Source organism: Nicotiana tabacum, chromosome 4, assembly GCF_000715075.1.
Source record: "Nicotiana tabacum cultivar K326 chromosome 4, ASM71507v2, whole genome shotgun sequence".
In the NCBI taxonomy this organism is placed as follows: Eukaryota; Viridiplantae; Streptophyta; class Magnoliopsida; order Solanales; family Solanaceae; genus Nicotiana; species Nicotiana tabacum.
Genome location: NC_134083.1, coordinates 37900345 through 37972433, shown reverse-complemented (window position 1 = coordinate 37972433; position 72089 = coordinate 37900345). Strand labels below are relative to the sequence as shown.

The 72089-nt window shown below is 37.5% G+C and overlaps 3 protein-coding genes across 18 annotated transcripts in view; all 3 read left to right on the top strand.

Annotated features, from left to right (window-relative positions):
- Nucleotides 1–5541, top strand: part of LOC107811528 (uncharacterized) — an 11286-nt gene extending 5745 nt beyond the window's left edge. For 2 of the 6 annotated variants that reach the window (XM_075251701.1, XM_075251702.1), the window contains 4 exons: nt 1815–2042; nt 2264–2348; nt 3870–3948; nt 4046–5541. In XM_075251701.1, the coding sequence (XP_075107802.1) occupies nt 1815–2042; nt 2264–2348; nt 3870–3948; nt 4046–4115 (462 nt within the window). In that variant the 3' untranslated portion in view covers nt 4116–5541. Of the gene's footprint in view, nt 469–1814; nt 2043–2263; nt 2349–3869; nt 3949–4045 lie in introns of all 6 variants that reach the window. The other 4 variants (XM_075251703.1, XM_075251700.1, XM_075251705.1 and 1 more) reach the window with 4 other exon arrangements.
- Nucleotides 5542–5849: 308 nt separating this feature from the next.
- LOC142161723 (uncharacterized) lies at nt 5850–21272 on the top strand. Of its 11 annotated transcripts, XM_075251710.1 has the most exons (9): nt 5850–6608; nt 7399–7479; nt 10231–10311; nt 10680–10764; nt 13877–13957; nt 18565–18792; nt 19014–19098; nt 20615–20693; nt 20791–21272. In XM_075251710.1, exons 5-9 carry the CDS (start codon nt 13955–13957, stop codon nt 20858–20860), a joined length of 465 nt encoding a protein of 154 aa, XP_075107811.1. In that variant the 5' UTR covers nt 5850–6608; nt 7399–7479; nt 10231–10311; nt 10680–10764; nt 13877–13954; the 3' UTR covers nt 20861–21272. The 11 variants fall into 11 exon arrangements, with proteins under 11 accessions (XP_075107811.1, XP_075107813.1, XP_075107810.1 ...); XM_075251712.1 differs by lacking the exon at nt 13877–13957; XM_075251709.1 differs by lacking the exons at nt 18565–18792; nt 19014–19098; nt 20615–20693; nt 20791–21272 and adding exons at nt 12286–12364; nt 12462–13144 and having other exon boundaries at nt 5860–6443; nt 10231–10458.
- A 38383-nt stretch (nt 21273–59655) lies between these two features.
- LOC107790543 (uncharacterized) lies at nt 59656–64272 on the top strand. The gene is made up of 2 exons (XM_016612478.2): nt 59656–62951; nt 63613–64272. The coding sequence occupies exons 1-2, from the start codon at nt 60125–60127 to the stop codon at nt 64116–64118; spliced, it is 3333 nt and encodes a 1110-aa protein (XP_016467964.1). The 5' UTR covers nt 59656–60124; the 3' UTR covers nt 64119–64272.
- The last annotated feature ends 7817 nt before the right edge of the window (nt 64273–72089 follow it).

Here is a 72089-nt window from a genome sequence, read left to right as displayed (position 1 = left end):
TCAATTTTGTTCATTCTCAAAATCATGTTCATCATTCCTAGATGTAGATCGTTTTCTTTTTCTGATGCTGTTTAACTCAAATAGTTGAATCAAACCCCTTTTTTCATTTCCTAGATCCACATATATCTTTGGAATTTTACATTCGTGGCCCAAATCAAGGACCACCCTCTCCAGTTTGCTTTGTCTCATTGTAGTGCCACAGTTCATAGGAGGCTATCTCTAGCTTTAACATGCATAAATACAACAAGTACAACGCCTCAGTCCCAACCAAGTGGAGATCGGGTTTATGAATCCTCACTAACCACGTCACACCATTTAAACTCATTCATGCCAATATTATGCAAAATACAGATCTTTAGCATGCTTAAATGGTAGACAAAATTCTCATGATCTTGGGATGCTACTCTCATGATCTAACACTTTGGTACTATGGCTTCCCATGCTTTCATTCTCAGGGGAAGTTTTAAGGTGCCAAATTATTTCTCAAGTTTCTGTCAACTCTCTCTTCTCTGTTAATTTGTTGCTTTGTTGATTGCCTTACATTTTACACCATATCGGTTAGGACGCCTGCCCCACTCAAGAAAATTTGATCAAATGATCTGATCAATTAGAATATGATTTGAAGTATAGGCTTATGGTACTGGTGCTCATAAGCCTTTGCTTCTTATGTTACACTTTAATCTCTTTATCAGTTTCCAGGTTGAAAAGCTACCCAACCAGCTCTTTTATATGTGTTTGTATTTACAGACATTCCAGATGCGCGAGTTTAGCATGGGTTGTTTGTGGCAGAGTTGTGAAGAGTGTGAAGGAGGAAAAGCGACAAGACCCTTTTCGTTTAAAGCGAGAAGCGAAGCGCTCTCTTTAAGTGAAGCGGAATTTAAAAAAATATATTAAAATAAATATTGCATAGTATACGAAGAAGGGCAGTATAACTGAAACGAAAAAAATGACAGCATTTCAATCTTTTTATCACTGAAACAGTGCAAGAAAATGAAGAAGAAAAAGAGGAGAAGAATGAGAAAGAAGAACTGAAGGGGAAAAAAAAGTGTAGAAAACTTGAACCCTAGGTCGCCTCGATGGTGTTTTAAAAAAAGACAGCTTTTTTAATTAAATATGTTGGCAGCCCAGTTATAAAGAGAAGCGCTCGCTTCTTACGCTTCGCATCGCTTCATCGCTTCTCGCTTTTTCAGGGGAAGCGAGCACTTTTGTAAATCTGCTACGCTTCAGCTAACAGAAGCGCCAGATACCTCGCCTCGCTTCGCTTCTCGCTTTAAGCGAGGAAGCGCTCACTTTTTACAACCCTGGTTCCATGGCTGATAATTATTTAGAGAAAAACTTCAATAACTGTTTGCACATTATACTCATGGTTTCTGTTTGTTTGCTTTCCAGATTGTTCTTTTTGCACTATCCAGGGAAGATGCATGTTTTTGTAGAGTATTCTTTTACAAGCAAAACTTGATAGGCATAATATACAGTTATTTTGTATACAATGACATCAAAAGTTTATTGCAAATAAGATCTTTGTGAGCCATAAATCGATGACCGTTTATGGAATTGGCCTGCAATGAGTCTGCTATAGTTTGTTACCAATCCGACATAATGATTACGCTAGAAATTCCCTATTTTAAGAATCAATGGCAAGTGCAAGTTAAATTTTGTAAAGGAAGTGTTACTGTAGTTTTCATCTAATCTGCACATGTTTAAACATGTTCCTTTCACAGTGCCCAATGTTTGACTTTATTTTTAAAACATCTACTGATTTATTATTTGTGGTAGACGACTAGCAATTTATTCTTAGTATCCTTGTATGGCAGGAAAATTTTGATCATCGATTTCAACGAACTGATCAGTGGATGCCTGTTTATTCCTGGTTAGAGTCTCTAGACACGGATGAGGTGATTAAATCAAAGGAAATTATAGACTGGCTTACTGCAAATCCTGATGTGAGAGAACAATTAAATTCAAGGCATTCACGTTACCATTTGATGCATTACATTAAAAAATGCCACATGAAAATTCTAAAGAGGAAGGAGAAGAAGAAGGTATAATCTCTAGTTTGTTGGAAGTTGAGTATGCCTTATTGCACTAGCGTCGAGTTTCCAGTATCTCAATTTCCTTATCCATTGATCATAAGAGGAATTCAGTAATACCTTAGGTCCGATTATTTCGTCATGCTTTTGTCCGTGAATTGTCAATTTTACTCTCTAAACATCAATCTATATTCAGGATTAAACCTGTTATTCAGAATTTGTTTTATTGACAGGGACCAGAATTCACCAACAACATGTCTTTGTCAGAAGCTCAGGAAAGTGAAAAAGTGAAGAAATTTGCTCCTCCACAAATTGCAGGTGAATTCGATTGCCACATAGGGTGTAATATATAACAAGAGTAAGCACGGCCTAAGTTGTCAGGATAATTAATCAGTAGTGGACCTTTTTCCTACAATGAATATTTCTGTGCAAGGGAAAAAAGGTCCTTTGAATCTAATTCTGTGGTTTCCGTCCGATCCCTGCAGACTAAAATGTCCCAAATTCATGAATCAGGACTGAGGAGTTCGTAATATATCTTAGCCAGAGCTATAGCGGTATTCCTATGGAATAGGCAAATCCTACCTGATACATGAACCCAACAATAATATTAGTACTTCAACAGCAGCGTAGCCAAAATAATGAATGTATGCCTGATTACCTTTGCCACTAGCTTGTACTTCCCCACGGTAGCGTGTACTCCACACATCCATCTGCCTGCAGGACATTTCTTTTATCACTCTCCATGTTGACTTGTAGTTTCAGTTTCCTACTTAATGATTTTTGCAATATTGAACGTCTCCACTGCATCCTGTTGTCGGCTGGAAGATGTAGAAATCGATTATTTGCTTTAGGTCAGGGTTTGATCTAGTCATGGAAGGTATGAATGTTCTTTCTAGAGTGTGTATAATAAAAGCTCTAGGTATTAAGGTAAGGTGTTGACAATGAGGTACTTGGGAGTGTGGGGCTATGTTGCTTGGATCCTCCAAAAAGAGATGTCGCACCTGTGTCGGATCCTCCAAAACATGGGTGCCACAGCATTTTTGAAGCGCTTGGAAGTGGGGCTGTTGGCGGTTTGGCATTGGGAATGAGAACTGTTAATTAGTTTCAGGTCTTCCGAAGAGTTCTTTCTCATCTCTAGTTAAAGGAAACGCATGGTGGAAATGGTAAGTCATGGGGTGGTATGGCTTGGTTAGTTGATAGTTGGATCGTTGGCAGTTGCTGGCCATCAATATTGTTCTGGAGAATGGTTTAAGTTGGATATTGCTTGTGATGCAAGGCTGCAGTTAATTCTTGAGGCTCAATTACTTTTTGCTAAATTATTTTTTAATTTTTATTTGGGTAAATGTAGATTCAAATTGCATTTGGAGTTACAACACTGCTTTGACCTTGTCCATTGGTACTGCTGTTTTGACATAAGAGAGATGGTTGTCAGGATTTTCTAGGAGGGATGGTGATAGCATTTGATGATGGCACACTTTTTCAGTAAAAAAAGAAGAAGAAGAGCTGCTCAGACATGGAAACTGACTTAACTGTGGAATGACCTATGCCATTAAGATAGGGTTCAGCAGGAATGGGGTGTTTCATTGAGTATGGATGGGAGATTAGATAAGCTTTGAAGTAGATGCATCTCACATCATAGAATGAATGAAAAATTTGTCCATTCTGTTGTCCACTTTTTGGACAGGTCTACCTAATTATGCATGAATTTACTTCTTGTCTTTCTTCTGTTGAATATTTTAGTTACTCAGTAAGGTTTCTTCTTTGAAAACGCCCGAGCCCTTTTCGTCTTCGTCTTCGCCAATTCTTTTGCTGATGGGGTTTTTTGGTCCAACTTTGTAGACAACAATTTGAGCACCCTGCCAAAGGACAGTGATCTTTACAAAGCAAAGCAAACAGAAGCTCGGCAAAAATATGAGATGTAAGCCAATTGTGCTATCGGAATTTGTTTCCGTCATTGTTCAAAGATACGTGTTTCTTATGATGCAATTTTCCCTCTCATCTTTATGGGTTTTCAGTCTAGTAGAATTGGAGAAACAGCTTCTGATGCACTTGCCAAAGCCTGAAAACATAGGCTGCTTGAGATAAAGCAAATGACTGCATGGCCAACATGCGGAGTAGCATGGATTTCAAGTTGTTATCTGACCTTGCTGCCATGAAAGAATCAAACCATGGTCTCTATCCTTTAGGATTCTTTTCAATGTACACCTATCTCAAAAGATGGTGAGTAGTAGCGACACCGGACTGCTTTTCACATTGTCTGTGTTGATTGGGGAACTTGGAAAGTCTTGCACGTATTTATAGAGGCAATTTTGGATTTCAATTGTAAAGGATAACAGGAATCAATTTGTTTTTGGGCAACACGTAATTTCTTTAATACAACAAACTAGTCTTATGCGTGTATTCAAGGTTCTCTGTTTCTGATCAGTTTTAAGAAGCAGGTCGAGCTAGAGTACAGCTACTTCAAGGATTTCACATTGGACTGGTTCAGCGACATGATAGCTTGAAACGTTGTTCCTAAATGCTACTTCAGTAAGCATGTATGCCGACTTCAGATAAACAACGGGGACAGAGAGGCAGAAGTAGACAACGTTGTTTTGTACATTCACTAAAAACGACTTGTAAAACTGTTTAGTCAACAAGCACGCCAAACTTCGATTGTGGTATGGGACTAGAAGGCAGATATAGATAGCTTGATGTGGTAAACTTAAAAAATAAGTAGATCCCAGACTTCTCCTTTCTTTCAAGTGACAAAATTTTGTTATGAAATATATAAGATTTCAGAGAATGGTGGGGAAGTTTTTACAATTTAAATTAGTAGGGGAGCATTATAACAAATGAAAAGCAGGCAATGCAATTCCACCACAAAATAACGAAACTGGTCATGTTTGAAGGTAGGTCTAAAATAACAATAATATATTCAGTGTGAGTCAATTGATACTTTATATTTATCAAAAGTGAACAATTTCGATCACCGTCAAATAATTAACAAATCTGGTTGTCAAAATTAATGGGAACTGTAAAAATAAAAAGATTTAACGGTAATTTTTGATATATTTATGATTATGGTGTAATTTCTAGTATTATTTTTGGTCCAGTTCTAGTGTTTGGTGCAATTTTGGCTTACAGATCCTAAGACTTGATGACACTTTCATAATATTTCTAATTAAATTTTTTTCTTCATAATTTTTTGTTAATTATAACCGTTAAATTTTGATAAATATTTGACAAAAAATGAAAATATTTATTTTTGACATACTTAAATAGGTCAAAATTACTCAAAAATATATTTAAGGGACTATTTTAAACTTACACGAACATAATGGACCAATTTTGTCATTTTTCTTAACCTCTTCACAAAGTACACACAATTATATAAGAAGAGAAATATCTGCTTCGTCTACCCGACAATCCTCTCGTTTTTCTTTTGAAGTTTGCTGAGGAATTTGACAGCTGACCATCCTAATACGCCGAAGGAGACTAGCGACTTCTCCCATTGATTTGGGGCTCAATGGTATTCTTCTAATGTGAAATAAATATTTGATCTTGGTGCTCTACGTTTTTTTTTTGAAAAAAGAATTACAGATGGTGTTTAACTCCTTATTCCTTTGTTGGTTGTACTTGGATTTCGGGGCGGGTACCAGTAATTCCTCTTTCTTTTAATCTTATAGTAGCTAATTTAGCTAAGAACTGAAATAATACAATGGTGGTGTTGCTTGCCCTCTTACTCAGGCTCGAATATATATATATATATATATATATATATATTTGTTAGGTATTTTTAGTCTCGAATATTTGAATCTTCTTTACTTGTTTTGATACCTTTTTCTAGAAAAAAAGATGACACCTGGCGCTCTTTCAAGATATCAGAATGCGTTTCGGTAACGTACGTGTTTGTAGCTGGATTATATCAGGTCTTCTGCATCTAAATGCGACAGCTCTCTGTACACCTCAAGTCATTTTGCCGTATGCTGAATGAAAAGTTAAAGAAACAACATGCGAAGAGAGAATTAGAATTGTTATCTGACCTTGCTGCAATGAAAGAATCAAACCATGGTCTCTATCCTTCAGGATTCTTTTCAATGTACACCTATCTCAAAAGAACCGGACTTCTTTTCACATTGTCTGTGTTTATTGGGGAACTTGGAAAGTCTTGCACCAATAAGTAGTACTAGTATTTATAGAGGCAATTTTGGGTTTCTATTGTAAAGGAAAGGATAACAAGAATCAATTTTTTTTCCGGCAACACGTAATTTCTTTAATACAACAAACTAGTCTTACGTGTATTCAAAGTTCTCTGTTTCTGATCAGTTTTAAGAAGCAGGTTCGAGCTAGAGTACAGCTACTTCAAGGATTTCACATGGGACTGGTTCAGCGACATGATAGCTTGAAACGTTGTTCCTAAATGCCACTTCAGTAAGCATGCCGACTTTACATAAACAACGGGGACAAAGAGGCAGAAGTAGACAACGATGTTCTGTACATTCGCTAAAAACGACTTGTAAAACTGTTTAGTCAACAAGCACGCCAAAGTTCGACTGTGGTATGGGACTAGAAGGCAGATATAGATAGCTTGATGTGGTAAACTTAAAAAATAAGTAGATCCCAAACTTCTCCTTTCTTTTAAGTGACAAAATTTTGTGATGAAATATATAAGATTTCAGAGAATGGTGGGGAAGATTTTACAATTTAAATTAGGTAGGGGAGCATTATAACAAATAAAAAGCAGGCAAAGCAATTCCCAATAACAAAACTGGTCATATTTGAAGGTAGGTCTAAAACAGTACCGTTTATATATATACTAGCGCAACACTAACAATAATATATTCAATGTGATCCCAACAAATGAGATCTGGGGAAGCCAATTGGTACTTTATATTTATCAAAAGTGAGCAATTTCGATCACCTTCAAATAATTAACAAATCTAGTTGTCAAAATTAATGGGAACTGTAAAAATAAAAAGATTTAACCGGTAATTTTTGATTTATTTTTGATTATGGTGTAATTTCTAGTATTATTTTTGGTCCATTTGGTGCAATTTTGGCTTACATATCCTAAGACTTGATGACTCTTTCATAATATTTCTAATTAAAAAAATTTCTTCATAATTTTTTGTTAAATATAACCGTTAAAGTTTGATAAATATTTGACAAAAAATGAAAATATTCATTTTTGACATACTTAAATAGGTCAAAATTACTCAAAAATATATTTAAGGGACTATTTTAAACTTACACGAACATAATGGACCAATTTTGTCATTTTTCTTAACCTCTTCACAAAGTACACACAATTATATAAGAACAGAAATAAAGTGCTCCAGAATCTCTGCTTCGTCTACCTGACAGTTCTCTCGTTTTTCTTTTGAAGTTTGCTGAGGAATTTGACAGCTGACCATCCTAATACGCCGAAGGAGACTAGCGACTTCTCCCATTGATTTGGGGCTCAATGGTATTTTTCTTATGTGAAATAAATATTTGATCTTGGTGCTCTACGTTTTTTCTTTTGAAAAAAGAATTACAGATGGTGTTTAATTCCTTATTCTTTTGTTGGTTGTACTTGGATTTCGGGGCGGGTAGCAGTAATTCCTATTTTTTAAAATATTATAGTAGCTAATTTAGCTAAGGACTGAAATAATACAATGGGTGTGTTGCTTGCCCTCTTACTGAGCCTCGAAATATATTTTTGATAGGTATTTTTAGTCTCGAATATTGGAATCTTCTTTACTTGTTTTGATACCTTTTGCTAAGAAAAAAGATGACACCTTTAGTTAAAATCACCTGTATATTTGTGAAAAGAGTTAGGTTTTTTGCGTTATTTTTTTTTAAATTTCCCCTTCGACCTTATTGTAACTACGATTGTTGCAATGACCGGTCTGTCATCTAATTATGTTGTAAACGCCAGGAAAAAGTCTTTTTCTTCTGCACCATTATGTATATAAACAAAGGAGTTGTGAATTTTCCTCTAGAAATCTCGACTAATCACACTTTGGATATTCTCTTTCTCAAAAGACAAAGTGGACGCTCGCCCATTTAACTTACCTCAATTTGGTCTTCTCTTTACTTGACTAGCCTTACAAATCCCTCTTCAGCTATTGTTTGTAAGAAATTCAATGCTATTTAGTGATGTAAATCAAATGGCTTTCATGCACCTTTATCCTTGTTGAGGAATTCTAAACTTTGAATCTCACTTCAACCTTTGTAGTATCTATGCTAACTGGATAAAATTTGGTCCAAGATTTTAGTCTTTTCTTTATAACCGGGGTGTCTGGGCCAGAGGTTTTTGTCCTTGTTCCTCTAAAAGTAAATATTGCTCTGACCTTTTCGTGGTACCAAGAAAAGGAAGAAAGAAGTCAACTCCTGTTTATTTTTATATCTGCTTTCGCGTATCAATTTTGTTCATTCTCAAAATCATGTTCATCATTCCTAGATGTAGATCGTTTTCTTTTTCTGATGCTGTTTAACTCAAATAGTTGAATCAAACCCCTTTTTTCATTTCCTAGATCCACATATATCTTTGGAATTTTACATTCGTGGCCCAAATCAAGGACCACCCTCTCCAGTTTGCTTTGTCTCATTGTAGTGCCACAGTTCATAGGAGGCTATCTCTAGCTTTAACATGCATAAATACAACAAGTACAACGCCTCAGTCCCAACCAAGTGGAGATCGGGTTTATGAATCCTCACTAACCACGTCACACCATTTAAACTCATTCATGCCAATATTATGCAAAATACAGATCTTTAGCATGCTTAAATGGTAGACAAAATTCTCATGATCTTGGGATGCTACTCTCATGATCTAACACTTTGGTACTATGGCTTCCCATGCTTTCATTCTCAGGGGAAGTTTTAAGGTGCCAAATTATTTCTCAAGTTTCTGTCAACTCTCTCTTCTCTGTTAATTTGTTGCTTTGTTGATTGCCTTACATTTTACACCATATCGGTTAGGACGCCTGCCCCACTCAAGAAAATTTGATCAAATGATCTGATCAATTAGAATATGATTTGAAGTATAGGCTTATGGTACTGGTGCTCATAAGCCTTTGCTTCTTATGTTACACTTTAATCTCTTTATCAGTTTCCAGGTTGAAAAGCTACCCAACCAGCTCTTTTATATGTGTTTGTATTTACAGACATTCCAGATGCGCGAGTTTAGCATGGGTTGTTTGTGGCAGAGTTGTGAAGAGTGTGAAGGAGGAAAAGCGACAAGACCCTTTTCGTTTAAAGCGAGAAGCGAAGCGCTCTCTTTAAGTGAAGCGGAATTTAAAAAAATATATTAAAATAAATATTGCATAGTATACGAAGAAGGGCAGTATAACTGAAACGAAAAAAATGACAGCATTTCAATCTTTTTATCACTGAAACAGTGCAAGAAAATGAAGAAGAAAAAGAGGAGAAGAATGAGAAAGAAGAACTGAAGGGGAAAAAAAAGTGTAGAAAACTTGAACCCTAGGTCGCCTCGATGGTGTTTTAAAAAAAGACAGCTTTTTTAATTAAATATGTTGGCAGCCCAGTTATAAAGAGAAGCGCTCGCTTCTTACGCTTCGCATCGCTTCATCGCTTCTCGCTTTTTCAGGGGAAGCGAGCACTTTTGTAAATCTGCTACGCTTCAGCTAACAGAAGCGCCAGATACCTCGCCTCGCTTCGCTTCTCGCTTTAAGCGAGGAAGCGCTCACTTTTTACAACCCTGGTTCCATGGCTGATAATTATTTAGAGAAAAACTTCAATAACTGTTTGCACATTATACTCATGGTTTCTGTTTGTTTGCTTTCCAGATTGTTCTTTTTGCACTATCCAGGGAAGATGCATGTTTTTGTAGAGTATTCTTTTACAAGCAAAACTTGATAGGCATAATATACAGTTATTTTGTATACAATGACATCAAAAGTTTATTGCAAATAAGATCTTTGTGAGCCATAAATCGATGACCGTTTATGGAATTGGCCTGCAATGAGTCTGCTATAGTTTGTTACCAATCCGACATAATGATTACGCTAGAAATTCCCTATTTTAAGAATCAATGGCAAGTGCAAGTTAAATTTTGTAAAGGAAGTGTTACTGTAGTTTTCATCTAATCTGCACATGTTTAAACATGTTCCTTTCACAGTGCCCAATGTTTGACTTTATTTTTAAAACATCTACTGATTTATTATTTGTGGTAGACGACTAGCAATTTATTCTTAGTATCCTTGTATGGCAGGAAAATTTTGATCATCGATTTCAACGAACTGATCAGTGGATGCCTGTTTATTCCTGGTTAGAGTCTCTAGACACGGATGAGGTGATTAAATCAAAGGAAATTATAGACTGGCTTACTGCAAATCCTGATGTGAGAGAACAATTAAATTCAAGGCATTCACGTTACCATTTGATGCGTTACATTAAAAAATGCCACATGAAAATTCTAAAGAGGAAGGAGAAGAAGAAGGTATAATCTCTAGTTTGTTGGAAGTTGAGTATGCCTTATTGCACTAGCGTCGAGTTTCCAGTATCTCAATTTCCTTATCCATTGATCATAAGAGGAATTCAGTAATACCTTAGGTCCGATTATTTCGTCATGCTTTTGTCCGTGAATTGTCAATTTTACTCTCTAAACATCAATCTATATTCAGGATTAAACCTGTTATTCAGAATTTGTTTTATTGACAGGGACCAGAATTCACCAACAACATGTCTTTGTCAGAAGCTCAGGAAAGTGAAAAAGTGAAGAAATTTGCTCCTCCACAAATTGCAGGTGAATTCGATTGCCACATAGGGTGTAATATATAACAAGAGTAAGCACGGCCTAAGTTGTCAGGATAATTAATCAGTAGTGGACCTTTTTCCTACAATGAATATTTCTGTGCAAGGGAAAAAAGGTCCTTTGAATCTAATTCTGTGGTTTCCGTCCGATCCCTGCAGACTAAAATGTCCCAAATTCATGAATCAGGACTGAGGAGTTCGTAATATATCTTAGCCAGAGCTATAGCGGTATTCCTATGGAATAGGCAAATCCTACCTGATACATGAACCCAACAATAATATTAGTACTTCAACAGCAGCGTAGCCAAAATAATGAATGTATGCCTGATTACCTTTGCCACTAGCTTGTACTTCCCCACGGTAGCGTGTACTCCACACATCCATCTGCCTGCAGGACATTTCTTTTATCACTCTCCATGTTGACTTGTAGTTTCAGTTTCCTACTTAATGATTTTTGCAATATTGAACGTCTCCACTGCATCCTGTTGTCGGCTGGAAGATGTAGAAATCGATTATTTGCTTTAGGTCAGGGTTTGATCTAGTCATGGAAGGTATGAATGTTCTTTCTAGAGTGTGTATAATAAAAGCTCTAGGTATTAAGGTAAGGTGTTGACAATGAGGTACTTGGGAGTGTGGGGCTATGTTGCTTGGATCCTCCAAAAAGAGATGTCGCACCTGTGTCGGATCCTCCAAAACATGGGTGCCACAGCATTTTTGAAGCGCTTGGAAGTGGGGCTGTTGGCGGTTTGGCATTGGGAATGAGAACTGTTAATTAGTTTCAGGTCTTCCGAAGAGTTCTTTCTCATCTCTAGTTAAAGGAAACGCATGGTGGAAATGGTAAGTCATGGGGTGGTATGGCTTGGTTAGTTGATAGTTGGATCGTTGGCAGTTGCTGGCCATCAATATTGTTCTGGAGAATGGTTTAAGTTGGATATTGCTTGTGATGCAAGGCTGCAGTTAATTCTTGAGGCTCAATTACTTTTTGCTAAATTATTTTTTAATTTTTATTTGGGTAAATGTAGATTCAAATTGCATTTGGAGTTACAACACTGCTTTGACCTTGTCCATTGGTACTGCTGTTTTGACATAAGAGAGATGGTTGTCAGGATTTTCTAGGAGGGATGGTGATAGCATTTGATGATGGCACACTTTTTCAGTAAAAAAAGAAGAAGAAGAGCTGCTCAGACATGGAAACTGACTTAACTGTGGAATGACCTATGCCATTAAGATAGGGTTCAGCAGGAATGGGGTGTTTCATTGAGTATGGATGGGAGATTAGATAAGCTTTGAAGTAGATGCATCTCACATCATAGAATGAATGAAAAATTTGTCCATTCTGTTGTCCACTTTTTGGACAGGTCTACCTAATTATGCATGAATTTACTTCTTGTCTTTCTTCTGTTGAATATTTTAGTTACTCAGTAAGGTTTCTTCTTTGAAAACGCCCGAGCCCTTTTCGTCTTCGTCTTCGCCAATTCTTTTGCTGATGGGGTTTTTTGGTCCAACTTTGTAGACAACAATTTGAGCACCCTGCCAAAGGACAGTGATCTTTACAAAGCAAAGCAAACAGAAGCTCGGCAAAAATATGAGATGTAAGCCAATTGTGCTATCGGAATTTGTTTCCGTCATTGTTCAAAGATACGTGTTTCTTATGATGCAATTTTCCCTCTCATCTTTATGGGTTTTCAGTCTAGTAGAATTGGAGAAACAGCTTCTGATGCACTTGCCAAAGCCTGAAAACATAGGCTGCTTGAGATAAAGCAAATGACTGCATGGCCAACATGCGGAGTAGCATGGATTTCAAGTTGTTATCTGACCTTGCTGCCATGAAAGAATCAAACCATGGTCTCTATCCTTTAGGATTCTTTTCAATGTACACCTATCTCAAAAGATGGTGAGTAGTAGCGACACCGGACTGCTTTTCACATTGTCTGTGTTGATTGGGGAACTTGGAAAGTCTTGCACGTATTTATAGAGGCAATTTTGGATTTCAATTGTAAAGGATAACAGGAATCAATTTGTTTTTGGGCAACACGTAATTTCTTTAATACAACAAACTAGTCTTATGCGTGTATTCAAGGTTCTCTGTTTCTGATCAGTTTTAAGAAGCAGGTCGAGCTAGAGTACAGCTACTTCAAGGATTTCACATTGGACTGGTTCAGCGACATGATAGCTTGAAACGTTGTTCCTAAATGCTACTTCAGTAAGCATGTATGCCGACTTCAGATAAACAACGGGGACAGAGAGGCAGAAGTAGACAACGTTGTTTTGTACATTCACTAAAAACGACTTGTAAAACTGTTTAGTCAACAAGCACGCCAAACTTCGATTGTGGTATGGGACTAGAAGGCAGATATAGATAGCTTGATGTGGTAAACTTAAAAAATAAGTAGATCCCAGACTTCTCCTTTCTTTCAAGTGACAAAATTTTGTTATGAAATATATAAGATTTCAGAGAATGGTGGGGAAGTTTTTACAATTTAAATTAGTAGGGGAGCATTATAACAAATGAAAAGCAGGCAATGCAATTCCACCACAAAATAACGAAACTGGTCATGTTTGAAGGTAGGTCTAAAATAACAATAATATATTCAGTGTGAGTCAATTGATACTTTATATTTATCAAAAGTGAACAATTTCGATCACCGTCAAATAATTAACAAATCTGGTTGTCAAAATTAATGGGAACTGTAAAAATAAAAAGATTTAACGGTAATTTTTGATATATTTATGATTATGGTGTAATTTCTAGTATTATTTTTGGTCCAGTTCTAGTGTTTGGTGCAATTTTGGCTTACAGATCCTAAGACTTGATGACACTTTCATAATATTTCTAATTAAATTTTTTTCTTCATAATTTTTTGTTAATTATAACCGTTAAATTTTGATAAATATTTGACAAAAAATGAAAATATTTATTTTTGACATACTTAAATAGGTCAAAATTACTCAAAAATATATTTAAGGGACTATTTTAAACTTACACGAACATAATGGACCAATTTTGTCATTTTTCTTAACCTCTTCACAAAGTACACACAATTATATAAGAAGAGAAATATCTGCTTCGTCTACCCGACAATCCTCTCGTTTTTCTTTTGAAGTTTGCTGAGGAATTTGACAGCTGACCATCCTAATACGCCGAAGGAGACTAGCGACTTCTCCCATTGATTTGGGGCTCAATGGTATTCTTCTAATGTGAAATAAATATTTGATCTTGGTGCTCTACGTTTTTTTTTTGAAAAAAGAATTACAGATGGTGTTTAACTCCTTATTCCTTTGTTGGTTGTACTTGGATTTCGGGGCGGGTACCAGTAATTCCTCTTTCTTTTAATCTTATAGTAGCTAATTTAGCTAAGAACTGAAATAATACAATGGTGGTGTTGCTTGCCCTCTTACTCAGGCTCGAATATATATATATATATATATATATTTGTTAGGTATTTTTAGTCTCGAATATTTGAATCTTCTTTACTTGTTTTGATACCTTTTTCTAGAAAAAAAGATGACACCTGGCGCTCTTTCAAGATATCAGAATGCGTTTCGGTAACGTACGTGTTTGTAGCTGGATTATATCAGGTCTTCTGCATCTAAATGCGACAGCTCTCTGTACACCTCAAGTCATTTTGCCGTATGCTGAATGAAAAGTTAAAGAAACAACATGCGAAGAGAGAATTAGAATTGTTATCTGACCTTGCTGCAATGAAAGAATCAAACCATGGTCTCTATCCTTCAGGATTCTTTTCAATGTACACCTATCTCAAAAGAACCGGACTTCTTTTCACATTGTCTGTGTTTATTGGGGAACTTGGAAAGTCTTGCACCAATAAGTAGTACTAGTATTTATAGAGGCAATTTTGGGTTTCTATTGTAAAGGAAAGGATAACAAGAATCAATTTTTTTTCCGGCAACACGTAATTTCTTTAATACAACAAACTAGTCTTACGTGTATTCAAAGTTCTCTGTTTCTGATCAGTTTTAAGAAGCAGGTTCGAGCTAGAGTACAGCTACTTCAAGGATTTCACATGGGACTGGTTCAGCGACATGATAGCTTGAAACGTTGTTCCTAAATGCCACTTCAGTAAGCATGCCGACTTTACATAAACAACGGGGACAAAGAGGCAGAAGTAGACAACGATGTTCTGTACATTCGCTAAAAACGACTTGTAAAACTGTTTAGTCAACAAGCACGCCAAAGTTCGACTGTGGTATGGGACTAGAAGGCAGATATAGATAGCTTGATGTGGTAAACTTAAAAAATAAGTAGATCCCAAACTTCTCCTTTCTTTTAAGTGACAAAATTTTGTGATGAAATATATAAGATTTCAGAGAATGGTGGGGAAGATTTTACAATTTAAATTAGGTAGGGGAGCATTATAACAAATAAAAAGCAGGCAAAGCAATTCCCAATAACAAAACTGGTCATATTTGAAGGTAGGTCTAAAACAGTACCGTTTATATGCTAAGAAAAAAGATGACACCTTTAGTTAAAATCACCTGTACATTTGTGAAAAGAGTTAGGTTTTTTGCATTTTTAATTTTTTTCCCCCCTTCGACCTTATTCTAACTCCGATTGTTGCAATGACCGGCCTGTCATCTAATTATGTTGTAAACGCCAGGAAAGAGTCTTTTCCTTCTGCACCATTATGTATATAAACAAAGGAGTTGTGAATTTTCCTCTAGAAATCCCGACTAATCACACTTTGGATATTCTCTTTCTCAAAAGACAAAGTGGACGCTCGCCCAGTTAAGAAATTCAATGCTATTTAATGATGTAAATCAAATGGCTTTCATGCACCTTTATCCTTGTTGAGGAATTCTAAACTTTGAATCTCACTTCAACCTTTGTAGTATCTATGCTAACTGGATAAAATTTAGTCCAAGATTTTAGTCTTTTCTTTATAACCGGGGTGTCTGGGCCAGAGGTTTTTGTCCTTGTTCCTCTAAAAGTAAATATTGCTCTGATCTTTTCGTGGTACCAAGAAAAGGAAGAAAGAAGTCAACTCCTGTTTATTTTTATATCTGCTTTCGCGTATCAATTTTGTTCATTCTCAAAATCATGTTCATCATTCCTAGATGTAGATCGTTTTCTTTTTCTGATGCTGTTTAACTCAAATAGTTGAATCAAACCCGGTTTTTCGTTTCCTAGATCCACATATATCTTTGGAATTTTACATTCATGGCCCAAATCAAGGACCACCCTCTCCAGTTTGCTTTGTCTCATTGTAGTGCCACAGTTCATAGGAGGCTATCTCTAGCTTTAGCATGCATAAATACAACAAGAACAATGCCTCAGTCCAAACCAAGTGGAGATCGGGTTTATGAATCCTCACTAACCACGTCACACCATTTAAACTCATTCATGCCAATATTATGCAAAATACAGATCTTTTGCATGCTTAAATGGAAGACAAAATTCTCATGCTACTCTCATGATCTAACACTTTGGTACTGTGAGAAGGCACGGGAGAAAATATGTTATTGATATTGGATGAACAATACAATACAAGAGGTCCTTATTTATAGCTATACTATACAAGGACATACTACTCCTCTACCAATGTGGGACAATACTACACTATATACATGTTGTAAACTAACACTCCCCCTCAAGCCGATGCATACAAATCATATGTACCGAGCTTGTTACATATATAACCAATACGAGGACCAGTGAGAGACTTGGTGAAAATATCTGCAAGTTGATCATTCGACCTCACAAACTTTGTAGCAATCTCTCCTGAAAGTATCTTTTCTCTGACGAAGTGACAATCAATCTCAATGTGTTTAGTTCTCTCATGGAACACCGGATTTGATGCAATATGAAGGGCAGCTTGATTATCACACACAAGTTCCATCCGACTGATTTCACCAAATTTCAACTCCTTGAGCAATTGTTTAGTCCAGACTAGCTCACATGTTGCCATAGCCATTGCTCGATATTCTGCTTCTGCACTAGACCGAGCAACTACATTCTGTTTCTTGCTCTTCCAGGACACCAAATTTCCTCATACTAAAACACAATATCCAGACGTAGAATGTATATCAGAAGGTGATCCTGCCCAATCAACATCTGAGTATCCAATGATCTGCTCATGACCTCGATCCTCAAAGAGTAACCCTTTGCCTGGAGCCGATTTTATATATCGAATAATGCGGACAACTGCATCCCAATGACTATCACAGGGAGAATTCATAAACTGACTTACAACACTCACAGGAGGCTATCTCTAGCTTTAGCATGCATAAATACAACAAGAACAACGCCTCAGTCCAAACCAAGTGGAGATCGGGTTTATGAATCCTCACTAACCACGTCACACCATTTAAACTCATTCATGCCAATATTATGCAAAATACAGATCTTTTGCATGCTTAAATGGAAGACAAAATTCTCATGCTACTCTCATGATCTAACACTTTGGTACTATGGCTTCCCATGCTTTCATTCTCAGGGGAAGTTTTAAGGTGCCAAATTATTTCTCAAGTTTCTGTCAACTCTCTCTTCTCTGTTAATTTGTTGCTTTGTTGATTGCCTTACATTTTACACCATATCGGTTAGGACGCCTGCCCCACTCAAGAAAATTTGATCAAATGATCTGATCAATTAGAATATGATTTGAAGTATAGGCTTATGGTACTGGTGCTCATAAGCCTTTACTTCTTATGTTACACTTTAATCTCTTTATCAGTTTCCAGGTTGAAAAGCTACCCAACCAGCTCTTTTATATGTGTTTGTATTTACAGACATTCCAGATGCGCGAGTTTAGCATGGGTTGTTTGTGGCAGTGTTGTGAAGAGCGTGAAGGAGGAAAAGCGACAAGACCCTTTTCGTTTAAAGCGAGAAGCGCTTTAAGTAAAGCGGAATTTTAAAAAATATATTAAAATAAATACTGCATAGTATACGAAGAAGGGCAGTATAACTGAAACGAAAAAATGGCAGCATTTCAATCTTTTTTATCACTGAAACAGTGCAAGAAAATGAAGAAGAAAAAGAGGAGAAGAATGAGAAAGAAGAACTGAAGGGAAAAAAAAAGTGTAGAAAACTTGAACCCTAGGTCGCCTCGATGGTGTTTTAAAAAAAGACAGCTTTTTTAATTAAATATGTTGGCAGCCCAGTTATAAAGAGAAGCGCTCGCTTCTTACGCTTCGCATTGCTTCTCGCTTTTTCAGGGGAAGCGAGCGCTTTTGTAAATATGCTACGCTTCAGCTAACAGAAGCGTCAGATACCTCGCTTCGCTTCTCGCTTTAAGCGAGGAAGCGCTCACTTTTTACAACCCTGGTTCCATGGCTGATAATTATTTAGAGAAAAACTTCAATAACTGTTTGCACATTATACTCATGGTTTCTGTTTGTTTGCTTTCCAGATTGTTCTTTTTGCACTATCCAGGGAAGATGCATGTTTTTGTAGAGTATTCTTTTACAAGCAAAACTTGATAGGCATAATATACAGTTATTTTGTATACAATGACATCAAAAGTTTATTGCAAATAAGATCTTTGTGAGCCATAAATCGATGACCGTTTATGGAATTGGCCTGCAATGAGTCTGCTATAGTTTGTTACCAATCCGACATAATGATTACGCTAGAAATTCCCTATTTTAAGAATCAATGGCAAGTGCAAGTTAAATTTTGTAAAGGAAGTGTTACTGTAGTTTTCATCTAATCTGCACATGTTTAAACATGTTCCTTTCACAGTGCCCAATGTTTGACTTTATTTTTAAAACATCTACTGATTTATTATTTGTGGTAGACGACTAGCAATTTATTCTTAGTATCCTTGTATGGCAGGAAAATTTTGATCATCGATTTCAACGAACTGATCAGTGGATGCCTGTTTATTCCTGGTTAGAGTCTCTAGACACGGATGAGGTGATTAAATCAAAGGAAATTATAGACTGGCTTACTGCAAATCCTGATGTGAGAGAACAATTAAATTCAAGGCATTCACGTTACCATTTGATGCATTACATTAAAAAATGCCACATGAAAATTCTAAAGAGGAAGGAGAAGAAGAAGGTATAATCTCTGGTTTGTTGGAAGTTGAGTATGCCTTATTGCACTAGTGTCGAGTTTCCAGTATCTCAATTTTCTTATCCATTGATCATAAGAGGAATTCAGTAATACCTTAGGTCCGATTATTTCGTCATGCTTTTGTCCGTGAATTGTCAATTTTACTCTCTAAACATCAATCTATATTCAGGATTAAACCTGTTATTCAGAATTTGTTTTATTGACAGGGACCAGAATTCACCAACAACATGTCTTTGTCAGAAGCTCAGGAAAGTGAAAAAGTGAAGAAATTTGCTCCTCAACAAATTGCAGGTGAATTCGATTGCTACATAGGGTGTAATATATAACAAGAGTAAGCACGGCCTAAGTTGTCAGGATAATTAATCAGTAGTGGACCTTTTTCCTACAATGAATATTTCTGTGCAAGGGAAAAAAGGTCCTTTGAATCTAATTCTGTGGTTTCCGTCCGATCCCTGCAGACTAAAATGTCCCAAATTCATGAATCAGGACTGAGGAGTTCGTAATATATCTTAGCCAGAGCTATAGCGGTATTCCTATGGAATAGGCAAATCCTACCTGATACATGAACCCAACAATAATATTCGTACTTCAACAGCAGTGTAGCCAAAATAATGAATCTATGCCTGATTACCTTTGCCACTAGCTTGTACTTCCCCACGGTAGCATCCATCTGCCTGCAGGACCTTTCTTTTATCACTCTCCATGTTGACTTGTAGTTTCAGTTTCCTACTTAATGATTTTTGCAATATTGAACGTCTCCACTGCATCCTGTTGTCGGCTGGAAGATGTAGAAATCGATTATTTGCTTTAGGTCAGGGTTTGATCTAGTCATGGAAGGTATGAATGTTCTTTCTAGAGTGTGTATAATAAAAGCTCTAGGTATTAAGGTAAGGTGTTGACAATGAGGTACTTGGGAGTGTGGGGCTATGTTGCTTGGATCCTCCAAAAAGAGATGTCGCACCTGTGTCGGATCCTCCAAAACATGGGTGCCACAGCATTTTTGAAGCGCTTGGAAGTGGGGCTGTTGGCGGTTTGGCATTGGGAATGAGAACTGTTAATTAGTTTCAGGTCTTCCGAAGAGTTCTTTCTCATCTCTAGTTAAAGGAAACGCATGGTGGAAATGGTAAGTCATGGGGTGGTATGGCTTGGTTAGTTGATAGTTGGATCGTTGGCAGTTGCTGGCCATCAATATTGTTCTGGATACCTGGAGAATGGTTTAAGTTGGATATTGCTTGTGATGCAAGGCTGCAGTTAATTCTTGAGGCTCAATTACTTTTTGCTAAATTATTTTTTAATTTTTATTTGGGTAAATGTAGATTCAAATTGCATTTGGAGTTACAACACTGCTTTGACCTTGTCCATTGGTACTGCTGTTTTGACATAAGAGAGATGGTTGTCAGGATTTTCTAGGAGGGATGGTGATAGCATTTGATGATGGCACACTTTTTCAGTAAAAAAAGAAGAAGAAGAGCTGCTCAGACATGGAAACTGACTTAACTGTGGAATGACCTATGCCATTAAGATAGGGTTCAGCAGGAATGGGGTGTTTCATTGAGTATGGATGGGAGATTAGATAAGCTTTGAAGTAGATGCATCTCACATCATAGAATGAATGAAAAATTTGTCCATTCTGTTGTCCACTTTTTGGACAGGTCTACCTAATTATGCATGAATTTACTTCTTGTCTTTCTTCTGTTGAATATTTTAGTTACTCAGTAAGGTTTCTTCTTTGAAAACGCCCGAGCCCTTTTCGTCTTCGTCTTCGCCAATTCTTTTGCTGATGGGGTTTTTTGGTCCAACTTTGTAGACAACAATTTGAGCACCCTGCCAAAGGACAGTGATCTTTACAAAGCAAAGCAAACAGAAGCTCGGCAAAAATATGAGATGTAAGCCAATTGTGCTATCGGAATTTGTTTCCGTCATTGTTCAAAGATACGTGTTTCTTATGATGCAATTTTCCCTCTCATCTTTATGGGTTTTCAGTCTAGTAGAATTGGAGAAACAGCTTCTGATGCACTTGCCAAAGCCTGAAAACATAGGCTGCTTGAGATAAAGCAAATGACTGCATGGCCAACATGCGGAGTAGCATGTATTTCAAGTTGTTTTACACATTGAGTTTGTGAAATGACCAAGCGCGATCCAATTCGGTATGACCAAGTAACGACTATAATTGCTTTGATAGGAGATGCAGCTTAGTTTGCAAATCCAGTTTTGCTGATCCTAAAGCTTGTTTCATCACTTCTGCAAATCCCCATGTTGGCATATAGAAAGTAGTATTAGAAACTAAATCCTTTGTAATTGGCTTTTGCTCCTTGTCCCACACTTTCCCTCTCACTCTCGATGTCCTTACCCTTTTTGTGAAATATCCTTGATTCTATGGTAATGTAAGAAATATGCAATCTGAAGTTGGCAATTAGTTCATCTGCCAATTATCATTTGTATAAAATAAGTATTGCTTGTTTTTATTTAGAGCCGTTAATATGGGCTTGGCCCATTGGGTCGGTTCAATCCAACCCGTGATTTAATAGGGTTGGATTAAGATTTTTGGAGCTCATTTAAAAATTAGGCCTTAAGCCCGTCCAAGTAAGCTAGTGGCCCATGAGGCTTGACCGAGGTTGGCCCACCTCGTCCCGTGGGCTAATAAACATTTTTAATTAAGAACATAGGCAACTAAAAATAACAAGAAGAGTAGTCAAATCTCAAACTAGTAATATTTTTATGTGAATTTAAATATTTTATGTTCTTAAAATTTTAGTTATTTCTTAATGTTTAACTAATTAATATTGCATATAATTATAAATATCGATAAAAATGAAGATGTTAAGACATCTTTATCTTACAAAAGGATTCAAATGTGCTTGACGATGATGATTTGTCGGTGTTGGATATGTTATGAGCACTTTGAAAATATTTTTGAGTAGTTTGTTTTGAATATTGACTTTTAATGAATGAAATATTGTCCTCATTTTTTGAGTTTTATAGTAATCTATTAGAACAATGTTAAACGCTATTAAGTTTTGTACTCCATACTAATATATATACTAGTCTCTCTTCACGTGCGTTGTCCGTGTACTCCATATTATCATTTACGAAATATATATTTCAAAATTAGTTAGTACACATATTTCAAAATTAATTGATTTAATTATAAATTACAAACCAAAAGCTAGCATTTTCGCATAATCTTGAAACCTTTTATAAATAAAATAAAATGGCCTCTAATCAACTCTATTTATGTTCTTTTAGTCATCACACTAATTTAAACTTTGGTGTATCTCCCTTTTGATATTTATGCATCAAAAGAATCATTCTCTAATCAACTTCATCTTCTCTACCTCCTTTAATCATAATACATACGTCTTGGCATAATTATTTTCTCAAAGGCTGATTACTCTTTTTTGGAGTACTCAACTCACACTTTTAAATGTCAACTAGTATTAGTACTCGCGCGATGCGCGGACACAAATATCAAATTATGATTTGGGTTATTTGGATTATATGCAATCTACATTAGATACCGATTAAGAAGTAGGACATGAAACTGTTTCTCATATCTCGTAGTGTATAACATATTTCTTTTTTATATTTGTAACATCCTTGATCTTAGTGCTTGCATTTATTTTATTGAATAGTCTAAAATATTGAATACATAAGTTTTTTTAATTAGCAAATTTTAAATCTATTGTATTTTCTTATAATTAGTTTATATCACGTGCAATTAAAATTTCTTTCTCTTTTAGTTTCACGATAAAAGTTTAACTTTTATTTTCGTTACTAAATTATCTACATGAGACATTTATTTTGTATTCTTAATATTTAATTTATTATTATTATTATTATTATTATTATTATTATTATTATTATTATTATTATTATTATTATTATTATTATTATTATTATTATTATTATTATTATTATTATTATTATTATTATTATTATTATTATTATTATTATTATTATTATTATTATTATTATTATTGAGCGTTTTTACCATAATTTTAATCTAATCTCAAGTTCAAATCATCTTTCCCTTCTATTTCTAATTTTAAATATTTTTAAAATTTTAATTATTGTTATTGCATTACCTAATATATAGTATTTCATGTTTTCATGTGGACAATTTTTTTTTAAATTTTTATTTTCTATTATAAAATATTTTATTTTATTAATTTATAGATAGTTAAATTAAAAAATAATAATCAATAACTAATTATTAACTAAATAACTAATTATTAATTACTTATGCCATGTGGCTTTTTCTAGACAGTCACTTAGCTTAAGAAAAAAGATTTTTCCTCTCTTTTTAATAATATATAGATATAGATATAGATGCGAAAGAAAAACAAGGGAATGATAGTTAAAGTTCCTACTAAACTTAAGTAAGTACGCCTACAATGTTTTGCCTTTGCAAGGAGTTTTTTTCGCTCTTGAACTTTTTTGCTTTGGTCAAATCATATATCACATATAATTTTGAGCAGATGATATTAATAAAACTTCCACTCATATTGCATATGCCTGGATATTGTTAACCTCTCCATGAATAAAAATAGATATAACTTTGAATTAGCAGGGTTTATATACATAATTTTTTATATTTAAAATAAAATTTACATACTTAAAACTACATAAAAATATATTATAACTCTAATACTTGAAATTTTTTGAAAAATAATTGGTGTCAAAGAAAATAATTATTTGACTCACTAAAAAGGTAAAATAGAACTTCATCACCACAATTTGTTCGCTATAAATAGATTGGACTCAAATTTTAAGAATTAAAGAAAAGGCATATAAATTAAACTACGAACAAAATATGAAAGTGATTCTTTTAATAATAATAGCTAAATAGCAAGAATTTAAAACACAAATAATTTGTTAATATAGGAACAAGGGTCTATTTTCTTGAGATCGAAAAAAAAAGAAATTGATTAGTTGAGCATATCAGCATCATGCTACGGATTATATGATATTATTAGAAGCTGGTTCTATGCAAAGAGTAAATTCTATAATAAAAATTTTGTTAGAAAAGTCAATCTTGAGTAAATTGATGGTTTGAAAAATAGAGAAGAAAGAACATCGTCATGACATAATTTAAGCAGTAGAAACAACACCGTTCGAAGTCATTTTCCAAGTCCAAAACATAGAAAATTTTCTGGGCATCCTCTCTTCTCCCCTCAATTTCTCTATTTGAGCATTCCACACGGCATATAAATAACATTACGTTGTGGTATATTTAATTGGTCTCCCGAAACATTATCACATGAACGCTTTCTAATTTTATCCGTAAATGGGTAATAGTTTGGATAATCTGTCACTCAAATAATATCAGAGTCTAGAAATCTCGTTTTCAAATTTCTAAAATTCTTCAAGGTAACATTTTAGTTTTGAAGCACCACAAAGGTATGCTAACTAATGCAAACGTTCAGATATTGCATCTACCTAAAGAGATAAGAATAATAGTGGAGTATATATAAGAAAAATAATTAGTTGATAGATCTGTAGTAACATGTTGGCTTTAACTTTTCTAAAGAGTTGCGACTATTATGAAAGGGTAATTTAGGTTTTTTAGGCTTTAATTTTTTCTATTCAATTAAATAGTATATTTAATAAAAATAAGGTGGGTATTTTGGTAATTTAATTTTTGACTTTAGGACTTATCACTTTTAATATAGTATATATATATATATATATGTATATGGTGGGCCGGCCCGTGAGGACCTGTAGCCCACATAGGATTGGGTTGGCCATTTTAAGGCCCATTTAAACAGTGGGCCAGCCCGGCTCATCAAATACCAAAGCCCACATATTGACAACTCTATTTTTAATGCCTCACAATAGTGGAATGAAAGGCCTCCATCATTTGCTTGTTTATTGTTCCTTGTCGGGTGGCTTGGCCTAAAATAGTATATGGTACAAGTTTATAAATGAAGGCTGTCAAAAATCTCGTGACTGCTCAGGGTCATATATGCACTTTATAATCTTACTTAGGTTATTTTGGGCTTTTGAACAATAACCTTTCTTTGATTGACCTATAAGTAGTATATGGTTCATCATAAAGTACTTTATTCAGATTTACTGCACAAGTTTTTACGTTTAAAACTAAATGATTCAATTAGCAAAGAGCATATAGAACCCTTTTACCCAGTTTAATGCAACTCAGTGACTGATCAATGTAGCAAATGAGGTGGATTCATTTAAACTTTATGATAAATTAAGTCATTGATGCTTCCATCAGGGTAGACTGTCTACGTTACCATCTCTTGGGGTGCGGTTCTTTCCCTGACTATGCGTGACCGCGGGATACTTTGTGCATCGAGCTGCGCTTTGCACTATCTTTGGTTCCATAGTCCTAGATCATAAGTCTTCCTCAGGTAACATGCTTCATAGCAATCACTTGCATTTAAAAAATAATTTTCAGAATTTTTTATTGCACAATTTCTGATACTATTGTGCTACCAATTGGTTCCAAATTTAATTCATATTTATCGCCACCTAATCCAATAAACGGAAATTTGTATGGCAATTTGTTGAGCATCCCGAATATCCCCTTTTTTTGTTTTTCTTTAATGAAGGAGATCATTGTGGTTTTATGAGGAGAGTAGTGAACGTGGGGAAGTGAAAGTGCGATAGTAAAAAAGAAAGAAATTTAAACTTGAAAAAAAAAGACGATTTTGTAAAGCGACAAATTGTTGCTTAATAAATTCAATTATTGCGTCTTTAGAGCCGAAAGTGAAAAAGTTAATGAGAGCATTTACCTTGGAAGAAGAACATTCCAAGAAGCTAATTAAAAGAGAAAGTATTACTGAAATTATTTGTTTGCAAATGCAAGAAGAAGCAAAGTACACATCAGAGTTGGGGGGAAAGCACACTAAAGACCTAAAAGAAGTTACATAAACCAACAAGAAAAAGATATGTTTTCCTTTTCCCTTTTTTTTGTTTTCTTCCTTTTCCGTTTCCTGTTTTCTAATAAAAGCTAATGGGGTCTTAATTAAAACTGAAATAAATCACATTATCTTATCAAGCTCTCATTTATACTTCTTACACACCGTCCAGTTGTAAGAATAAGCCATGCAGTAGGCCTAATATGGGGCCATTTTTTGAAGGAAAAAAAATAGTCCCGTGCTCAAAGTGTTTCCCGCTAACGTAGGATTCGGTGAACGGCCATAATCCAAAAAGTGTTATGTATGCAGTCTACTCTGATATATCAATGACTAATTTTACGGTTCGAACCCGTGACTTATTGGTCAAGTCAATTTAAGAAAAAGAAAAGTATATAAAACTTGGACAATTTCAGTGGTTAGAAAACTTTTTTATTGGGATTTGTTTTGTAATCCCATATAATCAAGAACATGCACAATCTTTCCCCCACCACATACACACAAAAGACAGGTTAGGTTAAAAGAAGTTAGTGAACAATCCCCTATTTCCTCCCTAAATCCCAACAAAATGAAGAATTAAATAATTTCTAATTAAAAAGTAGCACTTGAATTGTACCTTACTTTGCTTCACTGTCTTGACTTGATCCTCCAATTATTCTTAAAAAGAAGTTTAGTTTATTTGTTTCTGCTGATCTTTCTTCTGCAAAGCAATTATATACGTAGAGCTTTGTCTGAGTAATTTAATTAGTTAAAGGATAGAAAGGGAGTCAATTTTCATGAAGAAACTATCTTTAACTTAAATTTTATATTACTTGCGCCAATTAGCAGCTAAATATTGTTATTAATCTATAGTACTCATAAATTTCAACAAAACTCCGCGAGTTGTTAAAGGTATTAGAAGGAATGAATGGGCTCTCCACTAAATAATTGAATGTTGCACTGAAATCTTTAAACGATTCTAATCAAACAAAGAACAAAAGAAGACGTTCCTCACCAATATCTCTACTTTGATAGTCAAATAACAACACTATATCCGTGAAATATTACAAATGGGATATGGGAAGGTAATGTATACGCATACTTTATCCTTGCTTTGTGAAGGTAGATGTATTATTTTCGATAAATCCACAACTCAAGGAAAGTATAATCCCAGCTAGGAGTGCACATAGACCGGGTTGATTCGGTTTTATCGAAACTGAACCAAACCAACTATATCGGTTTGGATTAGTTCGGTATTGACGAATTTTTCGGGTTTTTTTGTTACTTAAATATTATTTCAATCTTACTTTATTAAATTTTTGATAAGTAAATATATGTTTAGTAAAAATTTAAAAAATTGACAAACATATTATCTATTAAATATTCTTATGGGAGAATTTACTTAGTAACACATGATAGTTATTTTTTTAATCGTATAACAATAATTTTCGTTGATGTACACTTTCAAGGTTAACCAAATTTAGTAATTAAATATAAAAATTAATATGATAACTAAATAATAATAATCACTCAAAAAAATATAAGAATTTAATAGATCTTGACATATAATATGGAAGAACAAAGAGATTGACGCATTTCAATAACACTTGATAAGAAAGTGATCATATAACCCATTATTTAAGGTTAATAAATATGGAACACTTCATATTTTATTAAATATTATATCACGTAAGAGAATCCCAAATATTTCTAGATATTTTTAAAAGAAAATTCTATATAAAAACTTTATATTTATGTCGGTTTGGTTCGGATTTTTTTACTCAATACCAAACCAAATCAAATCAAACCTAGTCGGATTTTTTAATTAGTTTAATTTTTTGGTTTGGTGTATTTTTCTGATTTGGTTTGTACACCCCTAATCCCAACAGTCATGAAAAAAAAAATAGTAACAATAGCAAGAAAAATAAGATAACGAAGCAAAAAAAAAATAACAGGTAGTAATAGAAAAATAAGAATTAAAAGATACATGACTAATATTGATATTACCGATATGGAGAAGAGAAACTCGCGACTACCCACTAATCTACTACCCTAATCCTCGACCTCCATATCCTACTTTGATAGTCAAATCTCTCAAAAAAATAATTTTAAAAGATCGTGTTGATCAAAGTACATCCCAACAATTCCAATCAAACCAAACGATAAAGGATTCTAGCTACACTACTGTATCGTTTGATGAATACAATATTTGGATAGATTATATCATTTGTCGTTGTTTCATGATATCATACACCAGCAAAATGAAGAATAAATTTACAATATTATAAAAAAAATTATAATACAGGGTAAATTTATTATATAAAAAGGTAGGGTAAATAATAAAATAAAATTATTTAATAATAGTGAAGGGTGAGATAGAGAAAAAGACAAGATAACGGCGCAACCACACCAAATCAGTCGTTACATAAAATGGCACATTTCGTCGTTACGTAACGACGGATTTACCGACACGATACAATAAAATTTAAGCAACAATCAAAATAAACATAGTATTTAAATGAACAATACGATACAATACAATATGTAACAATACGATACAATACGACCCTCCAAACAAGCCGTAAAACAACAACAAAAAAAGTGCTTTCTCTCGAGCAACGCCTATATATTGGAACATTTTAAATTGAAATCACCCAACATGAATGGAAAATGATGTCATTGCTTCTATTTATTTTGTTAAAACAAGTTATAGATGTTCTTTCCGTAATCACTTTTTTGACTGATAATATGTGTTACGGAGAAGAGAAATACAGTTGGGTGAGGAATCCACAAGAATGGATTTGCTTGACCAACGCATTCAATAATCCAACTGAATTAATATTAATCAAACTTAATAAAGTTAGGAAACGATATGAAAAAGAAATGGCACTAGCTTGGTCTAAACTTAAATTTTACTTAATGGTCTGTTCAACCAAATTGTAAATCTTATTACAAAAACTAGTTGAATGATTCTAGGTTTTACATATTTGTCGAGAAAAAAGAAAATGAAAATAAAAGAAAACCCTGCATTGATTTCAAATACTTTATGCACAATTGGCAGACGCGAGATTTTGAATAAGGATACTATGCTTTTTGACACACATTTACACGCACGCACACACATAGAGTAAGTAGAAATCTAAAACTAAAATAATTTTCACCGAAAATTGAAATCATTGAAGTGTTGTTTAGATATCTCATCGGAACTAAAAACTATAGGAATACTAATTAAAAAAAGAAGATAAATATTCTAATGGAATTTAAAAATACACTTGTTTTACCCTAAAAATTGAGTAACAATTAAACTTGAAATGTGATTTTAAAGATACGCGATTTTGCTCAATACTGGTTGATTAACTTAGAGATAAATGATGCGAATTGACAAGAATGTAAAACAAACCAATGCTTGGATAGTGCCCCCAAACTGATGAACTCTCGAGAATAATGAAGTAAGAACAATTTAAAGAACGGTAAGTTGATGAACTGAAGCAAGAGATATTATATTGCCTTGATATTCGTGAGTGTAAGATGCTTACAAATGATGGGGACTCCTTTTATATACTAGAGGATTCCTAATTATGGTACAATTCTAATTACAGAAATAAATCTCATGATTGGTACCAATAATCGCTCTTGATTTGATATGTTCCGGGATTTTCGCTGTGATCTTCGACCGGTTACGAATATCTCGCCATTATGTTATTATGCTTCCCTCGAAGTCGGTCATACTTGGTCTCGATTGTTACTGGCCTCGGTCTCAATGCACACTTCTATCTCTAGGTTCGATATCTCATCTTCGAGCTCGGGTTTGATTTATTACGAGGCTACCCCCAATGCAACTCCCTTGTCTCGATCAAATAGCAAAATCGGGTAGTCTCCTCGTTTCTTGGAGTGTAACGAGGAGAAACGAACCGAGCCTTCGATTTAGTACCTCGACCAATTATGACGTCACACTCGTGACATAAGCGACGGAGGCGACCGAAGCGCCGCGTCTACACAGTTCTCAAGAACATTAATTAGTGCTAGTTGACGGTCGGCCACCAGTGTTTTCAAATCGTCATAGCAGATATTATAAATAGACAATTTTCATAACTTTCACAAACTTTACTTTCAAAAATTTCCCCTAATCTTCAAAAACTCTTTTACTCCCTTCAAGCTTATCAATTCTGTCGGTTCTTCAAACCCCATTTGCCAATCTTTTTTTAAAACAATAAGTTTCGTCTTCTTCCTTCCTTTTCCTCAATAACAATGGCGAAAACATTAAAAGTCATTCCTCAGAAGGAAAAAGCTTCCTCATCGGGGCCGACCGATGATAAAACGCCGATGGAGCCACGCATCGAAGAGTGCATTTTCGGGTCATGCGACCTCACTTCCGATTTTAGAGTTGAAAAACCCTCTTCGGTTCCTAGCCGATGTGAGCCCATGTCAAGATATATATGCTCGATAACTGAAGGCGATCTCGAACAGGTGAAAAATGATTGCTACTGGGAAAACAAAGAGGTGGTGGTTCCTATCCCCTATGAGGATATCACCACTAATGTGATAGGATTTTTAAGTGTTTACACTTACCCTTTCATGATGGGTCCCGTCGATCCCGTTATAATCAACTTCTGCCGCCAATACCACATAACCCTAGGCCAAATCTACCCCTCTTTTTGGCGCATCGTTATTTTGCTCCAATTCTTCGTGAGCAAGGTCGAAGGGATGCCTTTCACCCTTAATAATCTCATTAGACTATACAGTCCATGGCTCTATCGAAGAAGATTAGTAAGACTTCAGCGCCGAGCCACAAAGGTGCTGTTCTCAAGCATAGACGAAGACAAAGATCGAGGATGGATAGGCCGGTTTGTCCGAGTCCGGACTTCTGACATAATCCCGGCTGAGAAGATGCCATTCCCCGAGGAATGGAACATGAAGCGTAAATACAATCCTACCAACAACTTCTGTTGATTGTTTTGCTTCCTTTATCTTTTCTCATCTACATCCTCCCTTATGGTGCAGTAGTCTCTTGGGTGCCCGGTGCAATCCCAAACCTTGCAGTATGGGTTCGGGAATTGGCCTCGACTTCCTCATACGCTGAGCGCTCGTGGCGCAATTTGGCCGAGGGCCGATGGGAGGCCAAAAATCACGGTAAGCTTTTATGTCTGTGTTGGATGCCTTCATGTGAAATGCTTCGTTTTCACTTGATTTTCTCCCATATAGGTCTTGGAGACAAAGCCGTTATAAGGCCACCTTTATCTGGGGAAGGGGAGGTCCTGAAACCGGCTGAGGATAAGAAGAGGAGAAGGGCCTCGCCTTATGATATTCCAAAGCCTAAGAAGAGCAAGGCTTGTAAGTCGAAGAATGACTCCGCAACCCATAAACTACGAGATGAAGAAGAGGAGGGAGAATATGCTGGCAGTGTGCTGGTGGCTCGAAAGAGGGGAAGCGTCGAAGCATCGAAACCAGCTGAGTCAGTGATGGTAGAGAAGGTATCGAAAGATGGTCCGAGAAAAGTCCCCGAGTCATCGGGGGTTGATGACGTCTCCCGTCATGACGAATAATCAGCGGGCATTCCTGAAGGGTCCGGTTCTGAGGCCTTTCGAAAAGGAGAGAGTGCCCCAAGTGACTTGCTTGAGGCAATCAATATTGATGATTCGTCGCCCGACCCACATTTTCTGAAGGGTATTTTCGGGAGGCTTAGTCTATTGAGACCCCGAATGTGGGAATGGCCCACGAAGGGGATGGCATATTCCGTGGTTTCTGCACGGGGGTCGATGACATTTCCGACCTGGATGCAACCATCATTTTTGATGAGGCTCAGTGACTCATGAGCAAGGTAAATTTTAACCCCCGTTATTAGGTTTGCATTTGCTTTTATTTCCTTTTGTCTTATTTCCTTCGTTCTACATAGGCTGTGACGCTCCACCGAGAAGCGTTTTCCAAATCCCGAGCTGAGCAGAACCGGTGTGAGGCTGATCTCAAAAGGCTTACGGAGGAGAGAGACGCCCTCAAACTCCTCTATGTGCAAAAAGAAGAGGAGATCAGGGACCTCTGAGCCGAATTGGCAAGAGCTCATAAGAGCAGACCGATCTCATCGAGCAGGTAACGTAAATTTTTAGGGATCTTGACATATTAATTTGATATTGGCGATTAACACTTAGATCCTGCAGGTTCAGCAGAAGGCCGAAAAGATTGAGCAGCTTCACGATGAGGCTAAGGTGAAAGAGACAGAGAATTTGGGGTGGAAGCAGATCATGGACCGCCTTGCCTCGGAAAAAGATACGGCTCGAGCCCAACTGTCTTCGGTTGAGCGTCAATTCCGAAGCGTGAAGGAGGAGAGCTTGGCCCGAGCCAAGAAAATTGAAAAACTTGAGGCTCAATTTGTCGTTGAGCTTCCAAAGGCCACATCCGAGGCGGAGGCGGTCGTGGTCGTCTACCGAGCCGATGCTGAAGCCGCTAATGCTAGAGAAAAGGAAATTTCTGATGCTTCTCAGGTTCAATTATCCTGCGTTGCTGAGTATGCTAAGCGCCAGTTTCGGAGAGAGACTCTCTAAGAGATTCATGCTCATGGATTTGACCTCACGCCCGATGTCGAGAATACGAAAGTACCGGAGGACGAAGCCAAAGCTTTACTCTCTGATGATGATGACTCCGGGAGCGCGAGTGGATCCGAGAGTGGAGGAGATGAAGATGAAGCTCCCGAGGAGGATTAGGCACATAGAATTTCTTTTTCCTTTTTGTTTTTGGATTTTTGTGTAAGACCATGAGTGGTCCTTGTAAATACTTTTGCATATATGAAATATCCTTTTTCTTTCCGATTTGTCTTTGATTTATGTTTCGTAAAAACTTTGTTTTGCTTTCGCCTCATGATAATTCTGATATACTTTAAGTCTTGTGAGAAATTTGACTCACTTCGTTGTCTTGTGAAATTTTTGTTGAAATCGGACTGCTATAGTCTCTATAATCGAGTGAGCACTTGCTCGAACTCGGAATAAAAAAACCATTATGTTTTTTGGTTAAGCGAGGGCGAGTCCTCGAGCTCAACAATGTAATGGAGCTTAGCTCTTGAATCGAGCCGATATGGCCTCGAAAGAGTGGCTTTTTCCTCTTTTTTGGCTTACAGAATTTTAATAAAAATTTGTTATGCCTTAGCAAAAGATAGATTTGTACCCATCAGTGTTATCGAAAAATTTGTTATGATTTAGCATAAATTTGTTCAATTTGGTACCTCTTAAGGTTTTCGAGGGTTGATGTTATCGAAACCCTATGTAAATTTGCCGATGGTAGCCCTTTTTAACTGGTTTTATGAGAATGTTTGAAGGCCTGTTTGATTATGAAATTCGGACGTCTTCGAACCGTGTTAGTTTGTCCGTAGCCTTTAACTCGATATTTGCCCATTGGGCTTGTTTCTCGATTATACTTCAAGCTTGTTCGAAGTATCAGTCCCCGGGTGGGATGGCCGTGGACTATAAAATCGAGGTTCGCCCTTTTAAGGTCTTTAAGATTTCGAAGTTAATTTTTGGACGGCAGTCCCCGACTACGAGGTTAATTGCTCGAGCTTTGGTTGCGATTGGCTTTTGAGCCGATTTTCATAATATATCGTAAGTACGAAATTATAAAGTAGAAATCTTACTAAGGCATGGAACATCTAGTGAGGAAAAAGTACTTCTTTCAATAGATCATTCATACGTACATGTTTTACCATTAGGGATCGGGCAATCTATGTGGGTACGGTTCGTTTGACCGTTTGGCCTTTTACAGAATTTTTCCACCAAGACCGTGCTGACACGAATCGTCTTCCTTGAAGACATAACATCCGAGGGTGATGCCCCCCAGTTTTCGAGGTTGATTGTAAAGAAGCCTCAGATACTGTTGAATTGTCCCCAGGTAGCACATATAATTGTTACCTCATTAAAAATCTAGCCGAAAAAATCCATTTGGGACAAAAATCGATCTAAGGAAAAAAGAGTGCAACGCGTGCTTTAAAACCTGAGATCTCGATGTCTTTGACCGAACACCTGCAATAAGTTAGTATTGAATATAAACGAAAAAGGGAGAGAGTCATACCTTAACAATAATATCGTTTGAGAAGTGAGATGTTCCAATTATTTGGCAGTTGTTCGCCGTTCATCGTGCCAAGCTTATAAGGTCCCTTTCCGATGATATCGAGGACCTGATATGGTCCTTCCCAATTTGGGCCGAGTTTCCCCTCGTTTGGATCTCGAGTGTTGAGGGTGACTTTTCTCAGAACTAATTCCCCTATTTTGAAGTGTCGAAGATTGGCTCTTCGATTATAGTATCTTTCGATTCGCTTTTTTTGGGCGGCCATTCGAATGAGGGTGGCTTCTCATTTTTCGTCTAGCAATCCGAGGTTTATGTTCATAGCCTCGTGATTTGATGCTTGGTTCCCCGACTTCAACCAGTATCAGAGCTTTGGCGCCATATACTAAGGAGAACGGTGTTGCCCCCGTACTAGATTTTGTCGTTGTCCGATATGCCCATAGGACTTCAGACAGAATTTCTCTCTGTTTCCCCTTAGCGTCATTCAACCTTTTCTTTTGGCTTTGAATGATGGTCTTGTTCGTCGACTCGGCCTGTCCGTTCCCACTAGGATGATATGACGTCGATAATATCCTTTTTATTTTATGATCTTCGAGGAACTTTGTTTTTTTTGCTGCCGATAAATTATTTTCCATTATCGCATACTATCTCGGCGGGTATCCCGAATCTGCATATGATGTGATCCCAAATGAAGTCTATATTTTCTTTCTCTCTGACTTTATCGAAAGCCTGTGCTTCAACACATTTAGAGAAATAGTCAGTCATAAATAAAATGAACTTAGCTTTACTTGGGGCTGATGGCAGAGAGCCAACGATATCCATTCCCTATTTCATGAACGGCCATGGGGACAAGACTAAATGAAGCTGCTCCCCGGGACGATGAATCATCAGTGCATGTCTTTGGCATTTGTCACATTTTTTAACGAACTTCTTAGTATCTTTTTCCATACTGTCCCAATAATACCCTGCTCTGATGACTTTGTGAACCCGTGATTCGACGCCGGAATGGTTCCCGCAAGTGCCCTCGTGAATTTCTTGCAGGACGTAATCGGTTTCTCCCGGACCCAAGCATTTTGCCAACGGCCCATAGAACATTCTTCTGTACAATGTTCCACCTTCGGCTAATGTGAATCGTGCAACTTTCGTTCGTAGAGTTCTCACTCCTTAGGGTCCGACGGAAGTTTCCCATTTTTTAGGTAATCGATAAATTTGTTCCTCCAATCCCAAGTTAGGCTCGTGGAGTTTATTTCGGCGTGGCCTTCTTCGACTACCGACTTCGAAAGCCGTACGATAGTCCCCGAGCTAATTTCATCATCTTCGACTGACGACCCCAAATTTGCAAGGGCATCGGCCTCAGCATTCTACTCTCGAGGTACATGGTGTAGGGTCCATCCTTTGAACCGGTGTAAGGTTACCTGTAATTTATCTAAGTACCTTTCCATTCGATCTTCTCGAACTTTGAAGGTTCTGTTAACCTGGTTAACCACGAGTTGGGAATCACACTTGGCCTCGATGACATTCGCTCCCAAACCTTTAGCTAGCTCGAGACCTGCAATAATGACCTTATACTCGGCCTCATTGTTAGTCAACTTAGGGGTTTTGCTAGATTATCTAATCGTATTGCCTGTGGGTGGATTCAAAATGATGCCTAACCCGGACCCCTTCACATTCGAAGCCCCGTCTGTGAAAAGGGTCCACAGCCCTGAGGATGTACCCGATTTTAGCAATAATTCCCTTTCGACTTCGGGTATGAGGGCTGGCGTAAAGTCGGCCACGAAATCTGCCAAGATTTGAGACTTGATGGTCATTCAGGGTTGATACTTGATATCGTACTCACTGATTTCGATGGCCCATTTGGCCAGTCGGGCCCAGAGCTCGGGCTTATGCAAAATGTTGCGACGAGGATAAGTGGTTACAACACAAATTGGGTGGCATTGGAAATACGATTTTAAAATCCTAGAGGCGCTTATGAAAGCAAGCGCTAGTTTTTCTAAGTGTGGGTACCAGGTCTCTGATTCACCTAAAGTTCGGCTAATGTAGTAAATAGAAAATTGCGTACCTTGCTCTTCCCAAACTAGGACATCACTTACCGCGACCTACGAGACGACCAAGTATAAATAGAGTTGCTCATCCACTTTTGGGGTGTGAAGCAATGGCGGGCTCGAAAGATATCGTTTCAATTCTTCCAATGCATGTTGGCATTCTAGGGTCCAAGTGAAATTGTTCTTCTTTTTGAGCAGTGAGAAGAACATGTGGCTTCGATCCGAAGACCTCGAGATGAAACGACCTAAAGCGACTATCCGTCCTGTTAATCTTTGTACGACCTTAATGTTGTCTACGACTGTGATGTCTTCGATTTCCTTGATTTTATCGGGGTTGATCTCGATTCCCCGATTTGACACCATAAAGCCGAGGAACTTGCTCGAACCGACCCCGAATGCGTATTTCTCGGGGTTGAGCTTCATGTTGTATTTTCTCAATATGTCGAAGGTTTCCTGCAAATATGTCAAATGGTCCTCTGCGCGCAGGGACTTAACTAGCATGTCATCAATATAAACCTCCACTGATTTTCCTATTTGTTCTTCGAACATTCAGTTTACTAGGCGTTAATAAGTAGCACCAGTATTGTTTAGCCCAAACGACATTACATTATAGCAATAAGTTCCATATTTAGTGATAAATAAAGTCTTTTCCTGATCCTCCGGGTTCATTCGTATTTGGTTGTACCCAGAGTAGGCATCGAGAAAGCTGAGGGTCTCGTGGCCGGCCGTGGCATCGATCAGGCAATCGATGTTCGGCAAAGGAAAGGAATCCTTTGGGCACACTTTGTTTAAGTCTTTGTAGTCTACACACATTCTAAGTTTACTCCTCTTCTTGGGGACTACAACTACGTTTGCTAGCCAATCGGGATATTTTACTTCCCGGATGGATCCTATTTTAAGAAGTTTGGTTACCTCGTCCTTGATGAAACTTTATCTCAGACTGTGGCCATCTCTTTTGCTTTACCGGTTTGAACTTCTGGTCCAAACTCAATCGATGAGTGGTGATCTCGAGTCGATTCCCTGTCATATCAAGGTGGGACTAAGCAAAACAATCCATATTTTTAATAAGAAATTAATGAGTTTTTTCCCGAGCTCGGGAGTTAACTCCATGCCTAGGTATACCTTTCGATCGGACAGATGCTCGATCAGTATGACTTGTTCCAGCTCTTCGACCGTTGTCTTCGTGGCATCAGAATCATCGAGGGTTATGAAGGTTCGAGGGATCATGCAATCATCATCCTCGATAGTTTCCTATTGTTCCGAACTGGTCGAAGCCGGCGACTGTGGTTGCTATTTGACCTTCTGCTTCTCCTTTGATTCTGGTCTCTTTGACATTGAAAGTGACGATATTGGTATCACCTTATCGATCGCGAACATTTCCTTCGCAGCATGCTGTTCCCCATGTATTGTTTTCACCCCGTCCGACATCAAAAACTTTATCATTTGTTGGAGAGTCAAAGGGACTGCCCTCATGTTGTGAATCCAAGGCCTTCCGAGTAGGGCGTTGTACCTCATGTCGCCCTCATTACACAGAACTTGGTTTCTTGAATAGTTCCGGCCATGTTTACTGGTAGAATGATCTCTCCTTTAGTCATTTCGCTGGCCATGTTGAAGCCGTTCAGGACCCGAGCTGTGGGCACAATTTGGTTTTGTTGGCCGAGCTTCTCTACGACCCTTGATCGGATGATATTCGCCGGGCTACCTGGATCCACTAACACACGCTTAACTTGAACTTTATTCATAAAGATAGAAATTACCAGAGCATTGTTGTGGGGTTGAGAAATTCCTTTTGCTTCTTCATCGTTGAATGATACGGTGCCCTCTGGCACATAATCTCGGGTCCGTTTTTCCCTAGTAATTGATACCTTAGTGCATTTGAACATGGTCCCTTGTGGGATATCGACCCCGCCAACGATCATGTGGATTATATGTTGTGGCTCTTCCTGTTCATTTTTCCTGTTGGCGTCCCTTTCTCTGAAATGATTCTTGTTTTGATCACTTAAGAACTCTCGAAGGTGGCCCTCGTTGAATAGACGGGCTACCTCCTCTCTTAGTTGCCTGCAATCTTCGGTTTTGTGAAAATGCGTGCCATGATACTTACACATCAGATTGGGGTTTCTTTGGGAAGGATCGATCTGTATGGGCCTCAGCCATCTGGTATCTTTGAATCTTCTGATTGTCGATACAATACCTGAAGTGTTGACATTAAAATTACACAATCGTGGTGCCTCTGTATGATCGACGTGCTTTTCAAAATCACTTTTGCTCATAAGTCACCGAGAACTCTGGCCTCGATCGTTTCTTCGATCATTCCGGGTGGGGTTGCGTCCTGGGCCGCCGTTCCTGTGATGTATGGCTGATATCGGTCTTTGTTCAACTGAGGCTCCCTATCGATGTCCCTTTGATTACTGACTGCGAACCTGTTTGGATATACCGAGCCGGAAGGAGCTCCTAACTGGTCATCTTCGACCATGATCTTTAATTGATACCGATTATGTACATCGGCCCAAGTCACCGCAGGATATTCGATCAAATTTTGCTTCAGTTGACGTGACTCTATCGAACTCCGTTCATTCAAACCCTGAGTGAATGCTTGAACAGCCCAATCATCTGTGAGTGGTGGCAACTCCATACATTCCATTTGAAATCGGGACACGAACTCCCTTAACATTTCATTATCCTTCTTTTTTACTTTGAAAAGGTCTGATTTTCTCGTCGCAACTTTTATGGCCCCGGCGTGTGCCTTTACGAAAGAATCTGCCAATATGGCAAATGAGTCGATGGAACTTGGCGGCAGGTTGTGATACCAGATCATTGCTACATTTGACAGAGTTTCTCCGAACTTCTTCAATAGAACAAATTCGATCTTATCATCTTCCAAATCGTTACCTTTGATAGCGCATGTATAGGAGGTGACATGCTCATTGGGATCGGTGGTCCCATTGTACTTAGGTATGTCCGGCATACGAAACGTTTTGGGAATGGGCTTCGGTGCCTCACCTGGAGGGAACGGCTTATGTACGAACTTCCTCGAATCCAGACCTTTTAGGATCGGGGGTGCCCCCGGTATTTGATCAACCCGTGAATTGTACGTTTCTACCTTCTTGTCATTGGCTTTGATTTTCTTTTCTCCCGATTCGATCCGTTTGGTGAGCTCCTCGAGCATCTTCATGATGGCGTGGTTTGTTCCCGACCCGTTATCGTTCAATGTTTCCTGTATCGGTTCGATCCTATGAACAACTTCTTGTGATGTATCGAGTTCAATTCTGCTTGGTGCTCGATTTTGATTCTGGAGTTGCGCTATCGCAGCTTGCCGAGTTTGCAACATTTCAAATATCATTCGAAGGCTAATCCCGCCTTCTTCACCATTTTTGTGCATTTTGATCGGCTGCTCGAGTGTCTCTGCGAACACTATTTTCAGGGTCGGCGCCTAAATCCCCACGAACGACGACACGAGAATTGACATCAACCAGATCCACGGCCTGTGGTGCGTCGGGATTGATTGGAGGCACTCCGTTTCCCAGGGCGACCACGTGATCATTTTCGCAATGAAGACCAAGGCCGGTGTTAGTGTGAATGGGTACTGCTTGAGAGTTCGACATGTTGATTCCTGAAATCAAAAGCACTTACAAGAACAAGTGTAAAAGCAGTGTGTGTTATGAAGGCTAAAATATTAAGCAATTACTATTATCCTTTGCCCCACGCTGGGCGCCAAACTGGTTTACCCTAAAAATCGAGTAACAATTAAACTTGTAATGTGATTTTAAGGATACGCGATTTTGCTCAATACCGGTTGATTAACTTAGAGATAAATGATGCGAATTGACAAGAATGTAAAACAAATCAATGCTTGGACAATGCCCCCAAACTGATGAACCCTCGAGAATAATGAAGTAAGAACAATTTAAAGAACGGTAAGTTGATGAACCGAAGCAAGAGATATTATATTGCCTTAATATTCGTGAGTGTAAGATGCTTACAAATGATGGGGACTCCCATTTATATATTAGAGGATTCCTAATTATGGTATAATTCTAATTACGGAAATAAATCCCAAGATTGATACCAATAACCGCTCTTGATTTGATATGTTCCGGATTTCCGCCGTGATCTTCGACCGGTTACGGATATCTCGCTATTCTGTTATTATGCTTCCCTCGAAGTCGGTCATACTTGGTCTCGATTGTTGCTGGCTTCGGTATCAACGTACACTTCGATCTCTAGGTTCGATGTCTCATCTTCGAGCTCGGGTCTGATTTATTACGAGGCTACCCCTATGCAATTCCCTTGTCTCGATCAAATAGCAAAATCAGGTAGGCCCGATTTTAACCGTATAACATACTTATAAAATTGCTCTTCATTACCTAAAAGTATTTGAACTTGCGAGCTCGACACCAAGTTTATTACCTCCATTCCATTTTCTGTTAGACCGAATTATAGGCGATTAACTTTGACGTAGATTTTGCCAACAACTTGGAAGCAGATTGGTGGTTGATTTATTAATTTGCTTCATTACTTTTTTGGCAACTTTATTGGTATCACATTATGTGCAATTAATTAAGTCTGCTATTATCTCTTTTAGGCCCTTTTAGTAATTACAATGCAGCTTTAAAATTCAAAAGTGGGGGATACAATTTTAAAAAAAAGAGGAATGAGAAATAGATTTATTTTAAAATGATAAAAGAACCATGTAGGAGGAGTTTATGAGAAGTGATCTGGATCCCCCTTGTCCGCCTCTGTTTATGCACATTCTTACTTGTGCGTATCTCCGCATGTGACTTCGGAAAAAGTACATTTACTCCTTGTATTTAAACGGTAGATTTGATTTTGGAGATCAATAAAAAATAAACATAAATTGAATGTAAAAATAATACAAGAGATCTTTGTAAGGTCATCATTTTTTAAATTCAAATTTTAATGAGTATAGGAGATCATTTTCTCTATTTGTACCAGAGATAGATTTAAGTGTAATATATAATCTTAGTGTCCAATAAAAACACTAATTAAAGGCTAATGATAAGAGATGTCCCCAGCCACACTGAAAACAAGTTTAATGCAACTGCCAATTGGTGGGTGGTACTATATATTATGTTTGGATAAGTAACAAATTAAAACTGCATAGCTGATATCACCACATGCATTTACATATATCTGCATGTACACATTTATTTTCGTGATTTATCATATTTGTCCCGAACGTTTTTTCAATAAAAATTCTTTTAACTTGAAAATCAGCTATCCTTCCTGTTTTGAACTTTGATTTTTTTTCTTTGGAATGCTCATTTTGATATTCTTGTTGGTCACACTAAGAGTGAAAAAATCAAGGAACACTCTCTTACACTACAGACCATCTAGTGCACTGACGATTGCCACGCAAGCTAGCTACTCGATTTTTCTAAAAGGAGGATCAATCAAATACATTCTTTTTAAGTACTACTTAAAAATTGTTCAAACAGATTAATTCAGTACTTGGAAAAAATAACATGGTAGAGTAGTGGAGTAAGTAGGATTTCGCACAAGCACATTGTCAAATAGTTGATTTAACCATTCGAGTAATATATGAGTTTGGATCTAGGATGGGGAAGCGATTTAAGGCTTTATTTCTTGTTCTAAATTGAATATTTTTCTTCCATGATTCTCGAACAATGTTGTTTATTGTATGTACACCCATTACCTTTTCACAAAAATAAATATATATTTACATATACCTTATAACTACTTTAGTATATTTTTCTTGGAAATCATGATACAAGTCTAGAACTTAATTCCCCCTAACTAAGAACCTATACGTGCATATTCATATGCATGTGCTACTTTTTAACTCATTTCCAATGTACAATCATTCTGCGTTGTAAACAATCTCTTTTGTCTTCTTTTAGCGTCTTAATTAGACTTTATCATGATGAATAAGGAGGTTTGAAGTGAAATGGCCGCAATGAATTCCACAGAGAAAACTTGAGTTGTAGGCTTCTGAACAGTTGTAGTTGGCTTAATGATGCTTGTCTTTTTGATCAATCCCTTCTTGTCGGCTGTCAATTCATGTATGTCCACTTAATCATAACTCCTTAATCTCATTAAAGTTTAATAATCATGGACATCATGTTAACTGTCAAGCGTTATTAGCATTAGCTACGACTTTAATGACGACATTAACTCGATTCCTTTGAAATTCATATAGGAATATGTCATATCTGGAGATTATTTTACCTACTGTCTTGAACTTTATCCACTATAACAGTAACGATACAAATTATTTTTTGTCACATTCAAGTAACAAAATTACATGTGAATTGTTCCGAAAATACAAATGATTGCAAGGTCAAATTTCCAGCTCAAAAACACAAATGAGAGAACAAGAAAATTCATGGTGTAAAGTTTTTGGCTGCCCATATATTTATAAACAAAAGACAATTAAAAAATGTTTAAATGAAACAAAAAAATAAGGAAAAACATTACCTAATGCAGAAGTTTACCTTCTAGTCATTTATATTCTCGAGCAACAGGACATAATTTTGCAACTCTACTATTATAATAAATAAAGTTCAGTGATCATAAGTAAAATTAACTCTATATTTTTAAACCAAAGAGCGAAAGAGTTTCGTGTTTGTAAGTGAAGTATGACTAGATGCATACATACCGACTACCGTGGTAAAAACTTACGTTCAAATTTAACCAGAATTTGTGATACATTTTTCCTGTGTTGAGCTAGAATTACTAATTGCAACACAAAATAAAAGCTATCTTAGTTTGGGATTATAGAGTAGAGAATATAGTCATACTTTAAAAATGAAAAGAAAACAAAAAGAAGAGTAAAGCGTTAGTCTTCTGGTACCAACTATTTTATACTGCTTGATTCTTATCAAGATATAGTAAGGACGCTAAGGAGCCAACTTTAATATTGTCATTGTTAATTAACACTTACATATTATTAAATACTTGCCTATTTAAATTTGTGATGGCTTTCCAGTCATCAATCTTGCGATCAGAGATCTCAATCTAGGTGAATCTCTATACTAAGTGTACGATTACTGATGAAGTTGATCATTTTAAGTATAAAAATAAAATACTTAGTTGTTTATTTATTTTTCGACATATAGTTCTAATCCTACTATGGCCAAGTTCCTTCTAAAACGTAAAATATTAGTCAAATATCGATACAAACTTAAGGGAGTTGAACTAGTCCAATTAATTAGTCTATTACCTAATTCTGTTATTAAAAATCTGAAAATTTGGAAACATGACAAGTTTTAGGGAAGGATAGAAATACAAAAAACAAAGAGATTGGCCCCCCCAAGCACACATGATCTGCCAAAAGATGTGACTCTTTTAAACTCCCATAACATAAAAACAATGGAATAGTAGGGAGAAAGTCCCCATCAGGATTTTGAATATCTTCTTGGATGGAACCTATTTATTGTCCCATTAAAAAACTCATTTATCCACCATACCTTCTTTTCCTTTTCTAGTAACACAATTCACCCAACTATCATATCTTCAAGCATATTACTAAGTGAAGGAACAAAAATATCTTTCTTTTTTGTTTTTGGTTTAACCATTTGGTATTCAAAACTCGGGTAAATTTCACAGACATATAACTATTACTATTTTTTTTCATCAAAGTCATATAATTATATTTTCTTACACAAAAATTATGAAACTTTTACTAACTCACACAAAAATCACAGTGATATGAAAATACAACTTTTCAGTAGTATTTTCTTATTCCATAGTTTTTTATTTTTTTATTTTCGCTCTAATAAATAATAATCCAAATAAAATAAAAATGACCCAACGTGACCTGACCCCGAGCCCAATAGCCATATATATAAATTAAAATAATATCAAAAGTGAATCGTTCAAAACACGATACTTCTATCTTTTATTTTTCTTTTAAAGATATTCATTCAAATTGATAGCATTTTAGGTTTAAGTGCTCTCTAGTTATATCTTTTTTTTTGTTAGAATGTCATGCATTCCAAACTAAGTTTTTTACGAGAGAAGGATTCACTTCTAGTGTTGTTTTAATTTATGGAAATAAAAAAAATATAAAATTGACCGGTCGGTAGGAACTAATTGCATTCGCTAGCCAAAAATATATATATAATATGTATATTATACACCTATATATAAAATATAAATATTTTATCGGCTATTATTTTTGAAAATAACTAAATATTTGGTTTTTTATTTTAATTTGGTTATTATATATTAGACTGAGAATAAAAAACCAAAAAACATGGAATAACAAAAAAACTGAAAAATGTGTTTTCCAAGTCACTATGATTTTTATGTGAATTAGTAAAAATTTTATGATTTTTGCGTGAAAAAATAAAGTTATATGACTTTGGTGGAAAAAGTCATAGTTATATGATCATTTATGAAATTTACCTTTCAAAACTAATAGTCATACAAATTCTGATTCACCTCGAGTAGATCCAATAAGGTAAGTAAAGTATCCCTACTAAAAAACCTGTTTTGTCTTCCTAGAATTTGAATTTGGTACTGTCTTTGTTTATTATAGTACTTGTATACGGGAAAATCGAGGCTAAGGAGCACTCCGATTTCTCAGTGGGGGAAACGAAGCGAGAACGTAACTAAAAGGAATCAGAATCAAAGCTGGGAACTTCCCGTATCAAGGCCCGAATAAAGCACCTGCCCCCGGAGCCATTGAGACCATGCCCCCGGACCCGATTCGAATAACGAGATCTCGGAAGGCATTGTCAAACGTCCGCACACGATTAACAAAGGGCCGTGATATCCGTGCCCGATCAGATATCACAGTGTGGATCTCGGCCTGTATAAGCAGTTGATCAGTGATTAGCAAAAAAAAAGATCCTTACCTTTCTTAGAATTGTACTTAGGGTAAAACTCCCCTACTATGTAAAGGGAAAGTTTATTATTCAATACACACGTTCTAACACGCATACCAAGGAAACACACATATGTTTTATCTGCTTCTAAAAGTTATTCAAAGTTCTTGATTTTACTCATAATTCTTCATAAGTGTCTGGCTCCGAACCGAAGGCAGGTTACTTATCAAGCTTATAACTGAGCCCGAACTCAATATTACTACTGGTTTGACTATTTGTTCTATCTTTAATTTGCTTAGCTAATGCCATTAATCACTTGTATTGAATTAGTCCACATATCCTTAAAATCGCGTATAAACTCAATTGTTATCTATTTTCAAGGGTAAATAGTTTGGCGCCCACCGTGGGGCTAAGGATAATAGTGGTAATTTGATACAAATTTCTATAACACACTCTGTTTTACGCATGTTCTTTGAGATTTTAATTTCAGGTCAACCTAAAAATGCCAAACTCTCGGTCTACTCACTTGAATGTTGATGCTGAATCTGGCCATCACGGCGAAAACAATAATATAGTGCCTAGCAACGAGGTGCCCTCTGCTGATCCTAACGGAGTCCCGGTTGCAGACCCAGTTGACGCCAACTCGCATATGGCCATCGACGCCAACCGACCCTAAGAGCAACGTTTGCGGAGGAGCACGACCTACAACTCGAGGTACGCCCGAAGGTGAAGGCAACGTGATCAATCTGCGGGTGATCTTCGAAATATTGTAGGCCTAACAGACGGCGATAGCACAAATGTAGATTCAAAGTCGTGCCCCCAGAAGAGTTGAGTCCGAACCATCCCGGAAAAATACCCAAAGGAGTAAGCAAGACACAGAAGGCCGGGTGAAGTTGAGTTTGGGACCAACCTCGAAATAATAAAAATGCTTGAGGAACTAACAAAGCGGGTGGAATCGGGGGAGAAGATAATTGAGGCCAACGACAAAAAAGTGGAGACCTATAGTTCCAGAGTCGATCAAATTCCAAGAGCGCCCCCGATATTGAAAGGCCCGAATTCCAAGAAATTCGTCCAAAAGCCTTTCCCTCCGAGTGCTTCACCGAAGCTAATCCCGAAGAAGTTTCGCATGCCCGAAATTTTGAACTATAATGGAAGCACAGATCCAAATGAGCACGTGACTTCCTACACGTGTGCCATCAAGGGAAACGAACTAGAAGATGACGAAATTGAGTCGGTTTTGCTAAAAAAGTTCGAGAAACCCTGTCTAAAGGAGCAATGATATGGTATCAATACTTACCCCCAAATTCTATTGAATTATTTGCTATGCTTGCAGACGCCTTTGTGAAAGCGCATGCCGGGGCCATCAAGGTCGAGACCAGAAAATCAGAGCTTTTCAATGTAAAACAAAGAGATAACGAAATGCTCAGGAAATTCGTATCGAGGTTTCAAATGGAACGGATGGATCTGCCTCTGTTTGCGGATGATTGGGCCGTTCAGGCGTTCACTCAAGGACTCAACCCCCGAAGCTCCTTAGCTTCACAGTAGTTGAAACAGAATTTGATATGAGTACCCGACAGTAACTTGGGCCGACGTCCATAACAGGTACCACTAGTCAAAAATTAGAGTTGAGGATGATCAACTCAGTGCCCCCTCCGGGTTCGTTTATCCCATCAGAACTAATGACAGGCCTAAGAGAGTCGTCGATCATGAACCAAGACCGAATAGAGATCGATATCAACCGTATAGCGGGGATCGAAGGGGCAATAGATTTGTTCGTAACCCTGCAACAAAAAGAGGAACGATTGAGGCCACAGTAGCCGGGGACTCATGAGCAAAAATTATTTCGACAGGCCACTCGGGACCAGGGAGGCACCAAGGTTGTTAGAATACAACTTCAATGTCGATGATGCCAGCATCGTATATGCTATCGGGCACACCAAAGACACCAAGTGACTTTGACCATTGTAGTCCGAACCTACCGCGAGAGACCCTAACTTAATATGTAAGTACCATGGCACTCATGGCCATAGAACAGATGACTGCCGACAGTTAAGAGAAGAAGTGGCCTGATTATTCAATAACGATCATCTCCCGGAATTTCTGAGTGATCGAGCCAAAAATCACTTCAGGAATAGGGACTCTAACAAACAGATCGAATAAGAGGAACCTCAACATGTTATCAACATGATCATTGGTGGAGTCGACGTCTCCCAGGGACAAATGATAAAGCGTACCAAGATGTCCATCACAAGGGAAAAACGAACCCGAGATTATATCCTGGTAGGAACTATTTTGTTCAACGATGAGGACGCCGAAGGCATCATACAACCGCATAATGATGCACTGGTAATATCTGTACTTATAAATAAATTTTGAGTTAAGCATGTACTGATTGATCCAGGTAGCTCGACCAATATTATCAGATTGAGGGTTGTAGAGCAGTTGGGTCCACAAGACCAAATAGTGCCGACAGTCCGGGCTTTAAACGGATTCAACATGGCATGTGAAACTACTAAAGGGGAGATAACCCTATCGGTGAACACCGCCAGGACCATTCAGGAAAACAAATTCTATGTGATCGAAGGGGATATGAGATATAATACTTTATTCGGAAGACCATGGATTCACAACATGAGGGCAGTACCCTCAACACTATGCCAGGATTGACATGGAGAAAGATGCAAAGGACTTTGTACGAAGATGTGACGGCTGTCAGAGACACGTACTGATGATCCATAAACCCGAAGAGCTACTCCATTCGGTCTTGTCCCCGTGGCCGTTCATGAAATGGGGAATGGACATCATCGGTCCCCTGCCGTGGGCATCTGGTAAGGCTCAATTCATACTGTTTATGACCAATTATTTCTCTAAATGGGTCAAATTTCAAGCATTCGAGAAGGTCTGGGAAAAAGAAGTCATTGACTTTATTTGGCACCACATAATATGCCGGTTCGGGATACCGGTTGATATCGTGTATCATAATGGGAAGAAATTCGTCGGCAGCAAGGTAAACAAGTTCTTTGAAGACCACAAGATTAAAAATATACTCTCACACCATATCACCCTAATGGGAACGAAAAGCGGAATATACAAACCAGACCATACTCCAAAACTTAAAAAAGAGGTTGGCCGATGCCAAAGGGAAGTGGAAAGAAATTCTGCCCGGGGCCACCCCATTTTCATTGGTATATGGTGCTGAAGCATTAATACCGGTCAAAGTGGGAGAACCGAGCCTCAGGTTTCGATATGCAACCGAAAAATCAAACGGTGAGGCCATGAGTACGCGTCCAGAACTATTGGATGAAAGACGAGAGGTCGCCCTGGTCCGATTGGCCGCCCAGAAATAGCGGATAGAAAGATATTACAACCGAAGAGCCAATCTCCGTCACTTCAAGATCGGGGACTTGGTGTTAAGAAAAGTAACAATGCATACACAAAACCCAAATGAGGGAAAGTTGGCACCGAATTGGGAAGGACCATATCGACTCATCGGAATTACCGGCAAGGGCTCGTACAAACTCGAAGTAGGAAATGGTGTACCGCTACCGAACAACTGGAACGTGATGTACTTAAAGCGGTACTACTGCTAAGGTACATATTTCATTTAATTTTTTATAATGTTGTGAATCGGGCTAACACTTGTAGGCAAACTCCAAAGGAGAATGTGACTATTAAGACTGAAGGCACGCGTTGCACTCTTTTTTTCTTGAACCGATTTTGTCCCAAATGGAATTTCTGGCAAGGTTTTTAACGAGGAAACAGTAAATAGTGCTAACTTATATTCAAAGACTGGTTTTAAATTAGAGACAATGATCGCATCAATAGTATTCGAGTCCTCTCAAGATCGACCTCGAATATTGGGGGCCATCACCCTGAGGTTAAGGTTTCTTAGCAAGGAAAGAAGGAAACTTTGTACTTGAACATCTTAGGCTCGGTGGTTAAGATTTATTGTAAGGGCCAAATAGTCAAATGAACCGTGCCCGTGTAGGCCACCTTAACCATAATACAAGCTTTTACATGCTTTCAATCATGTACTTTACATACAAAAGTGAAAGAAAGCTTCCACCTTGCTATTACATATTTTTTCCCCTTCGAACATAGAACCCAAAGGCTATCCCTATTCGGGGACTATCGAGCCCAAGAGCTACCCCTATTCGGGTACTATCGAGCCCAAGGGCTACCCCTACTCGAAGATTATCGTCCGAAATAAGTTCGGGCAACTCGGTCTATAAAATATCGGAGGCACAAAACCTATTGGGTAGTACCTAAAAATAAAAGGCTACAGCCACCCTAAAAAATAACTCATAGACGTCCGAAGCTCGTAATCAAAGCATAAGGCCTTCGTAAAAATTCAAAATCTGCTAAAAGGTTACCCTCGACAAAAGCGTCATCTAAAATCACTTAAGCATCTTGGGAAAACTTCCGGTCACTCCGAGTTTTCAAAGCCTCGAGCAAATAAAGTTTCATCGAAGTCAAGGGCTGTTCGGACCTCCGAAAAGCAAACGAATTATTACTACATTTGATTCTTTGTAAAGACATTAGAAATATTTGCAAGAACAAAAAAGATGCTAAAAAATGAAGACTCGAAATTGCCAAAAAGGGAAATTTTATATATTCCGAAATGTCTTTACAAAGGCCCAACAAAAACGGCTTCAAAATAAAGAAAAAGTTTACAAAATACAAAAAAAAAAAAAATCTAAGGCATTCATGCCTAATCTTTGCCGGGGCCCGATTCGGCGCCAGAATCGTCGGAGCCTTCGGATTCCTCAGAACCCTCGGAGTCCTCTGTACCCTCGGGTTCAGAAAGTGTCTTTTCCTCGGCCTCAAGTTTCCTTGCCTCCTCGATCTCAGCCGACAGGTTGAAGCCTCGACCATGGATCTCTTCGAGGGTCTCCCTCCGAGACAGCCTCCTCATATGTTCGGCATTAGTCTACAGGCGGGCCTCGACTGCTTCAATGTCGGCCTTGTACTGGGCCACCATCTCTTCAGCATCGGTGCAAGTTGTGTCTAGCTTGGACCTTATTGCTTCATATTGTTTACCGATGGCATCTCGTTCTTCTAGGGCCGAGCTCAGTTGTGCTCGGAGCTCATCGTTCAACTGGGATCGCTTGTCGGCTTTCTCCTTCACCACCCGAAGTTGAACCTCTACCGATGCAAGCTATGCTTGGGCGGTTTCCTTCTTCGAAGCCAGTCGGTCCATTCTGCTTTTCCAACCATCTACCATGGCTTGGACCTCATTCATTTCAACTCGGAGTTGGGCGATCAGGTCGATCTTCTCCTGGACCTGCGATGTTCGGTCGTTAGTCGCCATGTCTAGTTACTCGTTTCTAACTTCAAAGACCTTTACCTTTTCGACAAGGCTGGCATGTTCCTTCTTGAGGGTCGAAGCCTCTTTCTGAGCCCTATCTAGCTCGGCCTGAAGGTCCTTGATGGCCCCGTCCCGTTGCTAGCTAAGGAGCTTGGACATATCCTTTTTTTGAGCCTGCTCCTTGAGTTCGAAATCGAGCTGATTGACCTCAAACCTGTACCGGAGGAAGCTCTCATGATGAAGTACCGAGGCCGGTAAAATAATTAAAGACATGAGAGACGTCAAAACCCGAGTAAAATCTAAAAAGACGTAATGATGCCTTACCCGGTTTAGCGCCTTCTGCGCCTCATTAAAAAGGCACGGCACATTCACCTCGTTTATTTTTGCTGGTCCTCCTCGGCCACCACGTATCGGAAGTAACTGGCTACTCCCACAGGGGTAGATAAAACCCGGGCATCCTCTGGGACAGTAAGAAAGATCGATCTCTTGCGACCGGGGTCCACAATCAGAGCAGAAATTTGGTTAATCAATTTTGGGCTCGAACTCGGCCCGCCAACTTCCGAAGATGTATCTTTCTTCGGGACTTCCAGGTCACCCAACCCGGAAAAATCTTCCAAAGTGGATGAGTCCACGCCATCAAAGGAAGAATGAATTGGATCATACGCGCCATGGATCCCTTCGTTGGACTTCTCCTTTCCTGCTTTGGCCACTTCGAGCGTGGACTCGGTGTAGGAGGGCGTCCCCGAAATTTCTATTACATCGGGCACTTCCTTCGAAGCAGAGCTGTTGTGCAGGGGGTTTCAGACTCACGAATCTCCCCCTCGGCTGATGCCTACTCCCCGGGAGGGGTCGATCCATGGGCAATAAAAATGTCATCTTCTTCGGACTCATCCCTGAGCCGAAGAAGCGAATCAGAGTTCGGCACCCTACAACTGGAGCTCTTCTTAGGCTTACAAGCCACTCTTTTCTTTGGCTTCACCACGGAGCTCGGGGAGCCCGAAGCCTTTATCTTCTTCTTCTTCTTCTTCTCCACGGCAGCCCCGGGCTGTCCCGTAACCGAGGGATCAACGAACAAGGACATGCCCTCGTCCCCTTCCAAAGGCCTAAGTTCGGTGGTCTTAGGCAAACCTACAAAAAAGGGGGAAGAAAAGTAAGTGTGATGTAAGTTAAAAGCATGGTATTAACTATTCAGAGAAACACCTTACCATGAGAACATGCCTCCCATCGGTCCTTCGAAAGCTTGTGCCATGCGCGCTCAGAGTACGTCATCTGTTTGCTGATGCCCTCGATCCAATCCTTAAGCCGGGGGACCGTATTTTGAACCCGGGCAACGACTGCACTATCAAAAGTATGAATAAAAAAAAGAAAATGAAGAACAAATTAACACTTAAAGAGAGGCTGCACTTACGAGATGCATTCCACTTCTCAGGGAATGACATGAACTCTGGAGGGATAAAGTCTTGATCTTCACCCGAACGAAGTGCCCCTGCCAGCCCTGGTCTCGGTCTTCATCAATGCTTGAAAAGGGGGCCTTGTTGGCCCGACGATTAATCTTGATTAGTCCCCTTCGGAATATTCGGGGACTGTCTAAATGGAGTAGATAATCGACGGTGAACCAACGAGACTCGGTCTTATTCAAGAAATAACGAAGGAGGATCACGATCCTCTATAGAGACGGGTGGATTTGCCCCAGGCATACCTTGTATCTCTTACAAAAATCTAAAATAACTGGGTCCACCGGGCCCAGCGTGAAGGGGTAAGTGTAAACACTTAAGTACCCCTCCACGTGGGTAGTAATAACGTCCTTAGGCCCGGGCACTACCACGTCCTTACCTTCCCAATTACAATCCTCTTGGACCACAGTAAGGACGTCTTCGGTCACAAAGCATATGTATCTTGATGCTCCTTCACCCTGGTCCTGCTTGGATGAGGGTTTCTTGACCTTGAAGTCGTCCGCAATTGAGCAGCCCCGGGAATAAACATTTTCAAGGGGGACTCGGGAGCCGGTTAAGTGGCAGCCACTTCGGGAGCTACCATTTCAAGGGCAACTACTTCAGGAGCAACCGCCTCAGTACCGGCGGCCGGTTGGGAAGATGAAGAGGCAACTTGTTAAGGAACAGATTTAGATATTTTAGCCATTGTTATCTGGGGAAGTTTGAAAATTTAAAGAAAAAATATGAAGGTTTGAAAGAACGAGTTTGAAGGGTGAAGAACAGAGTATGAATATTTGAAGGAAATCTAGATAAAAACCTAAAAACAACTATGAGAAATTGAAGATCAAGGATAAAGGTATGAAAGTTTGAAGAAAGTTGATGATGGCTAAGGAATTCGGAGGTAGAAGATTGTTCTAAAAGTAGGAAAAGAACAAGGGATGAAAGCTTTCATAGGGGAGGATCGTGCCGCTTCATATTCGGAGGTAACCAACTGGTGGTTGACATGTGTTCGAAGTCAGAACGACGCGACTGATGGGACGTTTCGACCGTAATATACGAAGGAAGGAACCGGAGAACATCTGTCATTTCTCATCGCTTCGGCAAACCTACTCTCTGAGAAACGAGGGGACTATCTGTATACGGGTAAAACAGAGGCTAACGAGCACTTCGATTTCCCGATGGGGGAAATGAAGCGAGGATGTAACTGTAAGGAATCAGAATCAAAGCTGGGAACCTCCCGTATCAAGGCCCGAACAAAGCACCTGCTCCTGGAGCCATTGAGATCATACCCCCGAACCCGATTCGAATAACGAGACCTCGGAGAGCATTGCCAAACCACCGCACACGATTAACAAAGGGCCGTGATATCCGTGCCCGACCAGATATCACAGCGTGAATCTCGACCCGTATCAACAGTTGATTAGCGAAAAGGAAGATCCTTACTTTTCTTATAATTGTACTTAGGGTAAAACTCCCCTACTATATAAATGAGAAATTTATTATTCATTACACACGTTATAACACGCATACCAAGGCAATATACATCTGTTTTCTATGCTTCTAAAAGTTATTCAAAGTTCTTGATTTTGCTCATAGTTCTTCATAAGTGTCTGGCTCCGAAGTGGGGGAGAATGTAAGGCCCCATAAAATTTTGTAAAGAAAAAATAATATTTCATGGTGCCGGACTAGGTTCACGTGTTTGGGTTGAACAATGCACCGGAAAGTAAAAAAAAAAATAATTGGCAGAAAAATATATTTTTGCGGTCCGTTATGCGACCGCAGAATCACTCTGCGGGCCGCATAATGGCCGCAGAAGTGAGGCAGGAGAGGGCCAGTTTGGATGCAATTATGGAGTGACTATGCGACCGCATAACTGTTCTGCGGTTCATTATGCGACCGCAGAATAGGTATGCAGACCGCATAGTGACCGCAGACACAAATAGATTTTTGGTCGTTTTGGTCAGCAATTATGCGATCGATATGCGGTCGCATATTGATTATGCGATCGCAGACATTGTTCCAGAGCTCTATTTTTGAGTATTTAAAATCCGACCCTACTTCGTTAAATATAGTTTTGGGACTTTTTGAGCTATAATCTGATGTTTTAGAGTGAGAGAGAGTGCCCTAGAGTGAGAAGGTGTTCCTCAATAATTGATTCTTCAATTCTTGCTCAAGATTTGGAAGATTAAGAAGGGAAACTCACTAGGTCTTCATCCTAGAGGTAAGATTCTACACCCTAACTCTCAATTTTGAATTTGGTCTAGAAATGGGTAAATAGTAAGATAATTTTGGGCATGAGAGTTGTTTATTTTACATGCATGTGGTATCAATGGGTATAGTAAGATTGTTGAACCAAGCATGGTAAAGATTGGGTTGTAGGATGATGGAATCCTCCATAAAAGGACCTTGAAACCTTGTGCATACCTAGTGTTTGATTAATGCTCAAATGAGTTAGAACTATGATCATCTTCCTAATTTTGATTCAATTTGTTATATTTCTACAATAGATTGAAGTTGCTAAGAATTTTGGAATATTTTGAAGTTTAAGGAAGCTCAATTGAGGTATGTTGGCTAAACTCTTCTCTTAGTATTGGATCTCACGATATTCATGTGAATTATGTAAGTCCCGAGTGGTTCATTATAAAATTGGCTATTCCGAGTAAGATTGTGATGAAAGATATATGTTCAACAAGTATCCCAAATGCTTTATTCATGTTATGTTATCAATTGAGGATGTGTTAAAATATGGGTTGCGCATTAATAATGTTTCGACTTCAAGTCAAGTTCAAACGAAAGCTATTATGCCAAGTTTTGTAAAATATCTCTATGTGCCTTAGAATCTAAATTGCTCACATGTGTACTAAAAATAATTGATTCATACTGCCTTGTGGTTGTTGATGATACTTGAAAGTGAAAAGAGTGAGTATGGAATACTAAATGTGGCCATCGTGGCCAGAATTAGAATTACATATGTGGCAAATAGTGCCAATGAAGTGAAAGAATGTGTGAACATTATGAGATGAGTTTTAGCTCCTTTACATAATAATGTCATTAATGTCCTATGATCACCCGTGGATAGTGCAAGTAAGCGGTAGTATGAACATGAATTGTGGTTGTTTGCCAAAACACGAATAATGAATAAATCCTATGGACGGTCTATGAAACCCATAGGTATATTGTGTTATGAAATCCTGTGGACGGTCTATAAAACGCATATGTATATTGTGTTATGAAATCCTGTGGACGGTCTATAAAACGCATAGGTATACCGTGTTATGAAATCCTGTGGATGGTCTATGAAACACATAAGTATATTGTGTTATGAAATCCTATGGATGGTCTATGAAACGCATAGGTATATTGTGTTATGAAATCCTGTGGACGGTCTATGAAATGCATAGGTGTATTATGTATGAGATGCATATGTATACTGTATGAATAAACATTATGGACGGTCTAGGAAACGCATATGTGTATATTATGATATGTGAATACTAAGGACGGTCTAATGAGATATATTATTAATGTAGACAATAAGTGCCACCCTCTTTGTCCTCGTTTGTACAGGTTGTTTGAATTACATTATATTAGGTGTTCCGCATATAGATCATATGGCTCGGTTTACCATAAAAAGAAGTTTAGAATGATGCAAGTATAATAAGGCTTGACATTTGAACCTATGCGATATTTTGTAGTCTTTTGATGTACTTTAATGAAAAAAAATATGAAATGCTATGATTGATATAAAAATAAAGGGTTTGATGTCTCGAATAAGACAGCCTAGCCGATCGGGTCGTGATCGGACTCCGTGCTGAGAGTACAGTGGTATTGGTATTGTGAATAATAGTATTGTGGACAATGGTGTATCGATGCTAAAAATCTCCCAATGTGAGATATGGAAATTAATTTGAACACAGTCTTGATCCTAAATGGAGGTTTGATGTTGATTAAGGCTTTCATTGATATTATGATAATTCTTGTTCGTAATATTTGTTCTATTGAGATGGTGTTTGGTTTTCATACTAGTACTATTCGACGGTACTAACGTCCCTTTTGTCGGGGGCGCTGCATCTTTAAATGGATGCAGGTGGTTCCACAACAGGAGATATTGATCAGTGATAGCAGTACACCTTCTTCCCAGCTGACTTGGTGAGCCCCACTTCATCCCGGGGTTATGTATCTTTTGTACTTTGTGTATTTTGTTTGAGGTATATGCGGGGCCTTGTTGCCGGTATTATCATTATACTCTTCTTTATCTATAGAGGCTCTGTAGACATAGTGTGAGTTGTGTATTGGTGCTGGGAAAGACAAACTATATTATGTTGTGGTTGTATTACTTGTCCCATTTGAGACTTTAAAATGAAGTAACTATTGGTATTGTAGACATGAACACCTTTTTGTCTAATTAATGAAAATACGTATTATCTCCATTCGTGGATGAGTTTGGGTAGAAGAAAATCTAACAGACTTGCTCGGTCGGGTTCATTCGATTGACCGCCGGTCGCGCCCCTCGGTTTTGGGGCGTGACAATAAGTTATTTGTTAAGCTTATAACCGTGCCCGAATTTAATATTACTACTGGTTTGGCTATTTATTCTATTTTTAATTTGTTTATCTAATGTCATTAATCACTTGTATTGGATTAGTTCATATATATTTAAAATCACGCATAAGTTTAATTGTTATTCATTTTGAAGTAAACAGTATTCAAATACAAGCTAGCATGGGTAGTGTTGATTATAGTAATGGGTGCAGAGATAAGAAGAGGGACTTCAAAGATTATTTTCCTCCTTGAGGGGGTAGCTCAGAGCATAGCTTAATGTCCACGGTAAGTTGTGGCAAATTATTAGAACGAGTAGTTAATTTCAATAGCGAAACATTTTTCTTGCTTTCTCATGGGTTTTGCTTGTCTCTTCTTCTTCTTTGCCCATTGCCATAAATTAAAAACAAGTCGTTCAGAAAGCCTGCCCAAGAACATGATTAGATTCCTAAAATCGACATCCTTGTAAGATAGTTTACACTTAAATAATCTCTATATGTTGCCTTAGTCACGAGGCAACCAACACGCCATTAAACTACTATTTTCCCTGACAAATCCAAAACTATAATTATGTACTGGTATTCTTTACTGTAGTCAGCTATCACGCGACCTCACGTGATCGCTTGTTTACGTTCATAAAAAGAAACCCAAAAAAGACTCAAAAAGAAGAAATAAAAGACTACAAGGTGAGAGATCTGTTAGAACTTTTATTTTATTTTAAAAAGGCGTCTGATTTTGTGGGTTCCTGGCATTTAAGTCAAATGGGCATCCATTATTCCAGAAGTGGGATTTTATTTTCAAAACAATAGTAATAATAATTATTTCCTGAAATTTATTTTTTCAACTAATTACCATCAAATTTGGATGTGATGGTGTTTAAACAAAATGTGAATCTTTATTTGGTATAGTAATGACCAGTGTTTTAAAAGGTGTGGGGCGTAAGACGAGGCGTTTTACATATGACTCAACGAGGAACAAACCCCATAGATATTTAATTTTTAATATTTATAAAATAATATAATGACATTAAATATTTATAAACATGTAAAATTGCATAAAAATTTATATATATATATGTGTGTGTGTGTGTGTGTGTGTGTGTGTGTGTGTGTGCGCGCGCGCGTGCGCGCTTCATCCCCACAAAAAACTAGTCAAACAATCTATTATACGCTACTTACAAGCAATGTTTTAAAAGGCGGGGGCTTAAGGCGAGACGTTTTACTTGATATGGGGCTAGACGTAAGCCCGGGGTAAGCCTGGAGGGGGGGCGTAAGCCCCATGGATCTTTAAAACTTTTAATTTATAAATTAATAAAATAACATAATAACACAAAAAAATATAAAATATAAATTAAAAGTTAAAAATTAAAAAAAAAATTAAAGGAATTCATAGAAAATAAATATCTAGCATGATTCTTAAGTATAACTAACGCATACAAATCACGTATAACGTTTTTAACTTTCAAATAATTAAAAACTTACAATTTCTTTAAAAAAAATGATCAAACTCCACATTTTACCTTCCTAAAAGTAAATAATTAATAAAATCTTATTAGTACGATAATTAAAATATTACTCCTTCATGAATAAATACAAATTAGTTTAAGATATCAAAATAAAAGTGTATAACAAGGAGGGACAAATGAACTAAGACATGACCAATAACAAGTGAAAATATAAATTCGCAATACTATGTCTCATTATTAGAGTTATGCTCAATCTTCATATTTCTGTCGATGAATAGAACTTTTATCATTAATTTGTTAAAAATTTTTGAAGGTCAACGATATTAATTAGGAAATTCGAAATGTGATTTGCGTTAGAATTGTTAGGCGAGCCCCGAACGTTGGGCGTTAGGCGTGTTTAGGGCGCACGGTCGGACGCTTGGGGTGTAAGCCTCACAAAACTAAGCCCCATACATGAGCTCCAAGGCGTTTTGCAAGTGCCACGCCCAGGGGAGAGCCCCGGGCGAGTCTCAGAAATACCTTTTAAAACACTGGTAATGAGTAATGAATGCTTCAACCAATAAAGTGAATGGAATTTATCTTCTCCTCTGCAAACTGACACTGCAACTGGCAATTTTTAGGTAAAATGTGTAGCCAAATAGGTGTAACAGATCTGAAGTTGCCACGGATTAAGTTTGGCGCTTTTATAAAGAATACTTCTACGACTCTGTGATTATTCAGTAGAGTCTGTAAATGATCTAGATCTAGATCTAAATCCCCAGTTTCCATTTAAATTCGCATCTACTTCTCTTCTTGTCATTTATCTGAAATTCAAACGTAAAAAGAATCTTGGCATATCTTGCTTGCTACCTTAAATGTTGGTACTTACTCGAATTATGTAGGGAAAATACATAAATTATCCGTTGTAGTTGTCAATGAAAAAGTCAGTTATATGCTTAACCTTGACAGGCGATCTAATATAACTATGACTTTTTTTTACCAAAGTCATATAACTTTATTTTCTCACACAAAAATTATATAACTATGACTTTTTTTCCCCATCAAAGTCATATAATTTTGTTTTCTCACACAAAAATCATAAAGCTTTCACTAACTCACACAAAAATTATAGTGATCGAAAAATAAATTTTTCGGTAGTATTTTCTTATTTTATATTTTTTTCTTTTTTACTTTTAATCTAATAAATAATTATCCAATTAAAATAGGAGAAACATGAGTATATTTTTAGCCGTTCCAAAAAATAATAGCCGATAAAATATTTTTTTATATATATGTGTGTATTATATACATATAATATACACATTCTATATATATTTTGGCTAGCAAATACAATTAGTTTCGGTCGGTCGATTAATTTTATATTTTTCTCTTAAAATAAGAATGACCGAACCCAGCTTGTCCCAATACCCATACGCGTAAGTTAAAATAATAATAAAAGTGAATTCTTCCCCCATAAGAAACTTACTTCGAAATGCATGAGATTTTGACAAAAAAAATAAGGAAATGGAGTAAATTATATAATTAGAGAGCACTTAAAATAAAAATGATATCGATTTGAATAAAAATATTAAAAAAAAAAATAAAAGATTGAAGTATCAAAGGATTTACTATTCACTTTTAGTATTACTTAAATTTTTATGTATGAGTATTGGATCGGGTGGGCCAGGTCGGGTTGACTCATCCCTATTTTAATTGAATTATTATTTATTAGACCGAAAATAAGAAAATAAATAATCACAAAACAAGAAAATACTACTGAAAAATTATATTTTTCAATCACTGTGATTTTTGTGTGAGTTAGTAAAAATTTGATGATTTTTGTGAGAAAACATAGTTATATAATTTTGGTGAAAAAAAATCATAATTATATAATTTTTATGTGAGAAAACAAAGTTATACTATGACTTTAGTGAAATAATTATATGAACATTTGTGAAATTTACTCCATATTCTTATTTCTTGTGGAGTTAATACCACCCTAAGAGCTGATGTGTTCATATTGATCCAGACGAACTTCTTGCAAGCTTGAATTGTTTTAATTCATTTATTTTTTGCTTTAAGAATAAGTCTTTTTTTAGGTGCATTTGTTCTTTAGATTGTATAAACTTTTGGTCCTTAATAAAGAAAACAAAATTGTGGTGTTTTTTACCTATGTGCAAGGGTGTGAAATTGGATGAAGCAAGAAGTGAGTTCCAGTGAACAAGACAAGAGTGAGGTGACACCAAATTCTGAAAATGCCAATTGGCTGAAAATGATGGAACTGTCAAATTTCATATGCTACCCATTAAATTCTGCTACTACTGCACCATAGTATAGTATATAAATGCAACAAAGTGACCCCAATAGGAAAAAAAAGATAAAACTAAAGCAGCTCCAAAATATAACAGCAACCAAAAGGTCACATGTCTACTGATAATGAAGTTCAAGACACCATGCTAAAATAATGTTTTTAAATATTTGAAAGCACCATCTTTGGCATTTTTAACTTAAACAAAAGAAAGAAAAAAGAGTCATCTCCCTCCCCACTCACAACTTCATAAACAAATCCTAAAAACACACATCTAAAATTCCCCTCTCTCTTACTGCACAACACATAGTGGCCTAGCTGTTCTTGGATCCGGAGATTCTGGCAACTTTTCTTAATTTTTATATGTCACCTACATAAAAATCCATTAGCCCACAAGACATGATTTGGATTTCCTCTATTTGTCCCTCCTCCCTAGGCTCAAACCTCAACACCAAAACCAAGAACAACAATAACAAGGCTTCCTTTGTGTGCCTAATCTTGAAGTTTGTAGCAGCAGCCGCATACTTGTTCTAATGCCTGTTTATTCATGGACCCTCCTCTTCTTTTTCTCCTCCTTATTCACCATTCTCTTTTCTTCCTCCTCTGCCCTCAACCCACAAGGCCAGGCTCTTCTCTCTTGGAAGAAAAGCCTAAATGGATCATTAGATGTGTTGAGCAATTGGGATCCTACTGATGAAACTCCATGTGGCTGGTTTGGCCTCACTTGCAACTTCAATAAGGAAGTTGTTGGATTGGAATTGAAGTATGTAGACTTGCTTGGGAATGCTCCTTACAATTTTAGCTCATTGTTGTCTTTGAACAAGCTAGTTTTGTCAGGGACTAATCTTACTGGTACAATTCCAAAAGAGATTGGCATACTTCAGGGACTCAAGTTCTTGGACTTGAGTGACAATGCATTGACAGGTGAAATCCCAAGTGAAATTTGTCACTTGCCAAAGCTGGAACAACTTCATATCAATTCGAACCGGCTGGTCGGATCCATACCCGAGGATATTGGCAACCTCACAAGCATAATGTGGCTGATATTCTATGATAATCAGCTCTGTGGAGGAATTCCAAGTAGTATTGGCAATTTGAAAATGCTTGAGATCATTAGAGGAGGTGGCAACAAGAATCTTGAAGGTCCACTCCCTCAAGAAATTGGCAACTGTACTAATTTGATCATGCTAGGCTTGGCTGAAACCAGCATTTCTGGCTTTCTCCCTACTTCCCTCGGCCTGTTAAAAAGACTCGAAACACTTGCCGTTTACACTTCCTTACTCTCTGGCCAAATCCCACCGGAGCTTGGGGATTGCTCCGAGCTCCAAAACATCTATCTTTACGAAAATTCACTCACTGGTTCAATCCCAGCTCGGCTCGGGAACCTCAAAAACCTTCAAAGCCTTCTTTTATGGCAAAATAATTTTGTTGGAACAATCCCTCCAGAGCTTGGAAACTGTCAACAACTACAAGTCATCGACATTTCGATGAATTCATTAACCGGCTGCATTCCTGAATCATTTGGGGGATTGAATTCACTGCAAGAGCTGCAGCTAAGTGTCAATCAGATTTCGGGTCGGATTCCATCACAAATTGGAAACTGCACTGCTCTGACCCACATTGAGCTAGACAACAATGAGATCACCGGTTCCATACCATGGGAATTCGGGAACTTATCGAATTTAACTTTGCTATTCTTGTGGCAAAATCGCCTCGAGGGGGAAATCCCGTCTTCAATTTCCTCGTGCTTTAATCTCGAGGCTGTTGACTTGTCACAAAATGCGTTGACTGGCCCGATTCCTAAAGGTATATTCAATCTTCAGAAGCTGAACAAGCTACTCCTATTGTCTAATAATCTCTCTGGTCCCATTCCACCTGAGATAGGCAACTGTTCATCGCTGATTCGATTCCGGGTAAGTGATAACAAGCTGACCGGGTCAGTGCCGCCGCAGATTGGAAAATTGAAGAACTTGAATTTCCTCGACCTCGGATCCAATCGTCTCACTGGAATCATTCAACCAGAGATCTCTGGATGCCGGAATCTGACTTTTCTAGACTTGCATTCCAACTCAATTACTGGCAATTTACCGGTGAATTTGAATCAGCTTGGTATCCTCCAATTCATTGATGTTTCTGATAATTTAATTGAAGGCACTTTGAGTCCAAGTCTCGGCTCACTGAGTTCACTCACCAAACTTGTTCTCGGAAAAAACAGGTTTTCTGGTCCGATTCCAACTGAACTCGGTTCCTGCATGAAGCTTCAGTTGATTGACTTGAGTAGTAACCAACTCTCCGGCGAGATTCCGGCGAGTGTTGGTAAAATTCCTGGCCTGGAAATTGCGCTGAACCTCAGCTGGAATCAGCTTTTGGGTGAAATTCCGGCAGAGTTCGCGGCGTTGGACAAGCTCGGTGTACTAGATATTTCTCATAATCAGCTTTCTGGTGACCTCCATTTTCTCGCAGACCTACAAAATCTCGTGGTTCTCAATGTCTCGCATAACAATTTATCGGGACACGTGCCTGATACCTCATTCTTCGCGAAGCTCCCACTCAGTGTGCTTGCTGGCAATCCAGAGCTTTGTTTCTCCGGCAACCAGTGCTCCGCCGATAGGGGTGGCGGTGTGCGGCGTAGCAAAGCGGCGAGGGTGGCTATGATAGTGTTGCTTTGCACTGCTTGTGCTCTCCTTCTGGCAGCTCTCTACATCATCCTCGGAGGCAAGATACGGAACCGTAGGGCCCACAATTACGATCTAGACGGCGACAATGACGTGGAACTGGGCCCACCATGGGAGGTCACGGTGTACCAAAAACTCGACTTATCTATCGCTGACGTGGCAAAATGTTTGACAGTTGCTAACGTCCTTGGCCGTGGTCGGTCTGGGGTTGTGTACAAGGTGAATATTCCGTCAGGATTAACGATCGCCGTTAAAAGATTCCGAGCATCGGAGAAGCACTCAATGTCGGCATTCTCGTCGGAGATTGCCACGCTGGCACGCATTCGGCATCGGAACATTGTTAGATTACTTGGATGGGCAGCTAATAGAAAGACTAAGCTATTGTTCTACGACTATTTACCCAATGGTACATTAGGTACATTTTTACATGAAAGTTGTGGAGGGTTAATTGAGTGGGAAACTAGATTCAAGATTGCACTCGGGGTGGCAGAGGGCTTAGCTTACTTGCACCACGACTGTGTGCCGCCCATCCTCCATCGCGACGTCAAGGCTCAGAATATTCTGTTAGGAGATCGTTACGAGCCATGTTTAGCTGATTTTGGACTTGCTAGACTCATGGAGGAGGAACCTGGTTCATTTTCAGCAAATCCCCAATTTGCTGGATCTTATGGCTACTTTGCTCCGGGTAAATATTTCTCTTCTTCCTAGTTCAAGTTCATTACTTTTCAAAAGCGACTAGTTATTATTCATTACTACAGTAATATTGGCTTGTTTCGTAGTGAATCTAAGGCAATTCCGTGATTTTTCATTTATTACTTAGTCCAAGGTAAACATTAGAATAATTGAATGTTTATTCTAATGTAAGAAGTGAACGCGAGGAAGGGAAAGAAGACTGATATTAAGTACGGCAAATGCAGTGCTGAAGTAGAAGAATTCAGTTTAGGTTGCTTCCATAAGGATGGCATTGTGTCACTATTTTGATAATAGGTGCATGTGAAGGCATGTGCTAGCTTTAAGTATGTGCAAAACTAAGTTTGTCATGACATACTTGGCCTACAGTGCTATTTTCCCTTTTTTTTGCCGTGTATGGCCCTAAAGATACTTAGGATGGGGCATAGTCTAAAAAAACCAGAACCAAGTTAGTGGGCACACTTTCACAGCCAAGCATGGACACATTGCTGCTGCTTCCATACCTTCTGGCCATTCATTCTTGTCAGATTGTGATATGTGAAAAAAATCACTCAACCAATGCCTTTTGTTATGTTCTCAAAACATCATGATCAAATAGTTGATTAAAATCTGGCATGAAATGGACTAAACTCTTTTCTATTTGTTGTCTCTTGCAGAGTATGCTTGTATGCTAAAGATTACAGAGAAGAGCGATGTTTTTAGCTTCGGAGTTGTGTTGCTAGAAATCATTACTGGGAAAAAGCCAGTTGATCCGTCCTTCCCTGATGGCCAACATGTTATACAATGGGTACGCGACCACCTAAAGAGCAAGAAAGATCCAGTTGATGTAATTGATCCAAGATTACAAGGACATCCTGATACACAAATTCAGGAAATGCTTCAAGCCCTTGGAATAGCCTTGTTGTGTACTAGTAATCGGGCTGAAGATCGGCCAACAATGAAAGATGTGGTGGCATTACTCAAGGAGATTATCCATGAGCATACAACAGGACCTGAAGCTAAAAAGACGTCAAACAACTCCTCAAAAATGACCGATGCTTCATCGTTTTCCTACTCATCTTCATCTGTGACTCCAGCCCAGTTGCTACGTCTCCAAGGGTCATTTAATTGCTCTCTTACTCACTCGTCTTCCTCTGTTAGTTATAACACCACGAACCAATAATAAAGTAGTGATAGTCATGATAGATCTGTTATTCTTTTGAACTAGATAGTATTAGCATCGTAAATTAAAGAGGTAGAATGAGCATTCTGGTCAATGTGATTGTTAAGCAAATGAAATCCATTGTATAGCAAAGCCAACATTTTCTTTATCAGCCTACTTTGCAGTGAAAACTATAACACTATTAATTCAAACAGCCTTCAAATAAAAAACGAAGAGAAATGGAAAATTGCTAGCAGCCGTTCATTGGCATTTTGAAGTGATTGACAATTGGAAAGTCAAATTTTAACAGGCTTTTTGACGATAGAGCTATAATTGTTGCAGTGGAACATCTTGTCGAGTAAGTCTACTGGCAAACCATTTACATGTCTAGTCCATTGTGCATGAATTGTATTGGTTTGGTTTATTAGGAAATCCTCATCCATCGTTCGTTGCACAAGGATGTTCTTTTCTTTTGACATGCATTTTTGTTTTCTTCCCAAAGTTTAAACCCATTGCTTCAAGGATGATCACTCAAGTCTCCTAAAAAGAGAAGGGGTTAGTTAGATCTTCATATGTTTGATATGGTCTTTATATTTAGTGTTAGACGCACTTCGTTTAGGCAAATAAATTGATGCCAGAGGATTTCAGCACCTTGTAAGCAAATCTTAATTCTTCTAACCTTTTTCCAAGTTCAAATTATCAACTGGGGCATTATTCTCTCTCATAGATAGACCTTCAATATCATTTAAATTGACTGTGTAACGATAGTGACAGTGAAAATGAGAGTAAAGCACGAATTGATAACATGTAGTATATCTCTAGTTGGTGAATATCTCCAACTTGTGATTGAAGGGCTAACCAAAGAGGAGGCTGACGGATTTAGGATTTAAACTGTGTGAGTCCAACCTTTAAAGTTCTTATGAACCAATTGTATTTTTACAATTATGGGTTCTTTTCTACTACTTGTTGTAAATTTATTGGATTTTACATAGAAATTTATACTCCAAGTAAAAAATATCGGATTCAGATGACCGCAACGTTGCATCCGCCACTTAGAGGGGCACTCTCTAGAGGTAGTAGGGGTGGGGATTAGGGGTAGTTGGGAGTGGGAATGTGGGAAGGTTGGGGCAATGATTGAAAGGGTGACCCTTATGCCTTAGAAAAGCCTTAAACCACTGGTGTTTCTGGCTCCATAGCTATTGTCCAAGAATTACAAGAGAAGAAGCTTCTGCCAATCCAACAAACTGAAATGTTATCATCTACATAACTCAAGGACCCCTCAACCCCCCACTATGTGACAGAGATATGTACGACCCAACCTACAATTGAGTAAGGAAATATATCACCAATTTGGAAGACAAAAACAGAGCTTATGCCGACTCCAAAAAGCTAAGGCGAACCCACAAAACTGTATGCCGTTTTTCGAGTTAAAAAACAGAATACAAGTGTCACTTTCTATTTCTAACTTTCAAGTTGATTTCACTCTTCAAAAGCATTGACATGGTTTCACAAAAGTATTGTTTAATCCTAGTTTGTGTTTGCACCTTCATTAGAGGGATTTCTCTTAAACACGTCCACAAACTTGTGGATAACTATGGACCTACAGGCTGCTACACACTAAGTGGAACATTTGTCTTAGTGGTTTTGCATCTGCTCTGCTTAGAAAAGGGGAAAAATGGTTATGTAAGTCTGATATATACTTGTACACATACAAATCACATAAACAATAAGTCGTATATAAATCTATTATACGGAAGCAAAAGTTGTTTGACCAGCCCAGCGGTGGAGGCAAGATTTCTGATATGGGGTTAAAAAAAAAAAAGTTAAAAAATTAAAAGAGATTGTGGCTAGAAGAAATTAAACTAATGACTTTACAAGGTTTTAAACCCCCTTAATACTGAGCTATGTTTTCTGGTTGTGTCAAGGGTATTCAAAATATAATATATAGAAATAAAGAATAGTGTAATTTTCCGACAAAAGGGTCGGGTCAACCCCCTTCCCCCTAAATCCGCCCCTGGACCAGCTTAGTGCACGGAATGCATTTCATCCAAAATTAAATTAATGACTTTATCAGAATCTGTACTATGGAATTTGAGATGCAACTTAGCATTTGTCTTACATTACTTAAGTATAGAGTTTTTAAGGCCACCGTAGTTTTTCAATCCTATTTTCAACCTTCTTGTTGCTCGCATATTTTTCTAAAATCCATAACACCACCATAGTTCTTCTACATTTTAATTACCTTCCTTTCCCCGTTATTCACATAACAACTCCTACATACCAGGAGAATAAATGGGAAACTTAAAAATGGGAAGAAAAGAATAGCCTAATATTGTTATTGCAACCAACAATTCTGTCATTTTATTTTCAACTACGGATTCAAATGGAGTGGTCACGTGAGGATGCGCATGCAAGACGACCAGTATATGATGAGTTGAATATTTTTTGCTAAAAAATTATACTGTGTGTATATATTAAATATTACTCCTAGCGCGTTGATTGAATATCCTTTGCTAAAAACAAAAGTTAAATAATTTTTATGCATATGTATTAAATTTTAGAGAAAACTTCTCTCTACTAAAAAATTCTCAAATATGAAATAGTATATTTAACAAGAGGACAAATTGATTTTTTTTTTTTTTTTTCTGGAGTCGAAAGTAGTCCCCACACAAAAATTAGAAGAATATACTACAAATATCAGTAGATAAGTATATACATCTATAATTCATAATATTACAAAAATACGAAACTTCAATACGAAATGTTTACCCTTCGTAAGTAAATTTCATGTTGCATAAGTTGTAATTACAATTAATAATTGGAAATATCATTATTTTTGTGTTTATTTTTTGATCTTATTATTTAACAAATTTTTTTCGAGTATGATGACATTAGGAATGCAATAAATATCCTTTCGAGATTTTACTTCAATTTCTCAGGTTGCAATTTATTTTTAATTCTCCAGATCCAGCAAGAGCCTTTTAATTACCACAAGAAAGTTGGAGCGTCGTCTTTGTTAAAAGGTTATGATTGATTTTTAAAATTTTATTATTTCCTTGTGCTTATTATTTTACTTTTAATTGCTAAATCTTTTATTATTTTCTTGTATGGTAATATTAGGATTTAGGAGTGCAATAAATCTTCTTTCCAAGTCTCCGAGGTTTTATTTTAAATTGCAAGTTTTTAGCACATTAAGAATAGGATGGCTTATTGATTAATAAAAGAAGCATTATCTTATTTTATAGTCTAAGTTATAAAAGCAATTTTCAAGTTTTATTCTAATTTTAAGTTACTAAAGGTTTAGTTCTACGTTAATGCTTTCTTAACCACTAGAAAAATACCGTGCGTTTCAATAATTAATATTTAAAAACTTATTATTTTATTGTATTCATTATTTGACCTTTTAATTAATAAAATAAAATGCTTCATTAGTTTCTTGTGGGGTGAAAATTATTTACGACGCTTAACTTTCTTTAAAAATTAAACTTTCACTTTAACTATATGAAAAATAGACATTCTCCCCTTCATACATCAATTGACCTTCTTAAATCGGAAATTTTACATCCTATAGCTAACTATTGCACTATATTTATTATAAACCAAAACACTTTCAAAATATTATTACTTATATCTACCTTTTATATTATATAGCAAAATACACATTTATTATATATACTACAGTATAGGCATGAAATACGCCAGAGGTACGTTCTCTTTCCTCCTTCAGTTAGCACCGATTTCTCTCTCTCAGCAAGATTCTCAAATCAAATTCAAGCACGAATTTCTCTCCATGAATCCACAATTTTGCTCCTAAAAATCGTGGTTCCTCACAAATTGGCAAAGCTTTTGGGTAGCTGTTTCTTACTTCTCTGCCATTTTTTTTCTTTTTACTCTCCTTTAAATTTTCGCATTGTTAGGGTTTTCAGAAGAAACTTCAATTTTCGACATTAATGGCTGATTTAAGTACGCCGAAGAGGGTTACACTAGGTATACCCACTAAAACCCTCAATTTTAATAGGTTATCTTTTGATTTGCACATCACTCAAGAGGAGGCTGTATTTGCAGGTTCTGTAGCAATAATGGAAGCCGATAGGCGAACCAAACTAGCAATGACCCTATGAAACAAGTTGAAGATGCGAAATATTTCGAAAAGAGCCCCACAATTGCTGATGTTTCTAAAGTTTCGGCACACAACATAAATGTGGAAAAAAGAAGAAAAATTAACGATGTTGCTTCTGCCAGCAAGGAAAATCAGGTCGCTAAAGGAATTAGCTCGAAAACACGAAAGGAGAAGGTGATATATATATATTTTTTTATTTTTGCATACATGTATATTGTGTATTTCATAATTTGTCTTTTTTATATATACATAGACTCATTTTTTTGATTTTTTTATACATTTGGAGATATCTGGGTATTTGTCCTCATACAATGAATTTAGTTCGTACAGGATTTTTTTGGTTGTGTATATAGTTGTATTTATCTGTATTTAAATTCAGAAAATAACTAGTTTGAATACACTAATAGTACTATATCAACTATTCTGATGATTCAAGCTTTGTATCTTATCTATACTGTATTTTGAATAACATACAAATAATGTATTTAAATATACTTGTATTTATCTGTATTTGAAGTCAGAAACCACATATTCTGAATACTCTGAAAGTACTATAACAACCTAGTTGTATTTATCTGTATTTCAAATATGTATTTACTTTAGTGCTGTTTGTATGCAGGAATTAAATTTTTTTGTTAAACACCCTCCTACTTCATCAGAGTATTTACTCGAGCATATGCAGAATATTTGAGCACGTGTGAATTGGTTCTACAAACAGAATATGATATGCGAAAGTTAGATGCCGAGGCGATAAGCGATAATGAGGCACCGTCAAAGATTGTTAGACAAAGCACAGAATTGGATACATATGTAAAAATAGTGATTATATACTGTAACGACCCGTCCGGTCATTTTAAGTATTTTAGCCTCAATCCCCTAAATTATGCTTTTTCTATGCAATATTGTGGTTAAGTAACTTGCCGGGATAGTTGGTTTTGGTTTTGGGTGTGTTTCGGAGTGAAATGGGACACATTGTAATGACCCTACCGGTCGTTACAGATACTTTAACCCCCGATCCCCTAAATTATGTTTCCTCTGTACTATATCGTGGTATTGTAGCTTACCGGGGTATTTGGTTTTTGGATTCGGAGTGAAATGGGACACATAGTCCCTAAGTTAAAGGCTTAAGTTGAAAAGGTTGACCGGATGTTGAATTATGTGTAAACGACCCCAAAATACGGTTTTGATAATTTCAATAGCTCCGTGTGACGATTTTGGACTTAGGAGCGTGTCCAGAAAATTATTTGGAAGGTCATAGTTAAATTAGGCTTGAAATGGCTGAAATAGAAATTTAAGTTTGGAAGTTTGACCGGGGAGTTGACTTTTTGACATCGGGGTCGGAATCCAATTCTGGAAATTTGAATAGGTATGTTATATCATTTATGACTTATGTGCAAAATTTGAGGTCAATCAGACTTGATTTGATAGGTTTCGGCATCGAATGTAGAAGTTGGAATTTCTTAGTTTCATTAAGCTTGAATTGGGGTATGATTCGAGGTTTTAGCGGTGTTTGATGTGATTTGTGATTTCGATTAAATTCGTATGATATTTTAGGATTGGTTGGTATACTTGGTTGAGGTCCCGGGGGCCTCGGGTGGATTCCAGATGGGTGATCGGTCAATTTTGGACTTGGAAGACTGCTGAAGAATTTCTGGTGTCCAGTTCTGGTTTTCTTCTTCACGTTCGCGAAGGGTAACCGGTGGCAGGTGAAGAATCATTCTTCGCGTTCGTGAAGGGTAACCGGTGGCAGGTGAAGAATCATTTTTCTTCACGAATGGCAGGGGTAGACGCGTTCGCGAAGGGCTAGGCAGGTGGTGTATCACAAACGCGAGAGGTCGGCCGCGCTCGCGAAGAAGAGAGAGGAATGGGGGGTGGACCTAACGCGTTGGCCTACACGTTCGCGAGTGAGGCTCCGCATTTGCGGAGGCCTGGGATCCCTGGTCATCACATTCGCGAGAGGACCCTCGCGTTCGCGAAGGAGGAAATTGGGCAGTAACATTTTTGTGCTTCGCAAACGCGAGGCAATGTCCGCGTTTGCGAAGAAGAAATGTCTGGACAGAAAGTTTAAGTTCTGGAAATGGGACTTCGTCCCATTTTTTATTTTTAGTGATTTGGAGCTCAGGGAGAGGCGATTTTCAGAAGATTTTGAAGAAAAATATCAGGGTAAGTGTTCTTAACTCAATTTTGGTTAAAATACCCGATTCTATAGTAGTTTTTAACATTTATTGGTCATTTAAGTTGGAAAATTTTGAAAACCCTCTTTGTTAAATTTGAAGATTTGAGGGCCGAATTGTTATCGGAATTTAGTAATTTTGATATGGTTGGACTCGTGGTTGAATGGGCGTTCATATTTTAGAACTTTTATCGGGTTTTGAGACGTGGGTCCCGCTGGCGATTTTTGAGTGAATTTCGGATTTTTGTTGGAAAAATTAGCATTTTTATATGGAATCAATTCCTACAACTTGTATTGACTGTATTGAATTAATAGTTTTGTCTAGATTCGAGTCATTCAGAATTGAATAATCGAGGAAAAAGTCTACTAGTGGATTGTATTAATGCAAGTCGAGGTAAGTGACTTGTCTAACCTTGTGTGTGGGAAATTTTCCTTAGGATTGGTATTGTTATGAAAATTGTGATGTATTGAAATCCGTGTACGCGAGGTAACGAGTGTATACACTGGTTAAATATGGAAGATTATATCTTTAAATTACGTAGTTTTCTGTCACATATTAATTAAATTATTTTATCCTGTTATACTCATCATCATTGGTCTATTTTTATATTTTAAATTTGCGTTACCTTTTTCCTGCTAATTGCTTTAACGGTTTAGTTGAAGCTTTGCTTCTTTTATTCTGTGCTCATTACTTGAAAGTTGAATTTCTTAATTGAATTATTATTAATATGAAGTATTTGACATTTAAAATTTGGTATTGAGGCAAAGTGTTAAATTTGTGAGATATTATTTTTGTTGAGTTATTCACTCCCGAATATTTTTGTAGAGATTTTTATATACATTGTGATTGAGCTGTTAGCTCATTATTGTGGAAAATAATGTTGTTGTTGATTTATTTGGCAAGTTGAAATAATTGGGCACTTGAGGTGCGAATTGTGATATATTGTGATATTGATACGAATGTTGTGGTATAAGTTCTGGGTGTTGAAACACATACGGTGAGATAAGGTGGGCTTGAAACGCGTGGCTAGTAGAGGAACTACTAGAAGTCATGCGATGTGATAAGATTAGCTAAAACGCGGGATGTTATTTCGGAATAAATGATTTCTTTAAAACTATATGTGAAGGCTCCCGCGGTGATATAAGGAAAAGAGATATTGTGAATTTATTTATGATTTGGGACTACGAGACGGTACCTCACGAGTGCCCTTGTTGATATTTTTCTATTGGTGTTGTTTTGTTTTTCCCTAAATATGCAAATTCCTGTTTTTCTTCCGTGCTATATTATTTGCCCTTACTCTTTGCTGTTAAATTGTGACATACTCCTTACTTGATTCACTTCCATTGCCATTACTATTATTTTTATATTGTTAAACTGTTCACCCTATATTTTATTATTTTCAGTAGGGATCTGACCTAACCTCGTCACTACTCTACCGAGGTTAGGCTTAATACTTACTGGGTATCACTGTGGTGTACTCATACTATGCTTCTGCATATCTTTTAGTCCAAATCCAGGTACTTCCTATCATACCAGGTATTAGTGAGCTAGTCTGTACACAGAGACTTCAAGGTACATCTGCTAGCGTCCGCAGACCTCGGAGTCCCCCTCTATCCTTATTATGTTATTTGTCTTGATTCTTTTTAGACTATGATGTATAGAGACACTTAGTATTTCTCTTATAAGCTTGCGACTTAT

What these genes read in the sequence shown, in the direction of transcription:
- LOC142161723 (XM_075251706.1), top strand. Translation starts at nt 8,846, where the DNA reads ATGGCTTCCCATGCTTTCATTCTCAGGGGAAGTTTTAAG. An exon ending in TTCTCAGGGGAAGTTTTAAG is followed by an intron (nt 8,885 to 10,230) that starts GTGCCAAATTAT and finishes CTTGTATGGCAG; the next exon opens with GAAAATTTTGATCATCGATT. An exon ending in TGCTCCTCCACAAATTGCAG is followed by an intron (nt 10,765 to 12,285) that starts GTGAATTCGATT and finishes CCAACTTTGTAG; the next exon opens with ACAACAATTTGAGCACCCTG.
- LOC107790543 (XM_016612478.2), top strand. Translation starts at nt 60,125, where the DNA reads ATGCCTGTTTATTCATGGACCCTCCTCTTCTTTTTCTCCTCCTTATTC. An exon ending in TTATGGCTACTTTGCTCCGG is followed by an intron (nt 62,952 to 63,612) that starts GTAAATATTTCT and finishes TGTCTCTTGCAG; the next exon opens with AGTATGCTTGTATGCTAAAG.